General features: G+C 44.2%; 1 protein-coding gene across 1 annotated transcript; it reads right to left on the bottom strand.

Annotated features, from left to right (window-relative positions):
* Positions 1–46,734: 46,734 nt before the first annotated feature.
* On the bottom strand, positions 46,735–47,980 carry LOC125525415. Its single transcript, XM_048690418.1, has 2 exons — positions 47,791–47,980; positions 46,735–47,398 (listed from the first exon to the last, which is right to left on the bottom strand). Exons 1-2 carry the CDS (start codon positions 47,854–47,856, stop codon positions 47,033–47,035), a joined length of 432 nt encoding a protein of 143 aa, XP_048546375.1. The 5' UTR covers positions 47,857–47,980; the 3' UTR covers positions 46,735–47,032.
* Positions 47,981–72,089: the final 24,109 nt, after the last annotated feature.

Genomic DNA, 72,089 nt, shown 5'->3' with positions numbered 1-72,089 from the left:
TACTTCTTGTCATGGAATATTAACTTGAACGTCACTTGCCGGTGTCCATACCATCACTCCCCCCGGCAAACTTGTATGCGAGGCAACCTTCTGTCTTTTAAGAAAAAGAAAGAAGAGAAAATAATGATATGGAACCTTGACGGTTCATTAATCATCCATACAATACAAGCATATCACAGGATCACAGAAAACACATACTATTAAACATGTGAATTGACAAGAGTTGTGAAACACTTAGCTTTATTTCACTTATGCACAGGGTCCGCGCTTGGCTTTGTACAAAGGATTACATGCTTTGCCAGCAAACTTGTACAAAAGGTGGTTGGGGGCAGCCTGACAACCTGTGCCTTACGGGTAGAACTTGTGAAGATGCTCAATATTCCATGAGATATGCACTAGAGCGCCATCTTCGGTCTCTAGGCGGACTGCGCCAGGCCTAGTGACTCGCACCACCCAGTAAGGGCCTTCCCACTTTGGAGTCAACTTGTTGGAATTCTTGGCAGACTGAACGCACCGAAGAACATGGTCGCCTTTAACAAGGCTCCTGGCCTTAACCTTGTGGCTGTGATAGTGGCGCAAGACTTGCTGATAATGTGCAGCACGTACAACAGCCTAGAGATGATCTTCCTCAAGGAGCATGGCATCATCTTGACACAGCTGCTCTTGCTCAAGCTCATCATAAGCGAGCACCCGAGGTGACCCGTACATGAGTTTGGAATGGAGCACTGCTTCTGCCCCATAAACTAGGGAGAAAGGTGTCTGGCTAGTAGCTCGATTTGGTGTCATCCTGATTGACCAAAGAATTTCTGGCAACTTATCAATCCAGCATCTTCCACACTTGTGCAGCTTGTCAAAAGTTCTCGTCTTGAGTCTGTGCAATATTTCATCATTTGCTCTTTCCACCTAGCCGTTGCTCCTTGGATGAGCAATTGACACAAAACAGATCTTGTTGCCAAGGTCGTCAAGGTATCGCATGAAGGTGCGGCTCGTGAACTATGTGCCATTATCGGTGATGTCCCCGTTGGGCACTCTAAAATGGTAAACTAATCCTTTAAAGAACTTGACAGCTGATTGTGCTATCACCTTCCTCAATGGCTCCACTTCTGGCCACTTTGTGAACTTGTCAATTGCAACGTACAAGTACTCAAAGCCCCCAACATCGCGTGGGAAGGGGCCCAGTATGTCGAGCCCCCAAACCTAAAACAGCCAGGAGAGAGGGATTGTTTGAAGAGCTTGGGCTGGATGATGTGATTTTGAATGGAACTATCATGCTTCACACTTGGTTACTAGCTCAGTTGCATCTTGGAGGGCAGTGGGCCAAAAGAAACCTTGCCGGAAAGCTTTGACAACATGGGCCCCTGATCCTATGTGAGAGCCACATATCCCCCCATGTATCTCCGCCAACATCTTCTCTCCATCTTCCCGATAAATACACTTCAATTTCACCTCATTTGGCCTCTTTCTATACAGGTCGTTGCCGACAAACTGATACATATTTGATTGATGGGCTACTCTTCTAGCGTCTTCTTGATCTTCGGGAAATTCTCCCGTTTGAAGGAAATCGACAATCTGTTACGCCCATGTCAGATCCCAAGGCTCAACAACAAGGACTAAAGGCATTTCTTCAGCTGTGGGAGTGATTGTCTCAATGACAAGAACTTGATTCATTGTCGGAGCCTGCTGCTCACCGGCAACATCCTTGCTGGCAGCTTCTGGGAGCTCGATAGGAAAATACTGCTGGAGTTCAAATTTCTTCTTTTGTTCTTCCCAACTGATGGTGTTACGGATGGATGAGTTAAATGGAGCACAGAAGTCCCTAGTTCCATAAGTAGCTTGAGTGCGGCACACTCCAGCACCGGCGCCTTGCAGCAAGAAAGCCCCATCAAAGGACATAATCCAATCCTGAGTTATTTCCTTGCTGGGGAGAGAGGTTTCTGGGATTTCTTTGTCTGGGTTGGTGTCCATTCTACAATGAACTCCGCCAAGGCTCTTCTCTGAATTGTTGATGTGCTTTCAAACTTGAGCTCAAAGCTTGACAATTCCAAGGCCCACTCAACAATCCTGCCTATTGCATCCGGATTTCTCAAGAGCCTTTTCATCAAAAAGCGAGTGACGACAGTAATTTGATGTGCTTGAAAGTAGTGGTGCACCTTCCTTGAGACCATACACTACTGCAGGTCGGTCCAAAGTGAGAGTCCAATCAAAGACCCTTCGACGAAATTGTGTGCGATGTAATAATAACAAACCGTGCTGTAATAAAACCGTCCAAAAAGATGCAGAAAGTTTGCGACGACGGTGGCATCAAACACGGTTAAAATTAGAGTTGCGTGTGGGATGCATGGCAAACGGTTAATCCAGAAGAACTGTTTGCGATGAGGTAGAACAACAGAAACGGGCAGCCAGATGAGGGTGTCTGTGTGATATATGACATACAGTTCACTAGGATGAACTGTGTGTGATTAGGCAACACAATAGAAACGGTCAGCCAGATCAAGGTGTGTGCGATGTAGGGCATACATTTCACTCGGATGAACTTTTTGCGATGAGCCAAGACAATAGAAATAGTTCAACTGAACAAGGTGTGTGATACGCGACAAACAAGTCCGTAATCAAAAATGTGTGCGAAGACCAATAATAACACTGACGATTGCTGCTAATAAGCCGTGTGATTTGCTCCGTCTACAGAAGAATAACATATATATATATAACTAAAATAAACATCCAATTACATAAGTGACTATACAGATCATTCACATGCACCTCAATAAACAACTACATGCATGCTAAACTAGGAGAAATGATAGTGTAGTCATCTATTTCTTGTGACGCTCCCGCCATTGCTTTGTGGCTCGATCCCTCGTCTGGGGCAGGAAGAAGGCACAACACTCCTCTTGTTCTATGTTGACACGAGAAAAAAAATTGAAAACAAGAAGAGGCACCGGATATTGTTTCGTCCCCAAGGTGGCACGTTCCCTACCGAAACCATCAGGCTTGTTGTGAGAAGCTCTAGTTTGCGAGAAGCTTATACTCAAACCATCCCCAAATATGATAATATTTTTACCATGACATGTCGATGTTGTCCCATGATATCAGGTCAAGTTTCATGAATTTCAGACGAGTTCTTGATTACTAGAATTCTAAAACCATGTATCTCAATGTTAGCGGCCGAGCGATAGTGCCAAGGTGTTTGACATTCATTCTCATTTCTTGCATGTGGCCTAAGCTTGCAACCAATGACACACATTTTATTTTTCAACCCGTTTTTTTGCACTCGAGCATGTGCATGTAGTTCAATTTTGAATTATGCACATAAATGCCTAGAAAACACAGTTAATGCATAAAAATGTCCAAACAATCCTGAAAAATTCCAAAATTTAACATGACACTCCTGTTGTTCTATGTTGACACCAGAAAAAAATTGAAAGCAAGAAGAGGCGACGAATACCATTTTGTCCACAAAGGTGAGGAACCATGAGGCCTCCTGTGAGAAGCTCTGGTTTGTGAGAAGCTTTACCATAACCTACCCCAAATGGTACAATATTTTTACCCCAGAATGTTGATGCCATTCTATGTTAGCATGGCAAGGTTCATGAATTTCAGACGGGTTTTGGATTTACTAGAATTACAAAAGCAAGTACCTCAAACTTTTCCGGAGAGCCACGGTGCCGTGGTGTTTGAAATTTATCCCCATTTCTTGCATGAGACATTAGCATAAACCCATGGGCACATATATGATTTTACAAACCATTGTGGTGCATCAGAGCATGTGCATGTAGTTTACTTTTGAATTGTGCACCTGAAATGGCTAGAAAACCAAGTTAATGTATAAAAATGTCCAAACGACCCTGAAAATAATTCCCAATTTTTTGACGACAAACCAATAGTGCATGTTCATACGCAGATAAAGGTTCTAGCAAAATTCAAACACCCTCTTTGCGCTATGAATCCCATTATGTAATTCAAATCAAGATTGAAATCAAGTAGATCAACACACAGTGTATTATCACTAACCGTGTGAGATGCAGTACAAAATATGTTGGAGCACCGTCAGAGTATAGTACGGCATATGGCTTACGCCCGAGAAGGTGCATCAGCTATAGTCCCACAGCCGGTGTGTCAAACAACACTAGCTCGCTCCCCAAATATCATTTCACTGTTCAGTCATCGCTGGTGAAAGATGGGGATGTTGGACCCGCATCGTGAGGGCAACTTCGGCGCCCACTCCAGCAGAAGCGCGGCCGCAGCCGCCATGCGCATGCTAACAAGATGCATGAGCGCGGCCACAATCTGTGACCGGGTGGCCAAGGCAGCTCAAACAACCGTTGTTGCTTCTCAGGTTGCAGCAACAACATCTACCTAAGGGATAGCAACTGGCGAGAGCGGCATAGTAGCTGTTCGTGCTGTAGTAGCGACCTTAGCCCTGATGGAGGCCACCCACGACCATGTCGAGGCTGCCCACGACTAGCTCGTGGTAGTCACCGCACAAATCGAACAAAGCTTCTTCGACAATGGTCGTCAACCCACGGCCGAAGAGTTGGCAATCGCCGAGATCGTTCGAGCAGCCGTCCATTCCTCCGCGGCATACCTTGCCACGATGAAGCTCGTCGAAGCCCAGATCGCGGCCTCCCACGCCCAGATCATGGCGGCCTTTTCCAAAGAGATGGCAGACATGGATGGCAAGATGCTTGCCGAGTATGGTGCGATGGATGCCATGGAGCCCCTTCCCCAGGAGATTGTCGGGCGCGAGCTGGACATGGAGGAGGCGACGGAGATCGACGAGCACTAGTCATAGTAGTATTATTTGTTTTGATTAATTAAGAGCGATGGTCTTTAATTTATTCGAGTAATGTTTAGGTCAGCTAGCTCTGTTTAATTGCTGAACTTGCTCGATTAAGAAGTGTGTGTGTGCTGTAGTCTCCTTTGTGTACCCAAACTATGCAATGACGTGGATGACCACTATAACCAGGGAAATTCGAATCAAAATATTTCCATGTTCAAACTCATCACACACGAGTAAAAATATATGAATCATTTTTGATGTTCATATATCGTACACAGTGCTGAATAAGGGACCGTATCTGATGACACTTTGCGCCCCAGTTTTTTCACTATACCAATCCAAAATTTTCGGCTTCTGCGAAAATATCTACCTCCCCGCCCCCTCTCCCTTACCAAAAGCCATGTTTCCCCTGTTTCTGTCTTCCTTTCCAAGTTGAAACCCTCACTCCGTGCTTGTAGCACCGCCTCCTCGCCGACGACCCTCCTTCACGCTGCTCGGCCTCGTCGATCCAGGCAGGTAATCCACACCCGACCCCCATACTCCTCCTTCCGCATCCACATGCCCCGACCGCCGGCGCGACACCTTCCACCCAAATCGCCGACCCCTCCCCCAAATAAGTGTCGCCCTAAGCCATGTTGCACATAGTATAGCCAGGAGCTCAAGGAGTATTTGGCAGCGGAGAAGCAAATCGCGGCCGCACGTGCCGATGAGGTTGCGATGGCTGCCATTCGTGCCAACCCCGAAAAATCCCAAAAATTAACACAACACTCCTCTTGTTCTATGTTGACACGAGAAAAAAATTTGAAAGCAAGAAGAGGCACTAGATATCGTTTCGTCCCCAAGGTGGCACGTTCCCTACTGAAACCATCAGGCTTGTTGTGAGAAGCTCTAGTTTGCGAGAAGCTTATACTCAAACGATCCCCAAATGTTGATAATATTTTTACCACGACATGTCGATGTTGTCCCATGATATCAGGTTAAGTTTCATGAATTTCAGACGAGTTCTCGATTACTAGAATTCTAAAACCATGTATCTCAATGTTAGCGGCCGAGCGATAGTGCCAAGGTGTTTGACATTCATTCTCATTTCTTGCATGTGGCCTAAGCTTGCAACCAATGACACACATTTTATTTTTCAACCCGTTTTTTTGCACTCGAGCATGTGCATGTAGTTCAATTTTGAATTATGCACATAAATGCCTAGAAAACACAGTTAATGCATAAAAATGTCCAAACAATCCTGAAAAATTCCAAAATTTAACATGACACTCCTGTTGTTCTATGTTGACACCAGAAAAAAATTGAAAGCAAGAAGAGGCGACGAATACCATTTTGTCCACAAAGGTGAGGAACCATGAGGCCTCCTGTGAGAAGCTCTGGTTTGTGAGAAGCTTTACCATAACCTACCCCAAATGGTACAATATTTTTACCCCAGAATGTTGATGCCATTCTATGTTAGCATGGCAAGGTTCATGAATTTCAGACGGGTTTTGGATTTACTAGAATTACAAAAGCAAGTACCTCAAACTTTTCCGGAGAGCCACGGTGCCGTGGTGTTTGAAATTTATCCCCATTTCTTGCATGAGACATTAGCATAAACCCATGGGCACATATATGATTTTACAAACCATTGTGGTGCATCAGAGCATGTGCATGTAGTTTACTTTTGAATTGTGCACCTGAAATGGCTAGAAAACCAAGTTAATGTATAAAAATGTCCAAACGAACCCTGAATAATTCCAATTTTTTGACGACAAACCAATAGTTGCATGTTCATCGCAGATAAAGGTTCTAGCAATTCAAACACCCTCCTTTGCCGCTATGATCCCATTATGTAATTCAAATCAAGATGAAAAATCAAGTAGATCACACACAGTGTATTATCACTAACCGTGTGAGATGCAGTACAAAATATGTTGGAGCACCGTCAGAGTATAGTACGCATATGGCTTACGCGAGAAGGTGCATCAGCTATAGTCCACAGCCGGTGTGTCAAACACACTAGCTCGCTCCCCAAATATCATTTCACTGTTCAGTCATCGCTGGTGAAAGATGGGGATGTGGACCCGCATCGTGAGGGCAACTTCGGCGGCCCACTCCAGCAAGAGCGCGGCCGCAGCCGCCATGCGCATGCTAACAAGATGCATGAGCGCGGCCACAATCTGTGACCGGGTGGCCAAGGCAGCTCAAACAACCGTTGTTGCTTCTCAGGTTGCAGCAACAACATCTACCTAAGGGATAGCAACTGGCGAGAGCGGCACATTAGCTATTCGTTTTGTAGTAGCGACCTTAGCCCTGATGGAGGCCGCCCACGACCAGCTCGTGGTAGTCACCGCACAAATCGAACAAAGCTTCTTTGACAATAGTTGGCAACCCACGGCCGAAGAGTTGGCAATCACCGAGATCGTTCGAGCAGCCGTCCATTCCTCCGCGGCATACCTTGCCACGATGAAGCTCGTCGAAGCCCAGATCGCGGCCTCCCACGCCCAGATCATGGCGGCCTTTTCCAAAGAGATGGCAGACATGGATGGCGAGATGCTTGCCGAGTATGGTGCGATGGATGCCATGGAGCCCCTTCCCCAGGAGATTGTCGGGCGCGAGCTGGACATGGAGGAGGCGACGGAGATCGACGAGCACTAGTCATAGTAGTATTATTTGTTTTGATTAATTAAGAGCGATGGTCTTTAATTTATTCGAGTAATGTTTAGGTCAGCTAGCTCTGTTTAATTGCTGAACTTGCTCGATTAAGAAGTGTGTGTGTGCTGTAGTCTCCTTTGTGTACCCAAACTATGCAATGACGTGGATGACCACTATAACCAGGGAAATTCGAATCAAAATATTTCCATGTTCAAACTCATCACACACGAGTAAAAATATATGAATCATTTTTGATGTTCATATATCGTACACAGTGCTGAATAAGGGACCGTATCTGATGACACTTTGCGCCCCAGTTTTTTCACTATACCAATCCAAAATTTTCGGCTTCTGCGAAAATATCTACCTCCCCGCCCCCTCTCCCTTACCAAAAGCCATGTTTCCCCTGTTTCTGTCTTCCTTTCCAAGTTGAAACCCTCACTCCGTGCTTGTAGCACCGCCTCCTCGCCGACGACCCTCCTTCACGCTGCTCGGCCTCGTCGATCCAGGCAGGTAATCCACACCCGACCCCCATACTCCTCCTTCCGCATCCACATGCCCCGACCGCCGGCGCGACACCTTCCACCCAAATCGCCGACCCCTCCCCCAAATAAGTGTCGCCCTAAGCCATGTTGCACATAGTATAGCCAGGAGCTCAAGGAGTATTTGGCAGCGGAGAAGCAAATCGCGGCCGCACGTGCCGATGAGGTTGCGATGGCTGCCATTCGTGCCAACCCCGAAAAATCCCAAAAATTAACACAACACTCCTCTTGTTCTATGTTGACACGAGAAAAAAATTTGAAAGCAAGAAGAGGCACTAGATATCGTTTCGTCCCCAAGGTGGCACGTTCCCTACTGAAACCATCAGGCTTGTTGTGAGAAGCTCTAGTTTGCGAGAAGCTTATACTCAGACGATCCCCAAATGTTGATAATATTTTTACCACGACATGTCGATGTTGTCCCATGATATCAGGTTAAGTTTCATGAATTTCAGACGAGTTCTCGATTACTAGAATTCTAAAACCATGTATCTCAATGTTAGCGGCCGAGCGATAGTGCCAAGGTGTTTGACATTCATTCTCATTTCTTGCATGTGGCCTAAGCTTGCAACCGATGACACACATTTTATTTTTCAACCCGTTTTTTTGCACTCGAGCATGTGCATGTAGTTCAATTTTGAATTATGCACATAAATGCCTAGAAAACACAGTTAATGCATAAAAATGTCCAAACAATCCTGAAAAATTCCAAAATTTAACATGACACTCCTGTTGTTCTATGTTGACACCAGAAAAAAATTGAAAGCAAGAAGAGGCGACGAATACCATTTTGTCCACAAAGGTGAGGAACCATGAGGCCTCCTGTGAGAAGCTCTGGTTTGTGAGAAGCTTTACCATAACCTACCCCAAATGGTACAATATTTTTACCCCAGAATGTTGATGCCATTCTATGTTAGCATGGCAAGGTTCATGAATTTCAGACGGGTTTTGGATTTACTAGAATTACAAAAGCAAGTACCTCAAACTTTTCCGGAGAGCCACGGTGCCGTGGTGTTTGAAATTTATCCCCATTTCTTGCATGAGACATTAGCATAAACCCATGGGCACATATATGATTTTACAAACCATTGTGGTGCATCAGAGCATGTGCATGTAGTTTACTTTTGAATTGTGCACCTGAAATGGCTAGAAAACCAAGTTAATGTATAAAAATGTCCAAACGAACCCTGAATAATTCCAATTTTTTGACGACAAACCAATAGTTGCATGTTCATCGCAGATAAAGGTTCTAGCAATTCAAACACCCTCCTTTGCTGCTATGAGCCCATTATGTAATTCAAATCAAGATGAAAAATCAAGTAGACCACACACAGTTTATTATCACCAACCGTGTGAGATGCAGTACAAAATATCTTGGAGCACCGTCAGAGTATAGTACGCATATGGCTTACGCCAGAAGGTGCGTCAGCTATAGTCCACAGCCGGTGTGTCAAGCACACTAGCTCGCTCCCCAAATATCATTTCACTGTTCAGTTGTCGCTGGTGAAAGATGGGGATGTGGACCTGCATCGTGAGGGCAAGTTCGGCAGCCCACTCTGGCGAGAGCGCGGGCGCAACCGCCATGCGTGTGCTAACAAGATGCATGAGCGCGGCCACAATCTGCGACCGGGTGGCCAAGGCATCCCAAACAACCGTTGCTGCTTCTCAGGTTGCAGCGACAACATCTGCCTTAGGGATAGCAACTGGCGAGAGCGGCACATTAGCTATTCGTTTTGTAGCAGCGACCTTAGCCCTGATGGAGGCCGCCCACGACCAGCTCGTGGCAGTCACCGCACAAATCGAACGAAGCTTCTTTGACAATAGTTGGCAACCCACGGCCGAAGACTTGGCAATCACCGAGAGCGTTCGAGCAGCCGTCTATTCCTCCGCGGCATACCTTGCCACGATGAAGCCCGTCGAAGCCCAGATCGCGGCCTCCCACTCCCAGCTCGTGGCGGCCTTTTCCAAAGAGATGGCATACGTGGATGGCGAGATGCTTGCCGAGTATGGTGCGATGGATGCCATGGAGCCCCTTCCCCAGGAGATCGTCGGGCGCGAGCTGGACATGGAGGAGGCGACGGAGATCGACGAGCACTAGTCGTAGTAGTATTATTTGTTTTGTATAATTAAGAGGGCTAGTCTTTAATTTATTCGAGTAATGTTTATGTCAGCTAGCTCTGTTTAATTGTTGAACTTGCTCGATTAAGAAGTGTGTGTGTGCTGTAGTCTCCTTTGTGTACCCAAATTATGCAATGATGTGGATGACCACTATAACCAGGGAAATTCGAATCAAAAAATTTGCACGTTCAAACTCATCACACACAAGTAAAAATATATGAATCATTTTTGATGTTCACATATCGTACATAGTGCTGAATAAGGGACCGTATCTGATGACACTTTGCGCCCCAGTTTTTTCCCTGCACCAATCCAAAATTTTCGGCTTATGCGGAAATATCTACCTCCCCGCCCCTCTCCCTTACCAATAGCCATGTTTCCCTTGTTTCTATCTTCCTTTCCAAGTTGAAACCCTCACTCCGTGCTTGTAGCACCGCCTCCTCGCCGGCGATCCTCCTTCATGCTGCTCGGCCTCGTCGATCCAGGCAGGTAATCCACACCCGACCCCCACACTCCTCCTCCTTTCGCGTCCACATGCCCCGACCGCCGGCACGACACGTTCCACCCAAATCACCGACACCTCCCCCAAATAAGTGTCGCCCTAAGCCATGGTGCACGCAGTATAGCCAGGAGCTCAAGGATCTTTTGGCAGCGGAGAAGCAAATCGCAGCCGCACGTGCCGATGAGGTTGCGATGGATGCCATTCATGCCAAGCCCCAGATCTTGGAGGAGCACCTCATCGTCGATGCCTTGCGCGCCTCTGCCGCGACACGGTTAGCTGATTTAAACGACAGTTCTTGGCATTTTCTTGAGGACACCGTTGGTGCCTTTGACAAAGAATACGAGGTGTTTTCTCAGCGTGCCCGTGCTTACCTCAACTCGAGAGCCATCAGGTAGGTGCCCGGAGTGGCTGAGGCAACTCACCACTATGACGAGGGCACCCACAATGTGGAGGCCTGATGTCTACCACACAACCTTCTTCTTGTAGACGTTGTTGGGCCTCCAAGTGTAGAGGTTTGTAGGACAATAGCAAATTTCCCTCAAGTGGATGACCTAAGGTTTATCAATCCGTAGGAGGCGTAGGATGAAGATGGTCTCTCTCAAGCAACCCTGCAACCAAATAACAAAGAGTCTCTTGTGTCCCCAACACACCCAATACAATGGTAAATTGTATAGGTGCACTAGTTCGGCGAAGAGGGTGATACAAGTGGTATATGGATAGTAGATAAAGGTATTTGTAATCTGAAATTATAAAAACTGCAAGGTAACTAATGATAAAAGTGAGCATAAACGGTATTGCAATGATAGGAAATAAGGCCTAGGGTTCATACTTTCACTAGTGCAAGTTCCCTCAACAATACTAACATAATTGGATCACATAACTATCCCTCAACATGCAGCAATGAGTCACTCCAAAGTCATTAATAGCGGAGAACAAACGAAGAGATTATGGTAGGGTACGAAACCACCTCAAAGTTATTCTTTCCAATCAATCCGTTGGGCTATTCCTTTAAGTGTCACAAACAGCCCTAGAGTTCGTACTAGAATAACACCTTAAGACACAAATCAATCAAAACCCTAATGTCACCTCAAGTATCCGTGGGTATGATTATACGATATGCATCACACAATCTCAGATTCATCTATTCAACCAACACATAGAACCTCAAAGAGTGCCCCAAAGTTTCTACCGGAGAATCACGGCGAAAACGTGTGCCAACCCCTATGCATAGGTTCATGGGCGGAACCCGCAAGTTGATCACCAAAACATACATCAAGTGAATCACGTGGTATCCCATTGTCACCACAGATACGCACGGCAAGACATACATCAAGTGTTCTCAAATCTTTAAAGACTCAATCCGATAAGATTACTTCAAGGAGAAAACTCAATTCATTACAAGAGACTAGAGGGGGAGGAGAAATATCAGATCCAACTATAATAGCAAAGATCGCGATACATCAAGGTCGTGCCAAATCAAGAACACGAGAGAGAGAGATCAAACACATAGCTACTGGTACATACCCTCAGCCCCGAGGGAGAACTACTCCCTCCTCATCATGGAGAGCACCAGGATGATGAAGATAGCCACCGGAGAGGGATTCCCCCTCCGGTGGGGTGCCGGAACGGGTCTAGATTGGCTTTCGGTGGTTACGGAGGCTTCTGGCAGCGGAACTCCCGATCTATTGTGCTCTTCGGAAGTTTTAGGGTATATGGAGATATATAGGCGGAAGAAGTACGGCAGGGGGCCCACTAGGGGTCCACAAGGGTGGAGGGCGCGCCCTAGGGGGGTGTGGGCGCGCCCCCTACCTCGTGGCCTCCTTGAAGGTCCCCTGTCGTGCACTCCAAGTCTTCTGGGCTTCTTTCCTTCCGAAAATGAGTTCCATGAAGTTTCAGGTCAATTGGACTCCGTTTGATTTTCCTTTTCTTCTAAACCCTAAAACAAGGTAAAAACAGAAACTGGCACTGGGCTCTGGGTTAATAGGTTAGTCCCAAAAATGATATAAAAGTGTATAATAAAGCCCATAAACATCCAAAACAGTAGATAATATAGCATGGAGCAATCAAAAATTATATATACGTTGGAGACGTATCAGCATCCCCAAGCTTAATTCCTGCTCGTCCTCGAGTAGGTAAATGATAAAAACAGAACTTTTGAGGAATGCTACTTAGCATAATTTCAATGTAATTCTTCTTAATTGTGGCATGAATATTCAGATCCGAAAGATTCGAGACAAAAGTTCATATTGACATAAAAATGATAATACTTCAAGCATACTAACTAAGCAATTATGTCTTCTCAAAATAACATGGCCAAAGAAAGTTCATCCCTACAAAATCATGTAGTTTAGTCATGCTCCATTTTTGTCACACAAGAATGCTCTCATCATGCACAAGCCCCATAACAAGCCAAGCAATTGTTTCATACTTTAGTAATCTCAAACCTATAAACTTTCATGCAATCTATGAGCGCGAGCCATGGATATAGCACTATGGGTGGAATAGAATAATGAGGGGGTTATGTGAAGAAGACAAAAAGGAAGAAAGTCTCACATCAACGAGGCTAACACTACAAGAAATATGTCAACTTATGACCACCACTATTGGTCACTGAATGGTCACAAATTTCCATTTATGACCTTTTTGTGACCAAAAACATAAGGTCAAAAGCTGGGCGTTGTAAACTGACTATAGCGACCTTTCTTCTGGAATGGTCGCAAACGTTTATGACCAAAAAAAGGTCGTAGATTTAACGACCAACTGTTTTGGTCACTAGCAATCCGACCACACCACGTCAGATCCACCGTGGCAAGCTGACGTGGCAGACTTACGACCAAATGAAAAGGTCGTAAAATAGAATCAGCCCGGTCCATTTCAGCCGTCTTGATGGGCCAAGCCCAATAATTCAGCCCATTTAATTTTTCTCTCTCTTTATTTTGCTTATCTGCATGGGCCTGGCCCAATAATTTGGCCTTTTATTTTCTGGGAATGGAGCCTTTTTCTAATGATTTTTTTATATTCCACTATTGTTTTGGGCCACAGCCTTTTTAATCTAGTTCGAATTTGGGCCTTGGCCTTTTTATTTTCTGTTATGCAGCCTTTTATTTTTTTTTCTTACAGTCATTTCTTTTTTTAGGCCCAAGCCTTTTTGGTCTAATTCTTGTTTGGGCCTTGGCCTTTTTAGAGCCCAGGTTCTCATTTTGCATAACTATAAACAGAAAGGCCCAGGTGCACAAGTGATCCACAAGCCCAGGTGCACAAGTGATCCACATAACATCACAGAAAATAAACAAAATGATCCACAAGTGATCCAGGTTCACAAGATCACATAACTTCACAGAAAGGCCCAGGTTCACAAGTGATCACATAACTTCACAGGATCCATGTGCTCTAGTTTAAACAGCAAAATGCAACAAAATGCAACAGCTCTCAGCTCAGCTCCCAGGTTCACAGGTTCAAAATGCAACAACTACCTTAGCTCAAAGACAAAGAGGTTCATAGCACAGCCATCAAACTACCTTAGCTCCAAAGAGAGCCATCAAGTGGGCTAACTTCTCTTCCTGTTCTTGAGACTTCTTGCGCAGCAGCTCAAGTTCCTTGTCGCGTGCAGCTTCAGATTCTTCCGCCTTCATCTTGATTGCCGCCAATTCTTCTTGCACCAGTTCAGCTTGAAGCTCGGACCTCTCCAGCTTCTGCTCAAGGTCACGAACATGAGCAGCAACTTTGCCGGAGTTGTTCCTAGATGACTGGAGCCCAACATTCCTGAGGAATGTGCTTTCCTTGGCTTCGGTCTTGAGGATTTGTTCGACAATTTCAACAGCAGACTTTGGCTCTTCACCTTCTGGTACCGGCGCTTCCTTCATTTTTTCCATCTCAAGCTAGCATATGGAGGAAAATGATAGGCATTAGTGGGAGATCTATTTCACATTTTGCAAACCAAACCAAGCAAGAGAAACCAAACCAGCACACAAATGGATTATTTGAAGTAATCAAATCAGCACACAAAATCTATACAAGAAGATGATGACTAGTGACCTGGAGACATGCAATTGGAACAATATGATCACTTCATTAAGCCTAGAATGGTGGTTCTATATAAGATGGCTTCCCGAGTGAGACGATCATCAAACTAACATTCAGATCAAATTTCATCATATCATAAAAAATGCATCAAATAGCTACAGCAAGTCCTGATATCTTTGTTGAACTATCAAACAACATCAAAGCATGGAACATAGCATGTGTTCTTGACTGGCTCCGAGTCAAACAACATCAAATCATCAAAGCATCAAAGCTGGCTGTGAATCAAACAGGGCAAAGCATGGAGTGACTTACTATAGCAGTCTTGACTGGTTCCGAAAACCCGTGCTTCTTGCTGTTGTGGGTGGCCTTAAACAAGTCAATCGTAGACAGCTCCTCACCCTTACGCTCTTCTTTCTGAAATGTTTTTCAACAAAAATCAAAATGTTATTCAGCAAGAATCAGAAATGTTATTCAATGAGGAACCAAAGGTAAGGTCTCTAGAGAAGAGTTCTCACAGTGGCAAAAATGTGTGTTGTGTAGTGCCTGGAACCAGTTCTTTGATTGTACACGACTTTTTGTCGATTCATCTTGTTCGACAAACAGGTTTCCTACAAAAAAGCATACTGTCAGCATGATCTAGCACTAGCATATCATGTGCAGAACATAAAGCATCAAACAAAGCAGAGACAAACCTTGTGTCTTGGGGTAGACCACATCTCCACCAGAGCTTGCCATTCACCATCCGTTAGATCAGGCACCGGAGACTTAATGTTGACTTTATTTGCGGCTACGGTATCAAAATACTTCTTCTTGATCTGATGGCGTCTGTTCTTTGAATATTTCTGCAGAATATCTTTGCACGAGGTCTTGATGGTCTCCGAGTCCGTGGTCATCTCAAAATTTGCCTACCAAGATAGCAAACAAGGTAGGAACAATATTAGTGATCATGCATAGGTGTAACAGAAAATAGATAGCACATTAACTATGAAACAAGTAGCTTACAACAACTTTCCCAATGTAGTTCTCCAATAGACTAGCATTTTTTTGTATAGCTTGAAGTGAGGAAGAACCGGAAGATGGCTTTTTGCAACGAGTCCACACTCAGAAGCAAGCTTTGCTGCCTGCAGAGGCTTCTCTGGACGAATCATCCCTTCGGCAATTTGGATAGGCACCTTGCTACCAAGCGACTTGGTGATCCTCTCTAGCCCTCTGCCCTTTCTAAGTCTAGTCTTGGGAGTCATTGCATCTGAAAATGAAACTGAACTCATAAATTAGAATAGAAATCGACAAATGCAGGAATCAACAAAAGCATACATGATCATTCCATTTGGAAAATGCACTAGTAAAAGATAGCATTGCAAAGGTCAACTTGCCTGATTGAAGCACAAGCTGCTGTTCTTCTTCATTGATGACAGCGTTCCTGTCAATAGAAGGTGCAACAGGGCTGAGGTCTGTGTGGACAGTGCCTGCTTCATCAATGCAAATGGTTCCTGCTTCATCTAGGCAGACAGTGCCATTTCCATCCATGCTGAGAGTGGTTCCTTCATCCATGGGCGGCAACTCATCACCCGTTTGCACCGAGGTCTGAGAGTCCATGAGCAGCATACTTTCCTGATGGTCCGTCGCAGTCGCCATCCTTGCTTTCTGCCTTGTGACTCTATCAAGGGCAGGTTCATCAGGTTCCAGGATCCTCTTTTTTTGTCCTGGAGCTGGGGCCATCACCCTTCCTGGAGGCATTGCAGGAGATGTTTCTGAGCTCTTGTGCTTCTTGCTGACTGTCTTCTTAACACCAGGCCTCTTCGTCCTAGATTCCTTCAGTGCCTCGTATAAACAGCACGGAAAAAAGCATTAGATCACAAGAGAAATATGTGAGCACAAGGAATAACATAGAATAACAGAACCCCAACCCTCCAAGCAAGACAAAGTTTGCACCTTAACAATCTTGTTGACTACAACATCATCCACTTCCTCTCCATCAATAACTTCATCCTCCTTAGGATTGTACTCTGGGTCATCATTGATAACTCCACTACCCTCTTGAACCTCATCACTTCTACCTTCTTGTACACCATTTGTTTTCCTAATCATCGACGCTATTGCACCGATGCCAAGGGACTGGAACATCCGATTGTTCCTCATGATATTTCTAGCCCTAACCTTCTCGTACTCGGTGAGAGGCTCTTCTTTGCATGATACAGGAAACATAACTATTAGGTGAATGTTTGGAATGCATGGACAGGCAGCCAAACATATCTTATGAAATTTTATTATCATTTAATCCTAGTTATTCAGGTAAGGAAGACTAACAGCACACAGGCACAATTAAGCCAGCTTATTCAGATTGTAGCAATACATTTCACTTAGCATATTAAGACACGGATTTTATGAAACTGGCCACAAGGAGCAAGTTGCATACCAACGGTTGGCCTCATGCTTGACCTTGTCCTCCTTGCCATGGATGATCTTGAGGTGGTGCTTGCAAAATAGAATAAACAACAATCAGATACAACAGGGATAAAGTAAAATGATGCACTTGTATCAATAAAGGAAAGCATTTGGACCATCATGCACATACATGTAATACATGTGAAACAAACTTGATGGATAAACAATACAGTGATCTAGTGTTATTAATTAAGAAAACATGTAAGTGCACCAAACAAGCATGCATGTACACTAGGAGCAAGTAAGCAAAGTGCATAAGTGCTACTAATACAACCAAGCAAGCAAAGTGCTACTGATAGAAACAAGCACGCAAAGTGCTACTGATAGAAACAAGCAAGCAATGAAGGAAAATGAAGAGAAGGAAGCAAGTACTATTGATACAAACCCTAATTAATAAGCAAGCAAGTAGATTCTTCTCCATGTGCTAGTGATACAAGCAAGTAATGCTGATGGAAACCCTAATTAAGCATGTATGCCAGCAAGCAACATGAACTAGTGAATTGGTGTCATGTACACATGCTTAGACAGTCTGACAGGAAGCTAGACGAGTATATCATGAGGACCTTCAAAACAACTAGATGTTGCCACTGGTAAAGCATGAAACAACTATACTTGAAGCAGTACAAAAGCAGATGAAAAAACTATACTCAACTATTGATTGTGCTGTCTCTACACACCAAAAATGGCTACAGACTAGATGACACAAGTTAAGACATTTTGACAATTAGAATCAACCTTGTATATTACAGCAATCAAAATTATCTAGCACCAATCTACTATATATTAAAACTAGTCATACTGCCTTAACACAGCAGGAATTCCAATACCACAATAAGTACTAAGCATTCCCGTGTTCACTGGAAAGAAGAACACAAGCTTCATGCACATATCATGAAAGAAGAACACTGCTACAAACCCCAGTAGTGCTACTGATAGCAAAGTGCTACAAGCAATCAAGTACATGTTCATACTAACCCAAGTTGCAAGCAAGCAAAGTGCATAATACAAGCAAGCAAGCATGGAAAGTGCTACAGATAGAAACAAGCATAGTGCTACTGACAGTAACAAGCAAACAAGGAAGGAAATTGAAGGGCAACAAACAAGAAAGTATTGTTGATACAAACAAGGAAGCAAGTAGCTTCTTTTCGAAGTGCTATTGGAAACCTAATTCACCATCTATGCTAGCTGAGTAATTGAACCATACACAAGCAAGTACTGATACAAGCACCATCAACCAGAACATCATCCACTTCCCCATCCATCCCCATCTGCAGCCTCGCCGTGAGGGAGGGAGATCCGGCCGAAACCCCAACAGAATCACACCTTGCTTGTCTCCCACTGCAGCCTCGTTGGCTCCGCCCAGCTCTTCTTCTCCGACCCAGCCCAACCCTCTTCTCCACTCCAAGGCTGCTGTTGATCCCCTAAAATCATCCACTTCCCCATCCATCCCCATCCCTAAAATCATGAACCGTAAACCATGAAGCGGACCAAATGAACCACCAGGAGGTCCTAACCCTAACCCCATGAACCCTAACCCTGACCCATGAACCCTAACCCTAACCCCATCAACTAGAGGGAGATCATCCCCACGCAACAATAAACATGAACCCTAACCCCAAGAACCACCAGAGGACCTACCGAACCACGAGGAGATCCTAACCCTAGAATATCCTAACCCATGAGGGGGATCTACTAGAGGGGAGATGGATCCACCAAAGGGGAGGTGGATCCACAAGAGGAGGGGAGATGGATCAAGGGGAGAAGTACCTAGGGGCAGATGATGTTGACGATGCAGCGGTGGTCGTCGTCGATCACGCCGTCGTCGATGTAGCCGCCGTCGTCGTTGATGTAGTCGATGTGGCCGCCGTCGTCGTCGATGTAGTCCGCGGCACGGAGGAGGGGAGGGAGTGGGACCGGGGCGGCGCGGAGCAGGGAGGTGCAGGGCGGAGCAGAGGAGGGGCGGCGCTAGGGTGGGGAGGTGGGGAATGGAGGGAGTGGGAGCGGGGCGGCGCGGAGCGGGGAGGGAGAAGCTAGGGTTCGTTGGGGAGAGGGGAGGGGAATGGGGAAATTTTGGGAGGGGAGGGGAGGGGATCCCGCGTGTTAGTGGGAGAGGGAGTGGTGGTCCTGCCTGGTAGTGGGAGAGGGAGTGGAGGGAAATTTTGGGAGAGGGAAATTTTGGTGGAGGGAAAATTTTGGTGTGGGAGGGAAATCCTTTTGGGTTTGGGTGTAGAAAAATAGGGTTTTTTTGTAAACTTTGTAGAAATCATGGTTAAAATCATACCGAGTAGCTCAAGAAAACGCCGGTATTGCAAGTTTAGTATTTTTGCTAGTTGGTAGGCCACATTTGATGATGTGACGCGGAGGTCTCCCATTTTTTTGATTTTTTTTTGAATTTTTTACGGTGTTTTCAAAAACCGGCCGATTTCGTCGCGGCGACCGTCCGTGGCTAGGGTTTGAGCCGTGCAAATCTGTTGTCGATTCTGTGGAATGCCTACCTGTGAAGCTAAAAAGCATTTTTAGTGAAAATAACGGGCAAGCTATGGAGGACCCGCAGTTCAAATTCCAGCCGGTTCCAGCTGAATCGGCCGAAGGTGGTCCGAATTGCCGGGAGTAGCTACGAGGGTCGGAAATGCATGCTTTTTGGCGACCGTCCGTAAAATAGGGTCTACTTTGAGATAGACATGGAATGGCGCCGTTTGGGGTGCCCCTCCTTGTAGCCGCTTCACGAAAAACGCATGTCTTTTGCATTCAAAAAATGAAAAACGGTTTTTTTTGTTAAACAAGTTGGAACCTCGCTTTGGCAACATTGTTTGCCATCACAAGACGGAGGCATGCGCCCAATTTGGGCATATTATCAGAAACTATTCAACGGATGCGGCCATATCATTGCTAGTTTGGCTTGAAAGCCATGAATCTTCGTTCTGGATAGGTTAGGTCGTTTTTTGAGAACACTTTTTCAAGAAAACGCCGGTATTGCAAGTTTAGTATTTTTGCTAGTTGGTAGGCCACATTTGATGATGTGACGCGGAGGTCTCCCATTTTTGATTTTTTTTTGAATTTTTTACGGTGTTTTCAAAAACCGGCCGATTTCGTCGCGGCGACCGTCCGTGGCTAGGGTTTGAGCCGTGCAAATCTGTTGTCGATTCTGTGATGGAATGCCTACCTGTGAAGCTAAAAAGCATTTTTAGTGAAAATAACGGGCAAGCTATGGAGGACCCGCAGTTCAAATTCCAGCCGGTTCCAGCTGAATCGGCCGAAGGTGGTCCGAATTGCCGGGAGTAGCTACGAGGGTCGGAAATGCATGCTTTTTGGCGACCGTCCGTAAAATAGGGTCTACTTTGAGATAGACATGGAATGGCGCCGTTTGGGGTGCCCCTCCTTGTAGCCGCTTCACGAAAAACGCATGTCTTTTGCATTCAAAAAATGAAAAACGGTTTTTTTTGTTAAACAAGTTGGAACCTCGCTTTGGCAACATTGTTTGCCATCACAAGACGGAGGCATGCGCCCAATTTGGGCATATTATCAGAAACTATTCAACGGATGCGGCCATATCATTGCTAGTTTGGCTTGAAAGCCATGAATCTTCGTTCATGGTAGGTCGTTTTTGAGAACACTTTTTCAAGAAAACGCCGGTATTGCAAGTTTAGTATTTTTGCTAGTTGGTAGGCCACATTTGATGATGTGACGCGGAGGTCTCCCATTTTTTTGATTTTTGAATTTTTTACGGTGTTTTCAAAAACCGGCCGATTTCGTCGCGGCGGACCGTCCGTGGCTAGGGTTTGAGCCGTGCAAATCTGTTGTCGATTCTGTGATGAATGCCTACCTGTGAAGCTAAAAAGCATTTTTAGTGAAAATAACGGGCAAGCTATGGAGGACCCGCAGTTCAAATTCCAGCCGGTTCCAGCTGAATCGGCCGAAGGTGGTCCGAATTGCCGGGAGTAGCTACGAGGGTCGGAAATGCATGCTTTTTGGCGACCGTCCGTAAAATAGGGTCTACTTTGAGATAGACATGGAATGGCGCCGTTTGGGGTGCCCCTCCTTGTAGCCGCTTCACGAAAAACGCATGTCTTTTGCATTCAAAAAATGAAAAACGGTTTTTTTTGTTAAACAAGTTGGAACCTCGCTTTGGCAACATTGTTTGCCATCACAAGACGGAGGCATGCGCCCAATTTGGGCATATTATCAGAAACTATTCAACGGATGCGGCCATATCATTGCTAGTTTGGCTTGAAAGCCATGAATCTTCGTTCATGGTAGGTCGTTTTTGAGAACACTTTTTCAAGAAAACGCCGGTATTGCAAGTTTAGTATTTTTGCTAGTTGGTAGGCCACATTTGATGATGTGACGCGGAGGTCTCCCATTTTATTTTTTTTTAATTTTTTACGGTGTTTTCAAAAACCGGCCGATTTCGTCGCGGCGACCGTCCGTGGCTAGGGTTTGAGCCGTGCAAATCTGTTGTCGATTCTGTGATGGAGCCTACCTGTGAAGCTAAAAAGCATTTTTAGTGAAAATAACGGGCAAGCTATGGAGGACCCGCAGTTCAAATTCCAGCCGGTTCCAGCTGAATCGGCCGAAGGTGGTCCGAATTGCCGGGAGTAGCTACGAGGGTCGGAAATGCATGCTTTTTGGCGACCGTCCGTAAAATAGGGTCTACTTTGAGATAGACATGGAATGGCGCCGTTTGGGGTGCCCCTCCTTGTAGCCGCTTCACGAAAAACGCATGTCTTTTGCATTCAAAAAATGAAAAACGGTTTTTGAATTTCAGTTTTGCTAAAGCACATCTAGATGTGCCATAAGTATTGCACATCTAAGTCCTATGGCATTGATCTTACGTCGAGATTCGTGTGGATATTTTCCTTTTTCTTTTTTCTTTTCTCTTTATGCTTGATTCACTCACTTAGATGTGCAATAACTAGAGCACATCTAGATGTGCCCTAGACACACCCTTTGAATTTGTACGGTGTTTTCAAAAACCGGCGGATTTAGTCACGGCGGTCGTCCGTGGCTAGGGTTTGAGTCATGTTTTTAGCATTCAAAAAATGAAACTTATATTGTTTCATACATGAGCATGCACAAAAACCCATAATTTTATCTTTCATCCATGAGCATGCATAAAAAATTTCAATTCCCATCAATTACCAAACTGAATATTCATTGTTAAAAACATGATTTTAGATGACACTGTCATACAGCATCCATGAGCATGCACAAAATTAAACCTGACATACTTAACATTGACATGTTCATATTACACTAACAAGCTTAAACCTAACATGCTGAACACCTTCTTAACATCTTCACTCCTCCTTCTTCTCCTTCATCAACCTGATGCGCTCAGAGTGGCGAATCCCAACACGGATGTACTCCTCTACCACAATTGGCATGGTCCTGTCGCCAAGCTATGGGATTGTAGGCGCCGCCACCATCGCGAGGTCGTCGTCCGCCACCACCATCGCGAGGTCGTCGTCCGCCACCACCATCGCGAGGTCGTCGTCCGCCACCACCATAGCAAGGTCGTCATCCGCCACCACATAGCAGGGTCGTCGTCAGCCACCACCATAGCATGTTCGTTCGTCAGCCAGAATAGGCTGCTCCTCGTCATCCCCGCTTGCTCCTCGTCCATCCCCGCTCTGCTCCTCGTCATCCCCGCTGCTGCTCCCATTGCCTGGCCAAATGCAACAAAGTGTGAACATGGTGTTGTCGTCGTGCAGGTAGAGGAAGCCAAAAGGACAGGAAGAAGAGAGGCAGAGAGCTTACTGGCATCGTCGTCGTGCTGGTAGTAACATGCGGCACATGGTGTTGTCAAACATCTTCACGGTGAACATGGCATCGCCGTCGTAGCGGAAGACAAGGAAGTACCCGAGCTGTAGCTCATGGGCGCAGGCGAAATGCTCCCAACCGGGCCCTAGGTACATGTGGCCTTCACCATCAAACACCACCAACACTTTCCACAGCCTGTGAAGCCCGCTGTTGGCCTCCCGCAGCTTCACTTTGTGGGGCTCACGGCCCGCGAGCATCTTCGCAAACTTGTCAGGCAGCCTCGCAGCGAGGGTCAAGCAGTGGTTAATTGTGGCAATCAAGCACTAGACAGCAGAGTGATGATAAAGAAATGAGTGATGATAAATATACCTGCCTACTGCAAGATTTCTCAATTATGATCTCGAAGAACTCAAAACCTTCCAAGCCAGCCATCTCACTTCTACTCTAAACAAGCAATAGGAAACAAGCAATAGTAAATTAAACAACATGACTGGACAAAAATAGGAAACAAGCAGCATTGTAAACCTTCCATACTTGAGCATGTTCAGTTTAAAAGAATATAAACAAGCAAGAATGCATGCATGCATATCAAATGTTGGCATCTACTACTGCTACTACTCTGCCCATATTCATGCAGGTCACTACACCTGCATATGCATGAATCCCACTGCAGCACAAGACTTGTCAACAAGAATAACCACAACAGCATGTTCAACCACAGAATTCAACAGCAACAGAATTCAACAGCATGTTCTGGCAACAGTAACAGCATGTTCACCATAGAATTCAACAGCAACAGAATTCGGTTAATTCAGTTAATTAACCACAGAATTCAACAGCAATAGAACAGCATGTCTACCACAGTACCTACCACAGCAACAGTTAATTGCTGTCAGGTGACTACCAACAGAGCATAGATCCACCAACCACACTACCTACCACAACAACATAGTAATCCAACAGCAATTCAACCACACTAGATCCACCAACAGAGCATACTAAATCCACCAAGAACAATATGCCTAAATCCACCAATAGATGCCTAGTATGCATAACAAATCCTAGATTCTCAAACCCTAGAGCAGAAGAGAAAGGAGAGAGGATATGAAGCGGATGGCTTACTGCGGCGGAGTCCGAGAAGAAGTGGTCACCGGCGGCGTAGGGCAAGCTGCGCGGGAGGCGTCGGACCAGCAGAGACGCCGGGGAGGCATCGCCGTCACCCTAAAAAACATCCTAATCAAACCCTAATCCGGCGGCAAGAACCCTAATCTATCATAACAGTAGATAGGAAGAGGAAGAGGAAGCGGATTCATACCCACGGTGACGGAGAGTCGGCGACGGAGAGAAAGTATGCGGCGGCGGTGGGAGAGGAAGAAGCCGGTGGCGGCGGAGAGGAGGAGTGGAGAGGGGGAGTGGGGAAAAGAGTGGATAGGAGGAGGAGCGGGCCCAATTGTCAGCGAGTTGTTTGATACATTGAAAAGGCTGGGCATAGAATACAAAACCAGCAACCTCTTCCTAGCCCAGTGGTAGAAACCAAGTGAACTAAGCGCATGGTCGTGGGTTCGAGCCCCCGCGCACGCATATTTTTTGGCCACGCGCATATTTTTGGTAGCTTTGGTACAATAGCAAAATGGCCCACTTGTCAGTGAGTGGGTCGAGTGGCCCACTTGTCAGTGAGGTGTGTGCTTGATACTTGACTAGTTTGATATAGTCAAAAGGGTTGGCATAGAGTACAAAACCAACAGCCTCTTCCTAGCCCAGTGGTAGAAACATAGTGAAACAAGCGTATGGTCGTGGGTTCGAGTCCCCGCTGGTGCATATCTTTTTGCTCACAATGAAATGGGTTCAGTTGAAGCAAAATTCAGTTAAAATAGCGCAAAATTCAGTTAAAATTCAATTGAAGCAAAACCAGACATCATCCACTTCAGTTCAAAAAAACTACTACATGATCACAAAAACTACTAGACAACATTCTATATGATCACCAAAACTTGAACTAAATGATCACCAATATCTAAATGATCATTTTGCAATCTTTTGCATTACAGGACAACATTTTGACAACATTCTGAGCACAACTTCATTTTGCCATCAGCTCCATGCTATAAGACCATACCACTACAGCCATCAGGATCACACCACTACAGCCATCAGGATCTTCAAGCATTTTGCTACCTGGAGATAAAAGACCAAATTTATAAGACCACACCACTACAGTACATCAGGATCACCATGCATATGCACAAGAAGGAAAACTACAAAGAGTTAAAAGGATCACCAAGGAGACCAAATTTACCTTCATGTCCATTCGCTACTCATTGTCGTCGATACGAAAACAAGGAACTCTATGCCCACTCCTGTTTTCCTCATCATCACTACAATATTGCAGCATAGTATGATCAGTCCGGTTTTCCTCATCCTCGCTTTCATGTCCATCCTCTACCACCTTTCTTCTTTTATTGATGCCTTCAACTGTTGCAGCACCAATGATCACACGTTCCCGGTCCCTTCGCACTCTGCTTTGCACCAGAACTTCCATAGAGTCATCATCAGCTTGCAACGGAACTTCCGTAGAGTCAACATCTTGGTATGTTAGTCCACCATCACCGGGGCCCTTTTCCACTTCAGTTTCAGTCACACTCCACAAGTGTCCGTGCTGAAAGTTTTGCACAACTCGCCATTTTCCGTGCAAAAGAGTGTCTGGCAGATAAAACACAATTGTTGCTTGTGTTGTTAGAATAAAGGGATCACTCTTATACCAGCACCTTGCAGTGTTGATGCTTTTGAAGTGGCCATCATATTTGACAAAAGAGTCTCTCCTCTTCTTGCTACCAAGCTCAAACCAGTCACAGCGAAATAAGACAACTGAGCGATGGATGCCTCCACTAGAGTTGTACTGCAACTCTATGATGCTTCTCAACTGACCATAGAAGTCAATGATCTCACCATCATGTGACCCCTCAGTGACGATTCCACTATTCTGTGTCTTCCTTTTTTCCTCGCGGTCAACGGTGTGGTACCGGACACCGTCAGCAATGCATGCTGAATACACTCACTCGCTTATCCGGTAAGCATGCCAAAGCAAATAGATCATCACTGACCTTCTTCTCCTCATGCAACTTTCCAATCTGCACAAATAAACCATTTAGCAAACAATGGTATTTAACAATGGGTGAATAACACAGAAAACATAAAACATGTGGCTAAAGATCTCACATGATTCTTAAACCACTTAGCAAACACCTTGGCAACCCTTTTATCAACATTGATATTGCTTTCTTCCTGATTTAACTCTTCCTTGCATTTCCTACAATGCCAACAAAACATGTGAATTAAAACATTAGGCTGGTGCCAACCCAAGCAAAAAATATATATATATAATGAGTGCACAAGATATAACGTACTCGATATATGGTAGAACCTCGGCGCAATTGCTGAGCACAAACAAAACCATCTTGTCATACTCATCACCAGCCTTCTTTCGATTGGGTACATCCAACCGTATTGCACAGGGCCTGTAAGCATTGCCTCTTTGGGTAAGTGCACCGCCAAATGGACCATCACGGTGAAGAAAGCTGGAGGGAAAATCTTCTCGAGCTTGCAAAGAATAATTGGGATTTCTTTTTCAAGTCTTTCCAAGACAGTTAACTTGAGGGTTTTGCAGCACAGTTCTCTAAAGAAATTTCCCAGCTCAGCAACCGCTTCATATATATCCTTGTGCATGATTCCTCGGAGGCCCGCCGGTAAAATCCTTTGGAGGAGGATGTGACAATCATGGGTTTTCAGTATTGAAAGCTTGAATCCATCAGAAGTAACACACTTTCCTAGGTTAGCAGCATAACCATATGGAAATTCCACCGCTCTTAGGAATTCACAGAATGCAAGCTTTTGTTCTTTATTCATTGTATACCATGCTCGTGGAATTTCAAATGAATCTTCATCTTCATTGTGCTGTAGATGAAAATCTTCTCTTATGCCCATGTCCTCCAAATCAAGCCTAGAACTAACCGTGTCCTTTGTCTTCCCTTCAATGTTCAGAAACGTCCCTAGCAGATTCTCGCATATGTTTTTCTCAATGTGCATTACATCGAGATTATGCCTTAATTTCAAATCAGCCCAGTATGGCAGGTCCCACAAACAATACCTCCGGTCCCAACATTGACCTTCCTCACGCTTTCTTTTCTTCGCCAGCTTTCCTGGTCTCACATCTTTCAGCTTTTCAAGTTGCTGCTCCAGCTCTTCTTTAGTGAATTCAGCTGGCTTGTCACGGGTTTCATTCTCACCATTAAAATCTTTGCTTCTTCGCCAGCGATGGTTTCGGGGAAGAAAGCGACGGTGCCCAATATAACATATCTTGATCCTTATTCTCTTTGAGCAAGGGTCTTTGTCACAATGGACACAAGCCTGATAACCTGCTGTGATCCTCCCAGACAGAGTGTGCAGAGCCGGGAAATCATGGATGGACCATATGATCGCAGTATGTAGATTGAACTTTTCTTCCAGACTCAATGCATCGTATGTAGGTACACCAGTCCAGAGCTGGAGCAGTTCTTCTACGAGGGGCTCCATAAAGAAATCAAAATCCTTTCCTGGAGAATCTGGACCCAGGATAAGCAATGACATCATGAAGTTGGACTGATCCATGCATGCCCATGGTGGCAGGTTGTACGGCACCACAAAAACTGGCCACATGCTATAAGACGTGCTCATGTTCCCAAACGGATTAAACCCATCTGTGGCAATGCCAAGTTTTATGTTCCTTGGATCTGCAGCAAAATCAAAATGTATACGGTCAAACTCTTTCCATGCCTCTCCATCCGCTGGATGGCTCAGCTCATTGTCCACAGGTTGCCGCTTCAGCTTGTGCCACTGTACCTCACGCGATGATTTCTTCGAGATGAACTTCCGCTGCCTTGGTATCAAGGGAAAGTGCCTCAGTACCTTCTCCGGTATTGACTTCTTCCCATCAGCATCTTTCCACCTAGATGCATTGCATTTTGGACAGTTGTCATGCTTTGCTAAATCCTTCCGAAACAAGACACAGTTATTTGGGCACACATGTATTGACACATAACCTAACCCCAGCCTGCGGATTATGCTCAATGCTTCATCATAAGATCTGGGAACACAACTATTAGGGAATTGCAAGCTCAAAAGACGGAGTATTGCGTTGAATGCGGCATTGCTAATCCGATAGAAAGACTTGATGTGGAGTAACTTCACGGTGAAGGTAAATTTTCATCAGCTGCGCGCTTCGCCTCCTCTAACACCTCAGCAAACAATGATTTCTGTCCATCAGCATGATCTTCAGCATCGTACAAATCCTTCAATAGGTCAGGAATCCTATCATCTTCATGCCCATCCTCTTCCTCCAAAACAGCATTATCTCGCAAAACCTTTTCCATGAAATCAATGCCAGCATCACCACCACCCATCATATGAGGGGCCTCTGTATCAGCTTCAAAATGTTGAGGTTGTCTGTCTAAAGGTTCTACATGATATATCCATCTATCATATGTGCTGGACATCCCATTAAGAAGCAGATGATCTTCCACTCTTCCTTGAGCCATTCTTGGACGGTTGAGGCATTCACAACATGGGCAAAGAATGTGAGCATCGTTGGCAAAATTTGCCCAAACAAATGCCATTAAATCATCAACTCATTTCATATGTTCTTTCGAAAACTTTCTAACTCCTTCTCTAATCCAGCTTCTGTCCATCTGCCAAAGACAACAAATTGTTGCAACTTAGCAAATCAATCTAAGTGCATCAACATTAATTAATGAAAATGGATGGAAGTAATGGAAGCTAAAATTCCAGAAAATTTTATATGCTAATTGCCTAACCACAAGGCCTGAAGAATTCTTAACAAACAAGCTGAACAATTCCTAACAGCACATCAAGAAAATTCATCTATGCATTATCTACCAAACAAGCAAGCTATCTCCTAACTACTAACAGTGCATCAACAAAATTCATCTATGCTGAAGAACATCTAACTGAAATCCATCTCCCACTGCTCGGGTGATGAGAGAGGAGAGGGGGGAAGAGGTGAGGGGTGCATACCGGGAGGTGTGCTTGCGGCGGCGGCGAGTCCCCCATGCTCGGCGAGCCCCCACCACCGTTGGTCACCTACGCCCCTGCTGCCCCCCGCCTCCACGCCCTGCCTCGCCTCCGCCCCCTGCCGGCCCTGCCCCCGCCTCCGCTGCCAGCCCCGCCCCCGCCTCCGCCCCCTGCTGGTTGCTTCCGCCGCGAGGCCGTGGGCAAGGTCACCTGCGGCGAGGCCGTGGGCGAGGTCACCTGCGGCGAGACCGTGGGCGAGGTCACCTGCGACGAGGCCGTGGGAGAGGTCACCTGGTTGCTTCCGCCGCCGCCCGCCGCCACCTGGTCGGAAGACCTAGAAAAACGCTAAGTGTTGCTCTGTTCGATGCCACCCGCCACCACCTGGTCGGAAGGTCCCACTTGTCACTGGTACGTGAGAGACGTGGTTTTATATACTATATGGAAAACTACCCACACATTAGCAACAATCTCTCTCTAGCCCAGCGGTAATGAACGAGCGAACCCAGCGCGAGGTCGTGGGTTCGAGTCCCCGCTAGCGCATATTTTTTAGGGAATTAAACGCTCGCTCAACCACCTGTCAAATGGGTCCCGCCTGTCAGTGTTGCAAATCGTTGCTCTGTTCGATGCCACCTGGTCGGAAGGTCCCACTTGTCAATGATACGAGAGAGCCGTAGTTCTATATAATGTATAGATAAACTCCCAGATGCGAGCAACTGTCCCTCTCTAGCCCAGCGGTAGCATGCGAGCCAACCAAGCGCGAGGTCGTGTGTTCGAGTCCCGCCTCGTGCATCTTTTTTGGGCGAATTAAGCGCTCGGCCCCATCTGTCAAATGGGTCCCGCCTGTCAGTGTGTCCCTCGTCTATCTGTTGAATATTAAAACTCAAGCAAAAATGACACCTAGACAGTGACACATAAGCGAGGTTGCTGAGGTGGCTGCCTAATCATCCTAATTCATTCAAACTCAAGTGTAGTGACCATTTTATATTGGTCATTATCAGCTACGCATGAGGCAGTGGACAGTGCTACTAGCTTTACGACCATTTCCTCTAATGAAATTATGACCTTTCTGACCAAAATGGTCGTTATGGTTTAGGGTTTAGAGCCCCCCAGACAGCTTTTGACCAATTGGTCTAAAATGGTCATAAATTTATGACCAATTCTTCGAGGGTCACTGACAGAAGGTCATAAGTTGACATATTTCTTGTAGTGTAATCAATGGGCTATGGAGATGCCCATCGATTGATGTTAATGCAAGGAGTAGGGATTGCCATGCAACGGATGCACTAGAGCTATAAATGTATGAAAGCTCAACAAAAGAAACTAAGTGGGTGTGCATCCAACTTGCTTGCTCACGAAGACCTAGGGCACTTGAGGCGGCCCATTGTTGGAATATACAAGCCAAGTTCTATAATGAAAATTCCCACTAGTATATGAAAGTGACAAAACAAGAGTCTCTCTATCATGAGGATTATGGTGCTACTTTGAAGCACAAGTGTGGTAAAGGATAGTAGCATTGTCCCTTCTCTCTTTTTCTCTCATTTTCATTTTTTTGGGTCTTCACTTTTTTATGGCCTTTATATTTTTATTTTTTGGGGCCTTCTCTCTTTTTTTATGGCCTTTATTTTTTTATTCCTCACTTGGGACAATGCTCTAGAAAATGATGATCATCACACTTCTATTTATTTACAACTCAATGATTACAACTCGATACTAGAACAAAGTATGACTCTATATGAATGCCTCCGGCGGTGTACCGGGATTGCGATGAATCAAGAGTGACATGTATGAAAAATTATGAACGGTGGCTTTGCCACAAATACAATGTCAACTACATGATCATGCAAAGCAATATGACAATGATGATGCGTGTCATAATAAACGGAACGGTGGAAAGTTGCATGGCAATATATCTCGGAATGGCTATGGAAATGCCATAATAGGTAGGTATGGTGGCTGTTTTGAGGAAGATATAAGGAAGTTTATGTGTGATAGAGCATATCATATCATGGGGTTTGGATGCATCGGCGAAGTTTGCACCAACTCTCAATGTGAGAAAGGGCAATGCACGGTACCGAAGAGGCTAGCAAGGATGGAAGGGTGAGAGTGCGTATAATCCATGGACTCAACATTAGTCATAAAGAACTCACATACTTATTGCAAAAATCTACAAGTCATCAAAAACCTCGGTACTATGCGCATGCTCCTAGGGGGATAGATTGGTAGGAAAAGACCATCGCTCGTCCCCGACCGTTACTCATAAGGAGGACAATCAAATAACACCTCATGTTTCAAATTTGTTACATAACGTTTACCATACGTGCATGCTACAGGACTTGCAAACTTCAACACAAGCATTTCTCAAATTCACAACTACTCAACTAGCACGACTTTGATATTATTACCTCCATATCTCAAAACAATCATCAAGCATCAAACTTCTCTTAGTATTCAATGCACTCTATATGAAAGTTTTTACTAATCTTGAATACCTAGCATATTAGGATTATTTAATCGAATTACCATGCTATTTAAGACTCTCAAAATAATATAAGTGAAGCATGAGAGTTCATCTATTTCTTCAAAATAAAACTACCACCGTGCTCTAAAAAGATATGAGTGAAGCACTAGAGCAAAAGACAAACTACTCCTAAAGATATAAGTGAACATCAATGAGTAGTCGAATAATTATGCAACTATGTGAAGAATCTCTAACATTTAATAATTTCAGATCTTGGTATTTTATTCAAACATTAAGCAAAACTAAATAAAATAAAATGACGCTCCAAGCAAAACACATATCATGTGGTAAATAAAAATATAGCTCCAAGTAAAGTTACCGATGAACGAAGACGAAAGAGGGGATGCCTTCTGAGGCATCCCCAAGCTTAGGCTCTTGCCACTCCTTATTCCGTAGTCATCGAATCCTTACCCAAAACTTGAAAACTTCACAACACAAAACTTAAGAGAAAACTCGTTAGCTCCGTTAGTATAAGAAAATAAATCACCACTTCAAGGTACTGTAATGAACTCATTATTTATTTATATTGGTGTTAAACCTACTGTATTCCAACTTCTCTATGGTTTATAAACTATTTTACTAGCCATAGATTCATCAAAATAAGTAAATAACACATGAAAAACAGAATCTGTCAAAAACAGAACAGTCTGTAGTAATCTGGATCAAACGTATACTTATGGAATTCATAAAATTCTAAAATAAATTGCTGGACCTGAGTAATTTATCTATTAATCATCTGAAAAAATAATTAACTAAATATCACTCCCCAAATAAAAATGGCAGCAATTCTCGTAAGCGCTAAAGTTTCTGTTTTTGACAGCATGATCAACAAGACTTTCCCCAAGTCTTCCCAAAGGTTCTACTTGGCACAAACACTAATTAAAAGCATAAAACCACATCTAAACAGAGGATAGATGAATTATTTATTACTAAACAGGAACAAAAAGCAAGTAACTAAAATAAAATTGGGTTTCCTCCCAACAAGCGCTATCGTTTAACGCCCCTAGCTAGGCATGACGATTTCAACGATGCTCACATAAAAGATAAGAATTGAAACATAAAGAGAGCATCATGAAGAATACGACTAGCACATTTAAGTCTAAAATACTTCCTACGCATAGGGATTTTGTGAGCAAATAACTTATGGGAACAATAATCAAGTAGCATAGGAGGGCAAAACAAGCATAACTTCGAAACTTTAAGCACATAGAGAGGAAACTTGATATTATTGCAATTCCTACAAGCATATATTCCTCCCTCATAATAATTTTCAGTAGCATAATGAATGAATTCAACAATATAACCAGCACCTAAAGCATTCTTTTCATGATCTACAAGCATAGAAATTTTATTACTCTCCACATAAGCAAACTTCTCATGAATAGTAGTAGGAGAAAACTCAACAAAATAACTATCATGTGATTGAAAATTAAGACCAAGATGACAAGTTTCATGGTTATCATTATTCTTTAAAGCATTGATGTCATCAAAATAATCATCATAGATAGGTGGCATGCTTTCATCATAATAAATTTGCTCATCAAAACTTGGGGGACAAAAAATATCATCTTCATCAATCATAGCTTCCCCAAGCTTGTGGCTTTGCATATCATTAGCATCATGGATATTCAAGGAATTCATACTAACAACATTGCAACCATTCTCATCATTCAAATATTTAGTGCCAAACATTTTATAGATTTCTTCTTCTAGCACTTGAGCACAAATATCCTTTCCATCATACTCACGAAAGATATTAAAAAGGTGAAGCGTATGAGACAAACTCAATTCCATTTTTTATAGTTTTCTTTTATAAACTAAACTAGTGATAAAACAAGAAACTAAAAGACTCAATTGCAAGATCTAAAGATATACCTTCAAGCGCTAACCTCCCCGGCAACGGCACCAGAAAACAGCTTGATGTCCACTACACAACCTTCTTCTTGTAGACGTTGTTGGGCCTCCTAGTGCAGAGGTTTGTAGGACAGTAGATAATTTCCCTCAAGTGGATGACCTAATGTTTATCAATCCGTAGGAGGCGTAGGATGAAGATGGTCTCTCTCAAGCAACCTTGCAACAAAATAACAAAGAGTCTCTTGTGTCCCCAACACACCCAATACAATGGTAAATTGTATAGGTGCACTAGTTCGGCGAAGAGAGGGTGATACAAGTGGTATATGGATAGTAGATAAAGGTATTTGTAATCTGAAATTATAAAAACAGCAAGGTAACTAATGATAAAAGTGAGCATAAATGGTATGGCAATGATAGGAAATAAGGCCTAGGGTTCATACTTTCACTAGTGCAAGTTCCCTCAACAATACTAACATAATTGGATCACATAACTATCCCTCAACATGCAACAAAGAGTCACTCCAAAGTCACTAATAGCGGCGAACAAACGAAGAGATTATGGTAGGGTACGAAACCACCTCAAAGTTATTCTTTCCAATCAATCTGTTGGGCTATTCCTATAAGTGTCACAAACAGCCCTAGAGTTCGTACTAGAATAACACCTTAAGACACAAATCAATCAAAACCCTAATGTCACCTAGATACTCCAATGTCACCTCAAGTATCCGTGGGTATGATTATACGATATGCATCACACAGTCTCAGATTCATCTATTCAACCAACACATAGAACCTCAAAGAGTGCCCCAAAGTTTCTACTAGAGAATCATGACGAAAATGTGTGCCAACCCCTATGCATAGGTTCATGGGCGGAACCCGCAAGTTGATCACCAAAACATACATCAAGTGAATCACGTGGTATCCCATTGTCACCACAGATATGCACGGCTAGACATACATCAAGTGTTCTCAAATCTTTAAAGACTCAATCCGATAAGATTACTTCAAGGGGAAAACTCAATTCATTACAAGAGAGTAGAGGGGGAGGAGAAACATCATATCCAACTATAATAGCAAAGATCGCGATACATCAAGATCGTGCCAAATCAAGAACACGAGAGAGAGAGAGAGAGAGAGAGATCAAACACATAGCTACTGGTACATACCCTCAGCCCCGAGGGAGAACTACTCCCTCCTCGTCATGGAGAGCACCGGGATGATGAAGATAGCCACCGGAGAGGGATTCCCCCTCCGACATGGTGCCGGAACGGGTCTAGATTGGCTTTCGGTGGCTACGGAGGCTTCTGGTGGCGGAACTCATGATCTATTGTGCTCTTCGGAAGTTTTAGGGTATATGGAGATATATAGGCGGAAGAAGTACATCAGGGGGGCCACGAGGGGCCCACAAGGGTGGAGGGCGCGCCCTAGGGGGGTGGGCGCACCCCCCTACCTCGTGGCCTCCTCGAAGGTCCCCTGTCATGCACTGCAAGTCTTCTGGGCTTCTTTCCTTTCAAAAATGAGTTCCATGAAGTTTCAGGTCAATTGGACTCCGTTTGATTTTCCTTTTCTTCGAAACCCTAAAACAAGGTAAAACAGAAACTGGCAGTGGGCTCTGGGTTAATAGGTTAGTCCCAAAAATGATATAAAAGTGTATAATAAAGCTCATAAACATCCAAAACAGTAGATAATATAGCATGGAGCAATCAAAAATTATAGATACGTTGGAGACGTATCAAGGCCTCACCCTCTTCCATGTCCAAGGAGCCAATCATCATTGATATCTCCGACGATGAGGAGTAGCTTGTCTTATTAGCAAACTATAAGGACCTATGTTCAGTTTGCTAGCTACACCGTGTTCGCACACGAACACGTCACCGTGTACCCTCGATGCTGGGGGTGATGCACTGCAGCTCGCGTCGAAGGAGATCTGACCGGCAGCGCGATACGCAGGACATCCGGTAGATGCTTTTGTAGACCCGAAGCCCCGCTTGCCCGGGAGGGACCCCGTTAGGGCTTGCGGCGGCTATGGGCTGCTCCAGGTCGATTCGCTCGCCCCTAGAGCCTCGTGGATCTGCAGCCCTCCAGCATGAAGAACTAGTGAAGAACGAGAAGAAAGATACAAAGGAGAGATAAAAAGTAGATGAACACAAAAAAGTAGTAGATGTGTTTGTTCGATTGGTCTTGTTTCAATCGGCCGTCACCCCAACATATATAAGAGGCGGCTGGACTTCTTGTACAAGCAAAAGATTCATCTAGGCTTTCCTTACAAGAAAATTACATCAATTCACGTCCAAAACCCTAGTCAAATTCGGACTGGTTTATCCGAACTTTCCAAAACTGTTCGGTTTAAACTAGCTGTACCTTGCGGGTCTATTTTGTGGTGGCACACGACCTTGGATGGAAATGAGTCCTAAAGCAATCTTGACCATTTCGACGAGACGAACAACTTTCATGTTAAACATTTTTTCATCAGAGGTCATCTCGAGGGTCAAATCGCTTGTGCAAGACAACTAATTATTCACGCAACACATCAGACATACCCACATATGTGTCTGGTTTCGAGCGTCATATTTTTGCTCACTGGAGGGTCGCGCTGTGCGGGCTCTAACTTTTGCATATGACCTCGGATTGAGACGATCTTTATATCAAAATCGATCATTTCGACGAGACGAAGATAATTCATGTAGATCAGTTTTCAATATGGGACAGTCTTGGGGGTGTAATCATCCGAAAAGTGTTCTGGATACAAAATCTCAGTAATTCGAACACAACTTCGGCCTTAGAGATGAGATCAGATGGCTATGACCCAAATATCAAAGTTTATCCTTTTGATGATACGAAACTTTCTCACTTTGAGAACTTTTTCATTTGAGGCCATATTTATTAAGTTCTCGGCCATGTCAAAATCTGGTGTCAACACATGCCCCCCTGTTTTTCGGCAAACTTGTGTGCCGAAAAATAACTTGCATGGTGATTTTTCTGAGGACGATGTCAACACTCCATCGGCCATTTTGCATGTTCTTAGGACGATAAGTATATATCGGCCATTGCTTGTTTGAACCTCTTGAGGCAAACTTGGGTGAAAACTTCTCAGCTTCTATAACAATCCTGTGATAAGGTTCCATAGACCAAAACCATCCTCCGAACCATATTGTTCTCCCTTTCGCTAGGATTTTGTAGATAATCAAGAATGAACTTCCTCCAATCCTTACTTAGCCTGCATAAAATTTTCATTAGTGGCCGAAGCAGTGGGCTTCGGTTCGGCCTTACCTATATTGACAAGACCTAGCATCGGCTATTGATAGAAATGTAATACACCATGGTTAACATAGTAGCCGGATGCTTGCTGTGACAACTCTTTCGAATTGTCATGTCTAGATATATGAACAATTTTAAAGCAACCCAAGGTAAATCTTGCATCTAGACATACCAAAAGATAAACTATAAGTGATTCGTCAAAACGTTGATAACCCTTGGATATTTGTTGCACTACTAATAACGAATCACCGGAAGCCTCAATATGTATAGCACCTATAGCAAGGCAAAGCTCCAATCTGAATAACAATGCATATTCGGCTTTGCTCATTGTGCAAAAATATTTTAAGCGGCATGAGGCTTCACAAAATAGCTTCATATGGAGATAAATAAACAACACCAACACCTTGGCCATTGTTACAAATTTAACCATCAATATATAATCTCCATGGTACTAGAGAGATCAAGCTAAAAACAATATTATGCATGATGTCAATATGATGCTCAATAAAAAATCAACCATGATTTGGCCTTACGTAAATTCTAAAAACTAATAAGCCAAAGCACACCCAATCAAAACATAAGTTCACTTTGCAATTTTGATGAATTGGTCTATGCATAATATCTTCAATGGCATCAATTTGAGAAATTCCTTTGCAAGGACTTATCTCAATCTCTACTCAAACTAAGGACGATGTTAGAATACCACACCGACCATTCTTAGATATTCTTAGGGCGATATATAAGTATCGGCCATTCCCATGAGGTCCATGTAGAATTCACCCACCAAAGTATGTATAGCCCAAATAAACAAATGAAATAGCAATAAAACATTTCAGCCCTTTTGTATTAGCAACAAAAACGTAACTAACCAAATGTATAGTGATTGGGTAATACCCTGTCATGATATAGAAAATTATGTTGCATCCATGGAACAAAATAAATCCATGGAGGGTAATTGAACATACCTATGGATGAATTCCATGGAAAAGGCATCAATGGCATGGTTGAAGAAAATGAATGATGTGCTAACCGAAGATTTTGATGTTGTGATGCACACCTTCAGCTTAATTGTTTGTTGCTTCCATTCTTCTCTTTCTTCAGTTTTATTGTACTTATTGCAATAGAAGCATGCACATCCTTTTTTTTATGATTGATCCTCTTGGGAACCCATGCCATGTTCTTCTGTCTCACCTCTTGTGCACTAAGATTTTTTAATTCCCTCTTTTGCCAATATGATAAACCGAGTGGGCATATTGGCTATGATTCTATTTTGACCTTCTGCACTCTCAACTTCTTTTCTTCAGATTTGGCACTTTGACTCTCAATAATTGGTTGCTTTGTCTCATTGCCTTTAGTAGCCAATGTTAACACTTTAATTGGCTCTTTTTCATTTGAGATCAAATCTGAAGTTGCACTCTTACGACCATCTCTTTTAACACGGTAAACTTGCTTGACCACCTATTTCTTCTTCTTTGAGCTCTGGACCGATTCCTTATGATTGAAACGGTCTTTAACATGTGATTGTTCAAATGTTGATCTTCTCGGAGTTGCATAATATTGATGAGATGGTCTAAAATAAGTTGGAGAATGTGCCCTTGTATCATACCTGTCCCATGATGGATATGAATATACACGAGCATAGGGAGAAATCCAGGACGTTGGCATTGGCGGCCCAAAATAAGGATATGAATATGTTGCATGAAAATTTTCACTTTTCCAATACCGATCCTCATATTTGCGCCTTGGGGGTGATCTTGATGCTTTTGCATTAGTTGGCCGATAAGCACTTTTCTCTTCACTCTTATTTTGATATTTATGTAATAATTGTGCAAAACTGACCTTGGATTTCTTGCACTTGTGCTTATTGTGGCCTTTGTTTCCTTTGGTTGTGCTTGCACTGATCTCTGAATTTGCTTGCTGCCCCCCAGTCCTTAGCGTCTCCATTGTAGCTTCGATGGAATTTTTTCCCTCAAGATTATGTTCATTATGCTCTTCAACAACTTCTTTACTTGAAAGCTTAATCCCATCACCTGTAGTTTTTACCTTCTCTTTAAATGGATCGGCTTGAAGTAGCTGATGCAGAAACTTTCTGCCATTGGGACCAATGGGAATAGACTGGTGATCTCTTGGTGTCCCAACAAATTTCAATCGTCCTTTATCAATGGCCGATTTAACTATTTGACGAAACATGTTGCAATCCTCAAAATTATGCTTGAACGAATCATGCAACTTACAATGCACTCATCCCTGTACAGATGGATCAACATGGTGATCAAGAATTCTAATTATATTATTTCTCAACAACAAATTAAATATTTGATCACACATGCTTGAATTGAAGGTAAACTTTTTATTCTCTATCCGATCTTGTTATGAGAACGACTTTGGAGTTAAGCAAATGAATGGTTCAGATTTTGCATCACCCCATTTGACTATGCATTGTTTTTTGCACTCTATCTCCGATGTCTTTGGATAAGAAACTATACTCGCATTGGTTTGCTCAGAGGATTTTAACCTTGGCTTTAAATTTATGAAACGAAAATAGTTAGAACATACATGTCTCAATTGAGACCAACTGTAAGCCAAGTAAGAAATAAGCAAAGCTACCCAATTAGATATGAACTTTAAATAAAGCAATGGGAAAAGCTTTGGCTGCAGTAATAAGTCACTATCGGTCTCTTTGAATGGTACAATATATTGACCGATATGCTTAGTAACAATTTTATTGCTAACAAGTAAATTGCCCTTCTTCATTGGTCTTTGAAAATTACTTATTAGATTTTTTTCTAATAGATGCATCAACAATAAAGTTGTGACCAAATCTGAAAATAGGTAAATTACTTGCTAGATCCACTACAAAAAAAGACACATCCGTGACATTTTGGGCCGAACGAATTTTTTTTCTGTCATACATATGACACTTCTATGACGATAATTGTGACAAAACCCGGTATCATCATAGATGTGGTGGGCTCCTACTTCTATGACAAAAAATCATGACATAAAATGGGCTTTTCTTCCTGGGCGGGCCGGAGACACAGCTGCTTGACATTTTTTGGCCGTCCATGATGGAAAAAACCGTGGTAGAAGCGAGAGGGAGGAAAATTTCAGGGAGTTCCCGGTTATGGTGGGAGGTCGGGGGCCGAGGGATGCGCGTTTCTCTCGTACACGTACGTGCGTGTGTGCGAGGCGTTGGCTCTAACTGAACTCGAGCGAGGCGTTGGGCTCTAACTGAACCCGAGCGATCGCACTGCAGGCTACGCGTTATTGAACCCGAGAGATCGATCGATGGCTGTTAACTGAACCCGATCGAGCGATTCCTTGGCTACTGCAGTTAACTGAAGCCGATCGATGGGATGAACAATGAGCGTTGCGGGGGGGGGGGGGGGGGGAGGATGAACAGTGAGCGGTGGCGTTGCCTCTGGATGAACAGGACCCCGTGGTGTGGTGGAGGGCTGGGTGAACAGTAGACGGTGGAGGGGTGCCCGTGGAGGGGTGGATGAACAGGACCCCGTGGTGTGGAGGGTAGGATGAACAGTAGACGGTGGGGGGGTGCCCGTGGAGGGGTGGTTGAACAGGACCCCGTGGTGTGGAGGGCTGGATGAACAGTAGATAGTGGAGGGGTGGTTGAACAGTAGCCGGTGGAGTAGCGCGCGATGGAGGCTGGATGAACAGGAGCCCGTGGAGGCTGGAGGGGGTCGACGGTGGAGATGAACAGTATCCCGTGGAGTCCCGTTTTGCGGTATGCGTACGCCACACCCCTCCCGATGAACAGGACCCCCGTTTCGACCGTAGCGCTCCAACACAAGTCCGCTTCCTCCGTTTTGCGGTACGCCACACCCCTCCCGATCAACAGGAACCCCGTTTCAACCGTAGGAGGTCCGTTTCCTCCGTTTTGCGGTATGCCACACCCCTCCCGATCAACAGGACCCCCGTTTCGACCATAGGAGGTCCGTTTCCTCCGTTTTGCGGTACGCCACACCCCTCCCGATCAACAGGACCCTCGTTTCGACTGTAGGAGGTCCGTTTCCTCCGTTGTGCAGTACGCCAGGACTCATTTCCATCGCCTCTTCCGTCCAAGCCCTCCCGATGAACAAGACCACACATTCCGTTCCGACCCATGAACACGACAACGACGCTGTTTCTCCGTTCCGACCCAGCCATGTACACGAGCCCTCGCCGTACGTATGCGCGAGTAGGCATTCGAGACCCCGCCCGTATGTACACATACGTGGCCGTATTTTCTTTCTTGCACCCTGGCCGCCTCTACTACGACATGTGCGCGCCTCTACATCCACCAGTATATATATGTACGTACACGTTCGCGACCAGAATGACAACGCTACGTACACTTCGACCAGGTGGGTCACGACTGCCAGGCACTTCCTTGCGTGCTAAGGTGTAGCTGGTGGGTCCCAGCAGTCAGGGGGGAAACATTTTTTTCACGAAATACGGTGGCCCGTCCGGTGGGTCCCTACTTTCAGGTGGAGGAATCATTATTTTCCGCGTAATAAGGAGGCACTTCCTTGCTGCCGCCTTGGACCCAGCTGTCAGCCTCTCCACGTACAGTCCATGTCCGATGGAAGTCGTTCCTTGACCATGTTGACCACGCCGCACCGAGAGCACCAGGGCGGTGGACGACGGCGAGGCCTAGGAAGGGGACGACACGGAGCCGGTGAAGACGCGGCAGTGGATGCCCACGCGGAGAGGAGTATGAGGGTTCACTCATTCGGCTGCGGTGTGAGGCTGCCGTCGCCGCAGGGCCTGGCCAGCGGTGGGAATAGTAGGCGGCGGTGAGGCCTCCACGGCAGCACAGCCAGCCACGGGAGGCAGGAGCAGGCGGCACGACCGGCGCTGCTTTGGGCGGCTGGAGCAAGAAGATCAGAGGTTGAAGAAGCACTACGGCCGTTGCATGGACATCGTATGGTCATTGGAGCTAGAATCGTGCATATTGACTAAGTTGACAAAGCCCTCCGTCCCCGTCAACTTAGTAGGCCCACAAGTCAGCCTCCCACCAAGGTGGGTCCCAGCTAGCAGGGGGTATTCATTTTTTTGTGCGTAATAAGGAGGCACTTCCGGTGGGTCCGAGCTGACAGCAGGGGGAACGTTTTTTTAGTGAAATACGGTGGCCCGTCGGGTAGGTCCCAGCAGTCAGGGGCAAACGTTTTTTTCACGATATACTGGTGGGCGTCCGGTGGGTCCCTGCTATCAGGTGGAGGAATAATTATTTTCCGCGTAATAAGGAGGCACTTCCTTGCGGCTCCCATGGACCCAGCTGTCAGCCTCTCCACGTACAGTATTCTTCCGATGGAATTCGGTCGTTGACCACATTGACCATGCCGCGCCGACAGCACCACGGCGGTGGACGACGGCGAGGCCTAGGAAGGGGACGACACAGAGCCGGGGAAGACGCAGCAGTGGATGCCCACGCGGAGAGGAGTACGAGGGTTCACTGGTTCGGCTGCGCTGCCGTCGCCGCAGAATAACAGGGGGTGTGGGTGAGTGGAGTGGAGGGATGGCCTGGCCAGCGGTGGGAGTAGTATGGGGGCAGTGAGGTCTCCGCGGCAGCACAGCCGGCCACGGGAGGACCGGCGCTGCTTTGGGCGACTGGAGCAAGAAGACCAGAGGTTGAAGAAGCACTACGGCCGTTGGATGGACATCGTACGGTCAGTCGAGCTAGAATCGTGCATATTGACTAAGTTGACAAAGCCCTTCATCCCCGTCAACTTAGTAGGCCCACTATACTGGGTCCCAGCTAGCAGGGGGAGTATTCATTTTTTTGTTCGTAATAAGGAGTCACTTCCTTGCGTGCGAAGATATAGCTGGTGGGTCTGAGCTGTCAGCGGCCGTAACGTTTTTTTCACGAAATACAGAGGCCATTTCGGTGGGTCCCAGATGTCAGGTGGAGGAAATCATTATTTTGCGCGTAATAAGGAGGCATTTCCTTGCGTGCGGCCGTGGACCCAGCTGTCAGCCTCTCCACGTACAGTCCACTTCAGATGCATGTTGGTCGTTGACCACGCTGACCACGCCACGCCGAGAGCACCAGGGCGGTGGACGACGGCGAGGCCTAGGAAGGGAACGACACGGAGGCAGGGAAGACTCGGCCATTGTTTTTGTTTCCCATGTGGAGGGGAGTATGACTGTACGAGGGTTTACTGGTTCATCTGCCGTCGCTGGCGAATAACAGCAGGTGTGGGTGAGTAGAGGGATGGCTAGGCCAGCGATGGGAGTACGATGGGGCAGTGAGGCCTGCGCGGCAGCACAGCCTGCCGCGGGGAGGAGGGAGCAGGCAGTCCCGCTGGCTTTTTTTGAGCGGCTGGAGCAGGAAGAGCAGAGATTGAAGAAGCAAGACGGCCGTTGGATGGACATCCAACAGTCACTGCTTGTGCGTCAACCTTTTTTTGGGAAAGCCTCAAATCTATGGAAAACAACATACAGCCCATCTGCCATTATTTCTAATAATTTTCAGCCCATTTGCTAATTCTTAAGGTTTTTTGGATCCCATATTCTTTTTGTTAGCATTACAGCCCAAATTGTGGCCACGGTTAAAAAATTATACGAAATTTTGCATATTTCGGTGTGGTCCGAACTGTTTTTGATCCCGAAATTTCGACTCACATTCAAACTGATTTTAAAAATAAATGTATATCAGTATAAAATCCAACAAATTCTCCACACATAAAAATTAATGTAATTTAAAATCTTGAAATAAAAAAAGATATTTGAAACTAATTGCCGGTTTGATGTGTTTTAAAAATGTACATCCCATTTCTCATTACTGATGGGCCATTTTCTCCGCCAGCCAAATGAAAGCTCTCCTCGTGTTGAAAGATTTGCAGCCCAACAGGCCTGACAAAGCGACTTGCTTGGCAAATCACAAAAAAAACTGGGGTGTGGCCGTGGACCCAGCTGTCAGCCTCTCCATGTACAGTACTCTTCTGATGGAAGTCGTTCCTTGACCATGTTGACCACGCCGCACAGAGAGCACCACGGCAGTGGACGACGGCGAGGCCTAGGAAGGGGACGACGCGGCAGTGGAAGCCTGCGTGGAGAGGAGTACGAGGGTTCACTGGTTCGGCCACGGTGTGAGGCTGCCGTCACCGTAGGGCCTGGCCAGCGGTGGGAATAGTAGGGGGCGGTGAGGCCTCCGCGGAAGCACAACCGGCCACGGGAGGTAGGAGCATGCGGCACGACCGGCGCTGCTTTGGGCGGCTTTGGGCGGCACAACCAAGGAGGTTCTGCACTCACCACTGCATTTTATCTTTTATTCGATCTCACGGGGCTGCCGGTGCTCGATACCGAGCAGACATGGTGTGTCTCCATCGACGGCGCCGTCGCCGGCCACATCATCCACGGCGTCTCTCCCCCATGTCGTTGCTTCCTTGGTGGTGACTTCCACAACGGCACTAGCTGCAGCTGCTCTGGTTCTCGCTCGCGATGTGGCTCTATTCTTGCTGTCGGTCGCGCTGCTGCACTGCTCCTGCTTTCGTTCATGCCGATGCTCTGCTCTTGCTCTCGCTTGCGCTGCTGCTGCTGCTGCACGACCTCCGGCAACTACAGGAGTTGCTGCTTTAGCACCCGCTCGCGGTGCTACTGCACGACTTGCTCGCTACTAGTGCGTTCCCTGCTTGAGCGTCTGCTGATTTAGATCACTGCTTCTCTGCTACTAGTGCTCGAATGCCCTAAACATCTATTGCAATGCTCTGTTACTAGTTCTATCAGTTTTGACAGTAAAATTCGGTTTCGACTGTGAAGTTCATTTTCTTCAGTTAAGTTCAGAGTGAACAATACTTACAGCATCTGACGGAGCGGCCGTGGCGTGGTTGATGCGTTTTACATCTAGCACTTTTTGGTGATGTATTTTACATCATCTATTGCAGATGATATTAGGGTCCCACTTCAGATTAACGTTGTCTGTCTTGTCATGCTTCAGCCTCGTCGCCATACACCTTAGCGGAGCTGCTCCAACGACGGAACCGTCCATCACAGCGGAGCAGTACCCTCGGCGCCGTTTCCAAAGGCCTCGGATCTTCTTCCCCGCCTCCGACAGTCACACCAGCATCATCACCATCCTCCACGTCCAACCCAATGATGCTGAGGACCACAAGGCTATGCCAAAGAGGTTGTACACTCGTCGCATCACTTTGTTTCTCCATTCCTCTGTTCTTCCAATTCATGTGAGCCAAACACATAGGTTCACTGAAATCCTATGTTTCCAAATGCTTTGTTTTGCACGTGCATTCCTATCCTATTCCTGTGTTTTTCCTGTCCCTGTGTTTATAGAATCCTCCAATTCTAAGGAGCCCTTACAGATTTACTTCATTTTTTCAGATAGGCGTCAAAGAAAACTTTCTGTGTTATGTCCTGCTCCTGTCGTGCCGTCATCCACCCCACCTGAGGTGCACCATCGACAAAAGCATTCACTGCAGCAGAGATCCCCCCTGCAGACTTCCTTTCACTGCCTCAGATCATCTTCCCCGTTGCCGGCAGCCATGCCAACCGCATTAGCATCACCGACTGAGCAGATGAACCCGAGGACTACACAGTTCCGAAAAGAGAGGTCGCAGTCTTTCATGTTTGCTTACATTATACATCGGTTATTATTACCTGCTACTTTATCGTTCAATATTGAGTTTTGAATTGCCCATGGGTCTCATATCGAGCCAGCAACGAATAGTATCTGTCTACTATCTGGTTCATTTGGGGTCTTCTATGTGGTTCATGTTTGGTGGGAAACAAACAATAGATGATCCATTGTCTATATTTTTAAACTGAAGCTATAATCTACCTGGTATCATTAGTTTTGGATCCATCCACTCGTTTGCTACCATCAATCTTGATTTTTGCATGCACCCCTTAGGCCTTACAAAATCTAACTATTTTTTTATTATGCATGTCAGATATTGTACACAATCGTACTGAACATGTAGAGAAAAAGAGAAGACTGTTGCGTGCGAATATAATGTCATGCAGACGCCGCTCCATGGTGGGCAAAGTGCCCCCCCTCCTGCATTTCCAGATTGTATTCCAGAGGAAGATAACTGTTCAGATGGAGATTCAGAAGGAGCCGACCACGCCTGTTTAGCACCTCAGGTGTTTGCTCTAACCTGGCATGCTGATGTTGTTCATATCATGCATATGGCGCCTTGCATTGCTTACATTATACATCTTATATGTCATCAGCTTAGTATAGATTTGCTTTGTGTGAATGCCACCTGTTTGGTTTCTATATCATACTCCCACCATTCCTAAATATTTGTCTTTTTAGAGATTTCAACAAGTGACTACATACGGAACAAAATGAGTGAATGTACACTCTAAAATATGTCTTTATACATCCGTATGTGGTAGTCCATTTGAAATCTCTAAAAAGACAATTATTTAGGAACGAAGGGAGTATATGGGAATTATGCAATGCCATCTTCTTTAGCCAGGCATCATATACGTGAATCATGCAATGCCATCCTGTTTAGCTAGTCATCGTATATGTGAATTGTATCGTGCCATATTTTTTCCATAATGTATTCCATTTTTCAACAATGTTTATACATTCATCTACTCTTCCTGTGCATCAGCCATTTGAGTCGGTCATTGGAAAAATCTGGAGTGAAAACAAGGTCTTCTGAGCAGTCAGTGCTACCTGTCGATGCAGATTTCTTGCTGGTTACAGATAGCTCCACAGAGGAGGATTCAGAGAGAGATGACCAGTCGTATTCCCCCCCCCCCCGTGGTGCATGCTCTAACTTGGCTCGGTTATATTGCTCATATCTTGCATATCTTGCATTGGCATGCCATCTGCTTAGATTAGACATGCTTTCTATATCAGATATGTGAATTATGCAATGCCATGTTTTTCAGCCAGTTATCATATATGTGAATTATGCACCGCCATGGAGCCAGGCATCATATATGTGAATTATCTCATGCCATCTTTTTTTTCATTACGTATTCCATTTGTCGACAATTTGTGTATATTGAACTACTCTTCATGTGTATCAGACAATATTTTAAATAGCGCGCTACAAAATATAGCGAGGCCCTTCTCTAAATGCTACACAAGTTATAGCACGCTAATAGCGTGCTATATTTCAGAATAGCGTTTGCAAAAAATTCAAATATATCTAGAAATAAAGTATTTAAGCAACTAAATTTTTCATACAAGCAAGCAATATATGCATAAGGGCCAAATCCAGCACATAAAAGTAGTAAGTCTCAAACGGTTTCAAGAGTTTCTAATATCAACAACTACAATTTTAAAAGTCTCTAACATCAACAAACATCAACAGCAACCCTGGGCAACAACAACCATAGCCTTTAACATCAACAACTACAGTTTTAAGGTAAGTCTCTTCAACACCCATAGTTTTAAGAGTCTCTAACATCAACAGCCACCGGGGCAGCAACAATGCAACACAAAATAACACATAGACATTTAAGATAGTCTACATCAACAACCACCGAAGGCAACAACATTACAACATAGTACAATGAGATTATTCAGAATCACTCGCTGGTAAATGCATGTCATCATCTTACAATTCAGAAGAAGACTCGGCTGATTGCAACTCATCATCACGATAAATAGGAAGCAACTTCTTGTTCATCCTAGGACGAGATTGAGACACTATCTTTCTTTTTGATGGAGCAACTTCTCCTTCTGATGTTGGTTCTACAACTTGTACATCTTCAGGTTCAGCTCCTGTTTGCACTCCTTCAATAGGCACAACACCAGTGATCCACTCATTACCTTCATCTTCTACAACATCTACAAATGTGTGGTCCTCAATTGGGTCCCTGTTTTCCATCCCTCTCTTTTGCTTTAGTTTGGAGTTGAACTTGATGAACACAAGGTCTCTCATTTTGTCATGAAGTAGCCTATTGCGTCTTTTTGTGTGAATCTGTAGGTGATGGATTAGAGCAATGATATCTTAGTATGAAAAAACAACGAAATCAATGCAAGAAAAGTATGACAAAGATACCAGGTTGTCCTTCTAATGTGACAATGAAGAACTGAGAATTAGCACATTCTTCTTCCACTTCTTAAAAGCAAAAGACTATTCTGGTTAACATTCTTCTTCCTCTTCTTAAAAGCAAAAGACTATTCTGGTTATGAGTTGTTCAAACATGATATTGGTTAAGATTTAAACATGATACTCAAGGTAGCATGACAATTGACAAGCACCAAATAGTCCTACTATAAGTACTAAAACGTATGTCAAGGATCATTCTACTTCAATCAACACATGGATAGACAATAAACAAGTTGACGTATGGCATGCATCTTTCTGACCTGCTGAAAAACACTGAAATTCCTCTCACAAGCCGAGGAGTTGCATGTCAAACTCAAAATCCGCATCGCCAATACCCTGAGATTTGGTGCACTTGACCCATAATTGGACCACCAATCAGCTTCATTAAGAGTAAAAACCGGAGTTAAGAAAGCATTGCAAGTTCTGATTTGAGAATGGAGAAAAAATTAAATGTAAATATGCACCTGAATCAAAGTTTTTGTTTTTCCACTACCTTTTAGCAATGTCTCTTCCAAATGACCCCTCTTCACCTTGATATGCCTTAAGCTCATCCATGATTTTGTCTTGAAGGAGAACATCTTCCACCATTTTCCCATGCAACTTACAATCCCATCTTTAAATGTTGGATCCAACAAAATTTGTAGCTTGTTTTCATAAAAGTAGTATGGATTTAAGAAGTATCCAGCCCTATGTAGTGGCATCTTCAATTTGTTGTCCCATCTTTTATCCACTATATCCAACACTTCTTGAAAACAAGATTCTTGTTGTTCATTTTCACACATGGCTGAGATCTCTTTATTTGCATCCAAAAAGGCACCGTATATGAATCCCATAGTTGGTACATCGCTGTCCATTCTCCTTAGCAACTTAGCCAATGGTTCAAAGAACTTCACGGCAATATCTACTCCTCTGCACAAAGATTCAGAGCGCATAGTTTTGTTGGCTTCACTTCCTTTAGCTTTTTTTAGATAGCCCATTTCATCAAGTTGATCTGATCTAAATAGCTTCTGGAGTTGCTTCTTGTTATCCAGCATGCTCTTCAAGTTCAAGTATGCTGTAGCAAACCTAGTAATACCTGACCTAACCAGATCTTTCCCAAGGAACTCCCTCATTAGGCTCAAAACCATTGTGTGTGCATAAAGGAAAACTGTCACAGCTCTAGCTTTTGTAATAGTGGAGTCAACTGATGGCAGCTTACCGATGTCCTCTAGCATCAAATCAATACAATGGGCAGCACAACCATTCCAGAATATGTTAGGCCACTTTGCATTCAACAAAGTTGATGCTGCCTGATTCACACTTGCATTATCAGTCACCACTTGAACTACATGTTTCTCCCCAATCTCTTCAATGCAATCATCTACAAGCTGAAAGATGTACTTGACATCCTTCTTCACAGCTGAACAATCAAAAGAATCGAGAGAAACCACACCATATGCACTATGGACTACCAGATTCGTTACCCCTCTTCCTCTTATGTCGGTCCACGCATCTGTCATGATTGTACATCCAGTGAGCTCCCAAGATTCCCTGTGTGCTTTGAAGGATTCCATCACTTTCTTCTTCCTCTTCTTCAAGAATGGGCCACCCATTTCATAGGGACTAGGACCTGGCAAGTCTTCGCCGTATTGTCCAACTGACTGAAGCATAAGGGCAAAGCTTGGAAGTGTGACTGAATTGAAGGGAATGCATGCTTCATAGAAGAATTGGCATATGTACTCACAAGCATGGTTCCTTTTCTTCAGTCTCTCCCCAGTTGTCAGCTTTAATTGGATGCTCTCACTAGATTTTGCCTTCCTTGCAGCGATAGCATCTTCAGCTGATAGTTGGCAGAATTTGTCCATAGTACCACCTGAGGATTTAGATATTTTGCCTCTCGTCGACTTAAGCATAACAACAGAATTGCTTCTGCCATCTTCATTATTTGAACCTTCCCCCTCTGAGTGGCTCAAGTCCACTTCACAGCTAATCCTCTTCTGCTCTGAAATTTTTGCTGCCTTTTTATCACCCTTCTTTTTCAAAAACTCAGTGATTTCATCCCTTACATCAGCTGGCACTTTTTTTTACAAGGAACAACATCGGAAGTTGGAATGTTTGCAAGGTGGAGCTTGATTCGAGTAATACCATTGGTGTACACATGATTACAGAAAAGGCACTTCAAAGAATTCCTCTTGTTTTCGTCAGGACAACTGCAATATTTCCATCCTGGGTCTTTTGATTTCACATTCACAACATCAGCTTCTCCTTGCACCGTTGATGTTGTGCTTGAAGCAACAATGCCTACAATCAAACAAAGTATATATCAATGCCTACGTCTTCAGTGCAGTACATATATCTTTAGTACAGAGTAAATATATCTTTAGTACAGAGTACATATATCTTTAGTAGAGAGTAAACACTACCAAAATGAACCACATGGTGCAAATAAAATTGGCCCATCCAAGCATTAACTCCAAATATACACAGATAATTAGTCAAAATGAACCACATGGAGCAAGTTAATTAGTCAAAACCGTAAACCATATTGAGGAAATCAACATCTTTCTATGAATAAGTGAATAACTGAATATACAGGGATCTCGTTCTGAATCCTACTTCCCTTTGTTGGTGCTCTTGCCAGCGTTCATCTGGTGGTGCTCTTGCCGGCGACATAGCGGGAGACGGGGAGGGCATGGAGATGGCACAAGGGAAAGTGGGTATGTGATGGTGTGGATGCTTGATTACCTGGTGGTTAACTTGCCAACGGTGTGGTTGACATCGCCCGTCGGTGCTAGGAATAGGATGGAGTCGAGATGGAGGACGCCGCCGCCACGAGAGGATGATGCCGCCGCTGCTCACGTGAAGATGTTGCCGCCATGCTGATGACTTGATGTTGTCGCCGCCTGCGCTCACGCCTAGATGTTGCCGCTGCCGCCGTCGCCGCTCATCTGGGCTGGGAACTGGAAAGGGATGAGATGTGAGAACTAGTGTTAGCCAGTTAGGTCATGGGAGACTGATAAAAGGAGTGAGAAAGGTTGTTGTCCTGGGTTGGTTTCGGCCTGCTGGGCCTGCTGGGCTGTGCTTATTTTAGTTTTGCATGGTCTGCACGTTTAAACGTCAAACGCTACAACGTTATAGCGTCTGTAGTGCGCTAATAGCGCGATTAGCGCCATAGCGGCCGATTTTGCCAAAACGTAATGTCTCCCTTCCGAATATGCTATAACCGTGCTATAACGGCGAAATAGCGTGCTATTTTTTTCGTTGGCATCAGCCATTTGAGCCGGTTATGGAAAAATCTGGAGTGAAAACAAGGTCTTCAAAGCAGGCAATGGTACCTGTTGAGGCATATATCTCGATGGTTACAGGGAGCTCCTCAGAGGAGGATTCATAGACAGATGACCAGTCCTATATCCCACCTGAGGTGTATGCTCTAAGTTGCAATATTTATATTTCTCATATGATGCATATGGTGTCTTGCATTGCTTAGTTTAGACATCATATGCACACTATTGAATTCTATCTGCTTAGTTTAGAGATCATACATGCGAGTGCCAGTTGCTTAGTATATGAATCAATTATGTCAATTATATCATGCCATCCTGTATACTTAGACAACATGTATGTGAATTATTTCATCCCAACCTATTTTAGAAAGACATCATATAGTTTTGTCATGTCATCCTGTTTAGGTACTCATCATATGTTGAATTATGCCATTATATCCTGTTAAGTTATCCATCATATATCTGAAACTGTGTCATGCTATCATGTTTAGTTAGGCATCATATATGTGAAATTGTGTCATGCTGTCTTGTTTGGTTAGACAACATACATGTGAATTACCACATCTGTCTATCATACAATGTCTGTACGTTCAATTTCTTTTCTTGTTTATCAGCCATTTGAATTGGAGGGGGTGATGGCAGTATCTAAGGGAGCAAAAACCCGTTCTTCACAAAAGGCAGTGCTACCCGTTGATGCAGATAGAACCATGTTTGTACTGACCCACAAACTAGCCCCACCACACATAATCAAGACTCTTCCAGATTGCACACTTACACCGTTGGTCAGAGAACCAGCTACAACCCATCTAACCGCAACCCCAGCGGATAGTAACCCACTTATAGTTGACAAAGCACCATGTCCACCACAGAGTACCCCCACACGAGTAGTTTGTAAAGCTATTGCAGTGCCCAAAGCACGAAGACCACCACAGCTAACCCAAACTCCACATTTAAAGCAGAAGAGCAACTGTTCTCAGGTCAGATTCCGTAGCTATGGTCCATACTCCTTTGCTGTTGCATCACTGTATTTACTCATACCAACTACTTTCGAATTTGAAGGATCCAATTGAAACTCCAATGGTGCAACAGGTATGTTTTAAACCAATTTCTATAACTGGATTGTTGTTCTAACTTCTTGCTCTATGTTGATTTCAGTTTAAGTTGCATAAACAATTATGTTCTCATGTGATGCACATTACAAGTGCTGCCAATGCTGTTGTGTCTTAAAAATATATGAGTTGAACTGTGTCTCTATCTTGATTAAGGAACATAAACTAGAATGACATGGACAATACAGTGACCATAGTACATAGATATATGTTTGTTTCATGCTGTTATCCTGTCCACCTTACTACTGAACCGGTTTACCAAAATGAGTTTCGTATACTACAAGCTAAACCTGTGATGTGTCTGCTTGTTTCTCTTGTAGTATGCAAACAGAATATTGGAGAAGAGCACCCCACTATGCAATGGTAGAGAAAGTAATGCAGATAAGGTTCAAGATAGTGAGACAACCCTGTTAGTCTCCAAGAAAGGTGATAAAAATGATCTTGTAGACAGTGAGAAAACCCCACAGTCCTACGTTGATGTAGTGTTCGAGTTACTGGCCAGTACCGCTGGCACAAGCTCTTCCAACTTGCTGCCTGAATCACTTCGGCTTCTTCAGTCTCAGCTACAAGCTGAAAGGCATCAGTCAGTTGTGCTGCGGCAAGAAGCCGAAGGACTGAGGAAGTCCCTGCAGAATTCAGATGCGTACTTTCTTGTGCAACAGCAAGCGCTGGAGGATTTAAGCGCCAAACAAGAGAAAGTTAGTAAGATTGCTAAGCATCTTGCCAGCATTATGGGTACCCAGGATATTGTTTCTTGAGCTCTTCTGAAGTGGTTTCAGTTCTGGACTTGTTTTGCTGCAGCGTTTATATGCTGGTGTGTTCCCTATATTTGCACTGGTGGCGAAGTTTGATGCCCAGTGGATGTAATATGTGTAATAGCCGTGATAGCCTAGCATAAGTTGCTCGCTTATTTATTTCCTTGTTTTGTTTATTTGTTTGCTTGTAGTCAGTGCAGTTATTTTTCCACGATTTGCTAGCGGCTGCAATAACCTATTTTTTAAAACTAGGCCACAATAACCATGGGCTAATATTTACTGTAGTGACACTAGGCCTCCTACGGGCCATAGAAACAGTGGGCCTTCTACGGGCTGTAGAAACAGTAGGCCTTCTACGGGCCGTAGAAACAATGGGCCTTCTACGGGCCATAGAAACAATGGGCCTTCTACGGGCCGTATCATCAATGGGCCTTATACGGGCCGTATGATCGATTGGCCAAACATGGGCCAATAACAGGCCTCATTATGGCCGTAAACGGGCTAGAGTTGGAATCGTCCGTTCATGGGCCGACCATAACGGGCCATCGTTAATAGGCCGTATTTGATGACGCTATGAAAACGGCCCAACGAATTAACGGACCACAAACGGGCCGACTGTAACCATGGGCTGAATTTGGCCCACAAGTAGAAAATGACAGTAACGGGCCGTAAGTAAACGAATGCTAGAAATGAACCCAAGAATAAATGGGCTATGAGAAGGCCGAAAGATAACATGGGCTGGAAACGGCCCAACGGAATAACGGGCCGTTAATGGCTATAAAGTGATACAATGTTCATTACGGGCCAGTTTCACCACGGGCCGTTAATGGGTGTAAAGTGATACACTGTTCATTACGGGCCAGTTTCACCATGGGCCGTTAGTAGGCCAAGAGTTACATAGGGCCTCATATGGGCTGAAAGACGTCATGGGCCATACATGGGCCAGAAGTGAAAACGGGCTGGAATCATATTGGATGGCCCAGATGACGCTACTGGGCCATATTCGGATAGGGCATAACGGGCCTTGGGTTAGCGGGCTGTAAATGGGCTATATTCGAACAGGCCATTAACAGGCTTTCCATGGGCCGGCCTGCCAGCTTTTGACCAAGTCAAATGGGCCGGCCTTTTCACAGGAATGGGCCTCTGTTGGGCCATGCCACGTGTCGACGTATCATAGGCGCCTTCCGTCCAATGACTGGTTGACATCTGTCCCAACGATGAGCCGACACGAGTTTCCTCCAGCCAATGATGATTTTACACGTGGAAAATCCCCATTGGCCGGGGCTGTTAACGGGTTATCGGATCCAAAACCTGACCCGATAGCTTAACGGCGTTCCGTTATGGTGGATGCCACGTGTCGGTCACCCTTGACGAAAGCACTTCTGTGACGCGCGATTTATCATCATGGATGTAACGCCCTCAATTCGGCTATATCTCCCACATGTCGAAGCACGACTTAGAGGCATAGCCGCATTGAAATCCATGTCGCAAGTGAGGTAATGTTCACACAACCCAGGTTATATAATAAGGGAAAGAGATACATAGTTGGCTTACAATCGCCACTTCACACAAATACATGATTAAAGCATTACATCATCCAAGTACAATCAAGGTCCGACTACGGAACCAAAATAAAAGAAGAACCCCAAATGCGACAAGGTACCTGATCGACCCCAACTGGGAACCACTACTGATCAACTGGAAGCGGAACAACATAAAGGACAAGATCTTCATCGAGCTCCTCCTTGAGCTTGGTTGCGTCATCTGCACGGTTCAACGGCACCTGCAAACTGGTTTTGGAAGTATCTGTGAGCCACGGGGACTCAGCAATATCGCACCCTCGCGATCAAGACTATTTAAGCTTATGGGTAAGGTAAAGGTATGAGGTGGAGCTGTAGCAAGCGACTAGCATATATGGTGGCTAACATACGCAAATGAGAGCGAGAAGAGAAGGCAAAGCACGGTCGACAAAAGTATGATCAAGAAGTGATCCTAAAACAACCTACGTCAAGCATAACTCCAACACCGTGTTCACTTCCCGGACTCCGCCGGAAAGAGACCATCACGGTAACACACGCTGTTGACTCATTTTAATTAAGTAAAGGTTCAAGTTATCTACAACCGGACATTAACAAATTCCCATCTGCCCATAACCGCGGGCACGGCTTTCGAAAGTTCAAATCCCTGCAGGGGTGTCCCAACTTAGCCCATCACAAGCTCTCACGGTCAACGAAGGAATAGACCTCCTCCCGAGACATTCCGATCCGACTCGGTATCCCGGTTCTACAAGACATTTCGACACGGTAAAACTAAACCAGCAACACCGCCCGAATGTGCCGACAAATCCCGATAGGAGCTGCACATATCTCGTTCTCAGGGCACACTCAGCTGAGACTAGCTACGAGTAAAACCAACCCTCAAGTTTCCCCGAGGTGGCCCCGCAGGCAGCTCAGTTCGGACCAACACTCAGAGGAGCACTAGCCCGGGGGGGTTAAAATAAAGATGACCCTTGAGTCCGCGAAATCCAAGGAAAAAAGAGGCTAGGTGGCGAATGGTAAAACCAATGTTGGGCATTGCTGGAAGAGCTTTACTCAAGGCGAACTGTCAAGGGGTTCCCATTATTACCCAACCGCGTAAGGAACGCAAAATCCGGGAACATAACACCGATATGACGGAAAACTAGGGCGGCAAGAGTGGAACAAAACACCAGGCATAAGGCCGAGCCTTCCACCCTTTACCAAGTATATAGATGCATTAATTAAATAAGATATATTGTGATATCCCAACAAGTAAACATGTTCCAACAAGGAACAACATCTCCATGTTCCAACAAGGAACAAACTTCAATCTTCACCTGCAACTAACAACGCTAAAAGAGGGGCTGAGCAAAGCGGTAACATAGCCAATCAACGGTTTGCTAGGACAAGGTGGGTTAGAGGCTTGGTTCAACAATATAGGAGGCATGATAAGCAAGTGGTAGGTATCGCAGCATAGGCATAGCAAAAGAGCGAGCAACTAGCAAGCAAAGATAGAAGTGATTTCGAGGGTATGGTCATCTTGCCTGAAATCCCGCAAGGAAGAAGAACGAGTCCATGAAGAAGACAAACGGACGTAGATGAACGGGTCCTCACAAACGCGACGTTAACGGAACCAACCCGAAGAAGCAAACACCGGAAAAGAAGCACACAACATAGTAAACAACCAACACATGAACATGGTATGATATGCGGGATGCGGTATGCGATGCATATGCATGATTTGACAAGAGATGAATGAATCTGGCCTCAACTTGGAAATCCAAGTGTTCCACTGGAAAGCCACTGGAAAGATGAGATGAAATCGCTTGAAAACGATATAAAGACGCCGGAATCGGAGTTACGGTTTGGAAATGGCAAGCGATTCAAATATGGCACCGGTCTGCGATTTACACAAGTAGCCATCTAAATGCAAAGAGATGAACAAGCTACAGCACCCAAACATGGCAACAAAATACATGGCAGGATCCCATTCATGATGCTTAACAAAATCTAGCACTGAGCTACAGCCAAATCATCCATTAACAGGTTCAAACAAGCATGGCAAAAATGCATATGGTAAACAGATTTCAGACAGTGAAATTAACACAGCTGGAATTTCAGATCAGGTAGCACACTTCGGAGCATGAAAACTATATGCTACAGGACCTGAACATGGCAAAGTAAAGCATGGCATGGAGCTACTCAAAGAGCTTAACAAAAGTCCCTTAGTGACCTTGAGCCAAAAGGGATCAGAAAATACAATTGCAAGCATGTGAACATGGCAAAAACATAATCAGTTCTCAGACTTAGAGAAAACTGGAGCATGCAAATTAGATATCAAGTAGGCATGTTTATGAGCTCGATGCACTCACTACGAAGCAAGTCATGATAATCCAAGCATACACCCATCAAGAATACACAAAATACAAGGTAGACATGACAAGAACAATAACATAGCATGCACGGATCAAAAACAACATCATCGGCAAAATCGCTAACTAGTAGACAATCTGCCCAGATTCACAAAGTAGCAAAAGTAGAGCTCGATTGACTCAAGCTAGGCGCTCCATAATTGCAAAAAAAGACATGGATGGATAGAGCACTATAAGATTAACAAAACATCCTTGCTGATCATCCTCAAAAGAGGCACGGATCACTAGGAAACAACATGAACATATGGCATCATGAGATAAACAGACCAAGGACTTAGTGGAAATGCTAAGTCCCTGAAATCAGCATTACCAAGTTCCTCACTTTGCAAGCTTGTGCTAGTCACCACACACATCACAAAAATACATGGGTTGCACCTCTGGAAAGATGGAAAAACCCTTAACAAAACATATGTAGAGCTCATGGCATATCATGCACACAATAATCATGGCAAAAATGACAAAAATCTAAATGGAGCAGCAGATCTGACAATTATCTCAAGTAGCACTCTTTCAATAGCATTTTGGGCATCAAGATGAACTCGAATGAAAATGATGCAATCTCTGAGACGAACATTTTGATATGCTATATGCATGAATCGGAGCTACGGATGCAAAGTTACGGCTTGATGAACATGGACATAATAATTAGGGTTAGGGACGAGAAAGTCAACCGCGGGGGGATTTTCAGATCTGAGATCCGGATCGGGCGGCACGCAGAGCGAGGATCGCCGGGAAGCTCATGGCCCGGAACAGTAGCGCCGGAAAGAGGGGAAGGTGCGCCGGCGACGAGGAGGGGCCGGCCGCGGCTGCCGGAGCATGGGGCGGCGCCGGCGACGAGGTCCGCGGTGGCGGGGCAGCCGAGGCGAGGTGCGGCGGACCCGGCGCCCAGCGGGCGACGCCGGCGACGCCGGTGACGAGGATGTCAAAGGCGGCGGGCGGCGGACACCGGCGGAGGCGCGCGGTGGCCGGCACGGCACCTGGAGCCAAGGGGCGGCGCGGGAGAGAGGAACCGGGCGGCGGCGACCCGAGCCTCCCAGGCCCGCGCGGGAGAGGCGGCGGGGCAGCCAGGTGGCGGCGTGCGGTTGGTGGAGGGCGGCGGCCGGCTGACGTGGCGAGGCCCGATTGGCCGCGGCGGGCGGTTGGACGTGTCCGGCCGCCGGGCGGACATGTCCGGTGGGCGCGGGGAGGAGTGGATCTAGGGTTCATCCGCGAAATGATCCGAAATTTCGGGGAGGGGTGCTCTTTTATAGGTAGAGGGAGCTAGGAGAGTCCAAATGAGGTGCGGTTTTCGGCCACGCGATCGTGATCGAACGACCGAGATGATGGAGGAGGTTTTGGTGGGTTTTGGGCCAAATTGAGGGGTGTTGGGCTGCAACACACACGAGGCCTTTTCGGTCCCTCGGCTAACCCTTGGAGAATCAAACGAAGTCCAAATGGTACGAAACTTAACAGGAGATCTACCGGTAGTAAACCAAGGCCCCATGACAAGTCTCGGTCCAATCCGGAAATGTTTAATGCCCACACACGAAAGAAAGGTAGAAATGACCACCGAAGGAGAATGAAGCGCCGGAATGCAAAACGGACAACGGGAAAAATGCTCGGATGCATGAGACGAACATGTATGAAAATGAAATGCACATGATATGTAATGCATGACGCGCAAGCAATGACAACGCAAAAAAAGCGAATAATTGGACGACACCTGGCACATCGGTCTCGGGGCGTTACAACACTCCACCACTACGAGAGGATCTCGTCCCGAGATCTAGAATGGCACCGGAGGGAAAACGGAAGAGAAAGAGAAGAGGTAAAAACTAAGTTGCTTCTTTAAAAAACGAGTGAAAACACAGAACCTTGAAAAGGTTAAGCCATTTCGAGAAAAGAATACAACAGAGATGAACGAAGTAGAAAGCACTCCGTTAAGAAAAGAGGAACAAGGAACATCACGAGAGCCCTGTAGGTTGAAGACATAAGAAAAAGGTTGCAATGAATCAAGAATTATAAACAAGCACTCTGGTTGAAACGAGAAAACACAAAGAACGATAAAGATCAATTGCGGCAATACTCTAGTTGGAAATGGAAGGAATTAACCAAGATCTTGACAGGATGAGAGGATACTTGAAAAGAGGACATGACACTCCGGTTAAAAGGATGAGCACGAAAAGAACACGATCCAAGATGATGAGAGAAAAGAGCAACATCACAATGCCTCCGGAACAAAAGAATAGAATGGACTGGAATGAGCGAAGGGAAACAAGATCTTGAGGGAGCACGTTTACAACAAATGCTAGAACGGAGTTGTTGGAAAAACCAAAAACAAAAAGAATAAGCTTGAAGTGGGCTTAAGAGGACATCTCACAATTATGAGGTGACAACTTGCCATACACGGAAAAGATTTGGATTGATATGAACAAGGAGACGAGAACTTATATCACCGGGAGGATAAATGAAGAACTTGGGTCCTTTATAAACACCATAGATAGCAACAAACCTTAGGGAAGGCTTTAGGTGAAATATAACCAAAGATAATTCCAATGACGAGATAAAAGATAATTCCAATGACGAGATATCAAGTAGGCATGTTTACGAGCTCGATGCACTCACTACGAAGCAAGTCATGATAATCCAAGCATACACCCATAAAGAATACACAAAATACAAGGTAGACATGGCAAGAACAATAACATAGCATGCACGGATCAAAAACAACATCATCGGCAAAATCGCTAACTAGTAGACAATCTGCCCAGATTCACAAAGTAGCAAAAGTAGAGCTCGATTGACTCAAGCTAGGGCGCTGCATAATTGCAAACAAAGACATGGATGGATAGAGCACTATAAGATTAACAAAACATCCTTGCTGATCATCCTCAAAAGAGGCACGGATCACTAGGAAACAACATGAACATATGGCATCATGAGATAAACAGACCAAAGACTTAGTGGAAATGCTAAGTCCCTGAAATCAGCATTACCAAGTGCCTCACTTTGCAAGCTTGTGCTAGTCACCACACACATCACAAAAATACATGGGTTGCACCTCTAGAAAGATGGCAAAACCCTTAACAAAACATATGTAGAGCTCATGGGCATATCATGCACACAATAATCATGGCAAAAATGACAAAAATCTAAATGGAGTAGCAGATCTGACAATTATCTCAAGTAGCACTCTTCCAACAGCATTTTGGGCATCAAGATGAACTCGAATGAAAATGATGCAATGAGATGAAATGATGTGCTCTCTGAGGCAAACATTTTGATATGCTATATGCATGAATCGGAGCTACGGATACAAAGTTACGGCTTGATGAACAAGGACATAATAATTAGGGTTAGGGACGAGAAAGTCAACCGCGGGGGGATTTTCAGATCTGAGATCCGGATCGGGCAGCACGCAGAATGAGGATCGCCGGGAAGCTCGTGGCCGGAGCAGTAGCGCCAGAGAAGAGGGGAAGGTGCTCCGGCGACGAGGAGGGGCCGGGCGCGGCTGCCGGAGCATGGGGCGGCGCCGGCGACTTGGTCCGCGGCGCCGGGGCAGCCGAGGCGAGGTGCGGCGGACCCGGCGCCCAGTGGGCGACACCGGCGACGAGGATGTCGAAGGCGACGGGCGGCGGAGGCGCGCGGTGGCCGGCGCGGCTCCTGGAGCCAAGGGGCGGCGCGGGAGAGAGGAACCGGGCGACGGCGACCCGGGCCGGGAGGGCCGGATCTGGGCCTCCCAGGCCCGCGCGGGAGAGGCGGCGGGGCAGCCAAGTGGCGGCGCGCGGTTGGTGGAGGGCGGCAGCCGGCTGACGTGGCGAGGCCCGATTGGCCGCGGCGGGCGGTTGGACGTGTCCGGCCACTGGGCGGACACGTCCGGTGGCGCGGGGAGGAGTGGATCTAGGGTTCATCCGCGAAATGATCCGAAATTTCGGGGAGGGGTGCTCTTTTATAGGTAGAGTGAGCTAGGAGAGTCCAAATGAGGTGCGGTTTTCGGCCACGCGATCGTGATCGAACGACCGAGATGATGGAGGAGGTTTTGGTGGGTTTTGGGCCAAATTGGAGGGGTGTTGGGCTGCAACACACACGAGGCCTTTTCGGTCCCTCGGTTAACCGTTGGAGCATCAAACGAAGTCCAAATGGTATGAAACTTGACAGGCGGTCTACCGGTAGTAAACCAAGGCCGCATGACAAGTCTCGGTCCAATCCGGAAATGTCTAATCCCCACACACGAAAGAAAGGTAGAAATGACCACCGAAGGAGAACGAAGCGCCGGAATGCAAAACGGACAGCGGGAAAAATGCTCGGATGCATGAGACGAACATGTATGCAAATGAAATGCACATGATATGTAATGCATGACACGCAAGCAATGACAATGCAACAAAAGCGAATAATTGGACGACACCTGGCACATCGGTCTCAGGGCGTTACAATGGAAGTGGACACTTCCGTGATGATAATTTTGGTAATGTCATGGAACACATCTAGGACAGCACATGTATGACTATCTTGATTCTGTCATAAATTTGTCATGGATGTACATGCATGACAAAAAAGCGACCTACTGTGACAAACACGTATCATCACGGAAGTGTATTTTTTTTGTAGTGAGACATACCTCTTCAAATATGTTGGGAGAGCATGATGATTGCATATGATGAATAATATTGTGCTTTGCTTCTGGATGACTTCCCAACACCATGTCACAATTTTCTTCTTGATTTCGTGCATCATAAATTTGAAGATCTTCGTCAACCAAACTTTGTTCGGCTACTTGCTCTTGTCCTTGAAGCTTGTCAATTTCTATGGCACGAAACTCATAGGGCAGGAAGTAGGTTCCATTAACTTCAGAAAAATCAAACATGGTTGTTTTTCTATGCTTTCCATGCCCTTTCTCAATAATGCTTGCCTCTTTGGATTTGATGGATTGAGAATATATACTACTTGATTCGGCATTTTCAACCGAAGCACTTTTAGTTTCTGAATCATCATTCTTTTTGCCGGTTATATCAATTGGCAAGGCTTCTTTTCTTTGAGCCAATTCCCTATCAATTCTCTCTTGGCGAAGTACCTGCACCCTATCGCACAAAGCTTTAACTCCCCTCTCAATTCCAGCCTGCTCTAGATTAGTTTGCCTCCAATGCTTTTAGAATCTTTCGGCAATGAAGTGTTAGTGTTGCCAAAATTTTGCAATTGTGTAGGGGGTGTATAATATGATGCGGTACTAGGTGGAGGTGTATGCACTACTGTATAACCATATGCTCTTTCGCCAATTCTATCAATGCATGTAGTTTCATCTTCTTGCAAAACTCTAGCCTTTATTGCAGCATAATCAGGAAACAACCCCTTTTCATATTGTTCAAGGCAAAGAGCACTAATTTTCTTGTTTTGTGCCAAGCTCTTTTTTAACGCAGCCACAAGCGCTTCTGGAAGGGATTGCTCCACAATACTTTCATATTCTTTCGGCAATGATTCGTGAGTGTTGCTGAAATTCTCGAATTGCGTAGAGTATGCATTATATGCTACAATATTTGATGATGGCACATGTGTTCCTGTAAAATTTTCACTTATTCGGCTATGACCATGAAGATGCGGGGCCGAATTATGAACATCTACAGTGGCATACGGTGCTGAAAATTACTAAAATGAGGTGTAGCATATGATGGTTGAGAGTAACTGGCCGAATAGCTAGTAGTAGCATGGCCAATTCTCCCATCCATCGGCAAGGTTGGATTCACATACTACAAATTAGTTGCCGATGAATAAAAAGGTGAAACACTTTCTTCTATGCTATTGGAGATTTTAACATGAGGTGTTTCAAATTGATTAACCGAACCCATCATGTTGTTCGTCGGCATATGGATTTGTGGGGTTGCCGATGCATGAGAGTTAGGACACATATGCTGTATGTTACTAGTATCATAAGCAGTTGAAACATATAAATTACTTTGAATCGGCCTATGCACGCAATTAGATGCCTTATTGAAAAAACTAGGGCTGGTCGATAGAGTATAATCATTGAACGATCTAGTAACATCATATGAATTATTTGCATCTATAGTAGGGAATTGGGTATTCATATTACCTTTGTAGATTGCAAACCGTAGATGACAATCTCTTCATAACAAGAACGGGCCGGAGACCGTTCAAAGATTCGTCCCCAGCGGAGTCGCCAAAAAGTGTGTTCGTACATGAACATGTCACCGTGTACCCTCGACGCCGGGGGTGATGCACCGTAGCTCGCGTCGAAGGAAATCTGACCGGCAGCGCGATACGCAGGACAGCCGGCAGATGCTTTTGTAGACCCGAAGCCCTGCTTGCCCGGGAGGGACCCCGTCAGGGCTCGCGGCGGCTATGGGCTGCTCCAGGTCGATTCGCTCGCCCCTAGAGCCTCATGGATCCGCAGCTCTCCAGCATGAAGAACTAGCGAAGAACGAGAAGAAAGATACAAAGGAGAGATAAAAAGTAGATGAACACGAAAAAGTAGTAGATGTGTTTGTTCGATTGGTGTTGTTTCAATCGGCCGTCACCCCAACATATATAAGAGGCGGCTGGACTTCCCGTACAAGCAAAAGATTCATCTAGGCTTTCCTTACAAGAAAATTACATCAATTCACGTCCAAAACCCTAGTCAAATTCGGATTGGTTTATCCGAACTTTCCAAAACTGTTCGGTTTAAACTAGCTGTACCTTGCGGGTCTATTTTGTGGTGGCAAACGACCTCAGATGGAAATGAGTACAAAAGCAATCTTGACCATTTCGACAAGACAAACAACTTTTATGCTGAACGTTTTTTCATCAGAGGTCATATCGAGGGTCAAATCGCTTGTGCAAGACAGCTAATTATTCACGCAGCACATCAGACATACCCACACATGTGTCTGGTTCCGGGCGTCATATTTTTGCTCACTGGAGGGTCGCGCTGTGCGGGCTCTAACTTTTGCATATGACCTCAGATTGAGACGATCTTTATATCAAAATTGATCGTTTCAACGAGACGAAGACAATTCATGTAGATCAGTTTTCAATATGGGCCAGTCTTGGGGGTGTAATCAGCCGAAAAGTGTTCTGGATACAAAATCTCAGTACTTCGAACACAACTTCGGCCTTAGAGATGAGATCGGATGGCTATGACCAAAATATCAAAGTTTATCCTTTTGATGATACAAAACTTTCTCACTTTGAGAACTTTTTCATTTGAGGCCATACTTATTAAGTTCTTGGCCGTGTCAAAATCTGGTGTCAACACACTGGTTAAGCATGCTCGGTTTACCCATTGCATGTGCTGCTCCTGCCTTTCCTTAACAAATTCTAGTCAATTTTCCTATTTACTTTTACCATGCAATCTGTTGCTCTAGTGTATATGTTCTATATGTCATGCAATGTGGTCCTCACTCATTAATAGTTTGGTTAATTAGTTCCCGTGTTTAGTTAACTGTTTGATTCAATTCTGCAAATGTGATGTTCAATTCTTCAAGGTGCAATTTTGTATTGTCTTCCATGTGAGAAATAAATCAAATTTATCTTTACAAAATACATGAGAAACAAATACAATTGCTATATTTCCAAGTTGACAAGCATGCTTGGTTTGGTTAACTATCTGATCTTCTAGTATGTTATACATTGTGCTATGTGGTGCTCAGTTAATATTTGGTTCATTTGTTGTGGTGTTTAGTTAACTATTTGGTTCAATTATGTAATGCGATGTTCAATTGTCGTGGGTGCATTCTGTTATTGTATACCATGTGAGAAAAAAAATCGAATTTGGCCGTACTAAATACATGAGAAACAAATACAATTGCTATATTTCCAAGTTGTTAAGCATGCTTGGTTTGGTTAACTGTCTGATCTTCCATTAGGAGTATGTATATTGTGCAATGTGGTGCTCAGTTAATGTTTGGTTCATTTGTTGTGGTGTTTATTTAACTGGTTGGTTCAAATCTACAATGGGATGTCCAATTGTCATGGGTAGAATTTGTATTGTTGTGCATGTGAGGAATAAATCAAATTTGGCTGCACTTAATACATGAGAAACGTATACAATTGCTATATTTCCAAGTTCTTAATCGTGCTTGGTTTGGATAAATGGGTTTTCCATGTGGCTTGAATTAATCTGATGAATCTGCAATGTGCTTATTTTTCATCAACATATTTTACTAATATCATGCAAACCCTCACTTAACCTAATCACAGTACCTTATATGTGTTGCAGGGAAACAATGGGAAGCACTGAGGTTTACAATCGAGGTTTGCACATGCATGGTCCTTTGTATAATAGCACATTATATTGCAATTGCAGGAACCATTCTTATATTTAGGTTTTTAACAATATGGTCTTACACATGTAGGTCGTCCTGTCAGAGGTTTTGACCCACTGTTCGACCCTTTTTGCATATGGGGAAATGGGTTTTCCATGAATATTAGTCAAGTCAAGAAACTCAGAAAGATTGTTAGGATAATGTAATTAGCGACAAAAAACAACAATATCTTTGTCTACACAATGAAGAAGACATCATTTCACTATAAGATGGTACTAACTATTGTACCTTGCCTTTCTTATTCCTTTGCCCCATTTCCAATATAGAGAAGATATTCATGCACATCCTTGTTTTCAGGCCTTCCCAAAGCAGTTCACTGATGATTACCTCTCAAACCACCTATATGGTCAAGAGGCGAGGAAGGTATTCATACAACACCCACGGTTCAATATTGAAGTGTTCCTGAAGAGGAGAAAGGATAGACGGTCAATCATCCACAGGCACTGGCCTAAAGTTGCAAAGACCTTCAACATCAATGAAGGCTCAATATTCGCTTTCCACTTCAACAGTTTTCCATATGAGATTCATCTGTCTATGTACCATCTATGATGCTAATTTCGAAAGGTTATAGATGTTGCATGTGAAACTTGGTGCTGTAGCAGTTGTGTAATGGGGTAGCTGAGTGCTGAAGCTATATGATGTTGTACTCTGATGTACCTCAATTATGAAATCCTGCTTCCTTAATATGAAAATGAAATATATTGTGTGCTTAATATGAAATGTCAATTAGATTAAGAAATGGATTATTAGTGATAACCCACAAGTGTAGGGTATGGTTTGTAGCCTTCTTCGATAAATAAGAGTGTCGAACCCAACGAGAAGCTAAAGGTAGAAAAAATATTCCCTCAAGTTCTATCAACCACTGATACAACTCTACGCACACTTGATGTTTGCTTTACCTAAAACAAGTATGAAACTATTTTGCAAGCACAGAACTACGAGTACTTTGCGAGAATAAAACTGTGAATAAATTGCAAGGTAATAAAAGTGGATAGCTTTTGTCAATAGGAAAGTCATTTGTCCCTAGGCAATCGATAACAAGTACCGGTAATCATTCTTGCAATTTTACATCAGGGAGAGGCATGAGCTAACATACTTTCTCTACTTGGATCATATGCACTTATGATTGGACCCCTAGCAAGCATCCGCAACTACTAAAGATCATTAAGGTCATGAAACCCAACCATAGCATTAAGTCTCAAGTCCTCTTTATCCCATACGCGACAACCCACTTACTCGGGTTTAAGCTACTATCACTCTCGCAACCCACCATGAGCAAATTATGAATGTATTGCAACACCCTACAACGGGGACCCCTCACGTTTGTGCGAGACGGAGGGCACCGTAGGACAGCACCATAAATAAAATATACAATCATACCAACCAAGATCACGATTAACCCACAGGACAAAATGGATCTACTCAAATATCATAGGATAGCCAAATATCATTGGGAAATAATATATGGAGTTGAGCACCATGTTTAAGTAGAGATTACAGCAGGGAGAAGGGGTGTTACAACACTGCATAGAGGGGGAGAGAGTTGGTGCTGACGGTAGCAAGATTGTTGATGTAGATCGCCGTCACGATCCTAGCCCCGGCGACACTCCAGATCCACCGGGAGAGAGGGGGAGAGAGCCCCCTCCTTCTTCTTATTCCTTGGCCTCCTCCCTAGATGGGAGGAGAATTCCCCCTCTGCTCCATGGCCTCCATGGACACGGAGTGGTGGGAGCCCCTCCGAGATTTGATCTCCCTCTTTGTTTTCTTCTATTTCACATTCCCCAGATCTGGCCGAAAACCATTTCTTATATTCCCGGAGATCCATAACCCCGATTGCGCTGAGATTTTAACACGATTTTTTTTTCCGGATATAAGCTTCCTTGCGCCGGAAGTGGAGCCCCAACCGACGTATGAGGTGAGCACAACCCACCACCATGCGCCTGGAGCCTGGGGCGTGCCCTGGTGTCTCTTGGGCACTGCGGGCCTCAGTTTGCGTTGATTACAAGTCGCAAAAATCACATACATTCCATTCTCCGGAAATTTTTATCGCGTTTGAACTTTGTTTGATATGGATTTTCTGAAACAAAAAACATGCAAAAAATAGGAACTAGCACCGGGCACTAGATCAATAGGTTAGTCCAATAAATCATATAAAATTTTGCCAAAAGTATGTGAAAGTTGTATAATATTGGCATGAAACAATCAAAAATTATAGACACGACGGAGACGTATCGGCATCCCCAAGCTTAATTCCTGCTCCCCCTCGAGTAGGTAAATGATAAAAAAGATAATTTTTGATGTGGAATGCTAGCTAGCATAATCTTGATCATATATCTAATCATGGCATGAATATTAAGACATGAGTGATTCAAAGTAGTAGTCTATAATTTGACATAAATACATCAATACTGAGGCATCCCAACAAACAATCAATGTCTTTCAAAATATCAATGCTAAAGAAAGCTATCCCTACAAAATCATATAGTCTTGTCATGCTCTGTCTTCTCAACACAAAGTATTTATCATGCACAACCCCGATGACAAGCCAAGCAATTGGTTCATAATTTTTAATGGGCTTCGGCTTTTTCAACCCTCACGCAATACATGAGCGCAAGCCATGGATATAGCACTATGGGTGGAATAGAGTATGACGATAGGGGTAAATATAGAGAAGACAAAAAAGTAAGAAAGTCTCACATCAACGCGACTAACCAATGGGCTATGGAGATGCCCATCAATTGATATCAATGCGAGGAGTAGGGATTGCCATGCAACGAATGCAGTAAGAAGTATAAGTGTATGAAAGCTCAAAATGAGACTAAGTGGGTGTGCATCTAATCCTATAACGAAAAATTCCCACTAGTATATGAAAGAGACAACATAGGAGACTCTCCATATGAAAACATGGTGCTACTTTGAAGCACAAGTGTGGAACTAGCAATCCTCTTCTCTCTTTATTTCTTTTTCTTTTTTTCTCTTTTTATTTTTTCTCATTGCCCGGAGTATCATCCCGAGTTGTGGGGGAATCATAGTCTCCATCATCCTTTCCTCACCGGGGAAATGCTCTAAAAATTAATAATGATGATCATCACACATCTATTTACTTATAACTCAAAAGAAATAAAAATTACAACTCGATACCTATAACAAAGTATGACTCTATGTGAATGCCTCTAGCAGTGTACCTGGATGTGCAATGATCTAGCATAACAACGACATCAAAAAATGGACAAGCCATGTAAATATCATGCTAGCCATCTTACAATCATGTCAAGCAATATGACAATGAATGCTCAAGTCATCAAAACAGAGGCGATGGAAGTTGCATGGCAATATATCTCGGAATGGCTATGGAAAGGCCATAATAGGTAGGTATGGTGGCTGTTTTGAGGAAGATATAATAAGGCTTATGTGTGTTAGAGCTCATCATATCACGGGGTTTGGATGCACCAACGAAGTTTGCACCATGTCTCGAGGTGAGAAAGGGAAATGCACGGTACCGTAGAGGCTAGCAAATTGCGGAAAGGTAAGAGTGCGTATAATACATGGACTCACATTAGTCATAAAGAACTCATATACTTATTGCAAAAGTTTATTAGCCCTAGAAGCAAAGTACTACTATGCATGCCCCTAGGGGGATAGATTGGTAGGAAAAGACCATCGCTCGTCCCCGACCGCCACCAAGGAAGACAATCAATAATAAATCGTGCTCCAACTTCATAGCATAACAAGAGATTATAGATGCATGCTTTGAGAATCACAAACCTTAACACCAATATTCTTACTAACCACAACCGTTCACTAGTACCTCCCACATATTCCATCTCTATATCGCAAAACTATTGGAAGGAATCAAGCATATCATATTCAGTGATCCACAAGTATTATGCAGGATTTTATGACTAACCATGGAATTGACCAATTCCTGATGACTCTCTAAATAGATATAAGTGAAGCATGAGAGTTTAGTTCTTTCTACAAAATACCATGCTCTAATAAATATAAGTGAAGCAAAAGAGCATTCGACAAACAACGGTTTTCTATGTGAAGAGAAACAGGCAATCCAAACTTCAAATGATATAAGTGAAGCACATGAAGCATTCTACAAAGCCACACTCAAAAGATATAAGTGAAGTTCAATGAGAATTCTATAAATTAACCATGGACTATCTCATACCAGCATGGTGCATAAAAGAAAAATAAAAACTAAATGCAAAAGATGCTCCAAGATTTACACATATCACATGAATGAAACGAGAACGAAAACATACCGATACTTGTTGAAGAAAGATGGGATGCCTTCCGGGGCATCCCCAAGCTTAGATGCTTGAGTCTCCTTGAATATTTACTTGGGGTGCCTTAGGCATCCCCAAGCTTGAGCTCTTGCCTCTCCTCCTTCTCCTCATATCGAAACCTCCTCGATCTTTGATCACTTCATCCACACAAAACTCAACAGAAAGCTCGGTAAGATCTGTTAGTATAATAAAGCAAATCACTACTCTAAGTACTGTTGCAAACCAATTCACATTTTGTTTTTTCATTGTAATATAAATTTTCCATGGCTTATACCACCGGTAGAATTGATAGTTTCATCAAAACAAGCAAAACAATGCATCAAAAACAGAATGTGTCTTAAACAGGACAGTCTGTAGCAATCTGAACATCTACCATACTTCTGGTACTCCAAAAATTCTGAAAAAATAGGACATAATAAAAAATATATAGCAATATTTTGCAAAAAGTTTCAGAAACGTTTGACGTTCCAGTAAAAAAATTGAAAAATCACGCACTACAGCCAAAGTTTGTGTTTTTGCACCGCACATACCAACAAGCAATCTACTCATCCTAAAGGAAAATCTTGGCACAATAATTTTACAATACAATGGATTTGTACAAGGGGATAATTACTTTTGTGAGAGTTTTCATGAAAAATTCTACATTGTTTCCATGAGCATGAACACAACTGTTCAAGGTCGACCCTCACTTCCCCAATGCATCACCTTTCAATCACTTCTCTTTTTGAAAAAGTTTTTTAAGTTCCCCTCTATTTTTTTGAACTTTATAAAAGCACTCAATAGAAATAAATGACTCTCTAAAACTTCTGGGTTGTCTCCCTAGCAGCGCTTTCTTTAAAGCCATTAAGCTAGGCATAAAGTGCTCAAGTAATGGATCCACCCGGATCCCACGGTATATCGAAGCCAAATTTAATTAGCAATGATTTGGCATTTAGTAGTGAGCACAAAGCAACATATATCATGCAATGACGAAGTATAACTCTCTTCCTATGCATCGGCATGTCATACAAGAATTCATGCACATCAAGTAAAGGCCAATACATAGCATAAGCAGTTTCTTGCAATTTTTTCGTGTTGGAAACAGAAAGGGGTGGAGACATAGTTCCTCTATCATAATAATTGCAAGTACGAGCAGCAAGCACATGCATAGTATATTCATCAAAATCATCATGCGCAATGGTAAAAGGCAACCCATCAGTGTAATCCTTAATAAGTGCAAACTTCTCCGATAAAGTGTAGTTTGGAGAATTCAAAAAGATAATAGGACTATCATGCATGGGTGCAATAGCAACAATTTCATTCTTAACATAAGGAACTATAGCAATTTCATATCCATAAGCATAATTCATATGGGCATCATGACCACAAGCATAGCAAGCATCAAGTTCATCAAAAAGGGATATTTCAAAAGAATCAACGGGATCATAGCAATTATCATAGCATTCATTCCTCGGTAAGAATGAAGGGACATTGAACAATGTATGAGTTGAAGAGTTACTCTCATTAGAAGGTGGTCACGGGTAGCTAATCCACTCTTCCTCCTTTTGTTCTTCGCTCTCCTCATCATCTTTTTCATAAAATGAGCTCACAGTTTCATAAATTTCTTCTTCCATAGTCTCCTGCAAAATATTAGTCTCTTCTTGGACAGTGGAGAAGTCCTCAATAAGCATTAGAAGAATAATTTTCATAGCAATATTTAAGTATGGAAAAATTCCAGATTTGTAAAGAGTAGCATCATACTTTTAAATCAAAGAAGAAATTTCATAGGCACCCTTAAAAGCAAAAAATTCTTAAATTTGTTCAATATTAAAGTAATTATAAACATCATTGGCATAAGAAGAGAAGATTCCATTATCCTTAAACTCGCATTGGAAGAAAAGGTGTTTCTTGGGGTCATCGGAACAACAAGTAAAATCATGTATTTCACATAAATTCGAAGCATAGCAATACAAACTATTAATACGATACCACAAAAGTTTCCCTTTTTGAGATAAACGGTGTCGCATGATACGTCTCCGTCGTATCTACTTTTCCAAACACTTTTGCCCTTGTTTTGGACTCTAACTTGCATGATTTGAATGGAACTAACCCGGACTGACGCTGTTTTCAGCAGAATTACCATGGTGTTATTTATGTGCAGAAACAAAAGTTCTCGGAATGACCTGAAACTTCACGGAACGTCTTTTTGGAAATAATAAAAAATCCTTGCAAAAGATGATGACCAGGGGGCCCACGAGGTAGGGGGGCGCGCCCATCGCACAAAATAAGCATGCTCATTTAATGATTTCCCCTCAACTTAGCTAGTTGGGTTTTTAGCACTAGCAAAAATGGATCGAAGATGATCCAACTAGAAAGATTTAGTAGTATGATAGATTTTGGGTGGTTCTTCAACCATGGTTTAGTAGGTACAACTATTTTTTTGGTATTTTGCGTTTCCTACCCATAACTAGAGATAGAAAACAAGAGCACAAAATAAAAATTACCTAGTGATAAAGCAAACAAGAACACACAAGAATATTCACCCCACGGTATTGCTCCCCGGCAACGGTGCCAAAAAAAGGTCTTGATAACCCACAAGTGTAGGGGATCGTTTGTAGCCTTCTTCGATAAATAAGAGTGTCGAACCCAACGAGGATCTAAAGGTAGAAAAAATATCTCCTCAAGTTCTATCGACCACCAATACAACTCTACGCACACTTGACGTTTGCTTTACCTAAAACAAGTATGAAACTATTTTGCAAGAACAGAACTATGAGTACTTTGTGAGAATAAAACTATGAATAAATTGCAAGGTAATAAAAGTGGATAGCTTTTGTCAACAAGAAAGTCATTTGTCCCTAGGAAATCGATAACAAGTACCGGTAATCATTCTTGCAATTTTACATGAG

The sequence above is a fragment of the Triticum urartu genome, chromosome 7 (assembly GCF_003073215.2).
Source record: "Triticum urartu cultivar G1812 chromosome 7, Tu2.1, whole genome shotgun sequence".
Classification (NCBI taxonomy): domain Eukaryota; kingdom Viridiplantae; phylum Streptophyta; class Magnoliopsida; order Poales; family Poaceae; genus Triticum; species Triticum urartu.
This window is presented reverse-complemented; position numbering and strand designations above follow the sequence as displayed.

Excerpts from the sequence above, each read along its gene's own strand:
- LOC125525415 (XM_048690418.1), bottom strand. The coding sequence starts at position 47,856 with ATGCGGATTTTGAGTTTGACATGCAACTCCTCGGCTTGTGAGAGGAAT. Across the intron at positions 47,399-47,790 it reads ATTTCAGTGTTTTTCAGCAG|ATTCACACAAAAAGACGCAA; the intron begins GTCAGAAAGATG and ends CATCACCTACAG.